The sequence below is a fragment of the Cajanus cajan genome, chromosome 7 (assembly GCF_000230855.2).
Source record: "Cajanus cajan strain Asha chromosome 7, NIPB_CcT2T_4, whole genome shotgun sequence".
In the NCBI taxonomy this organism is placed as follows: Eukaryota; Viridiplantae; Streptophyta; class Magnoliopsida; order Fabales; family Fabaceae; genus Cajanus; species Cajanus cajan.
The window spans coordinates 16,581,732-16,653,820 of NC_138523.1; the positions used below are offsets into that span (position 1 = coordinate 16,581,732).

Sequence of the window (72,089 nt, forward strand, 5' to 3'; positions counted from 1 at the left end):
TAAATGGCACTGCGTGGAGCTTAATCCTTAAACTAAAGCATCTATACAGCTAGATTTTGGTATGTCTGGTAAGACCAAAAGGGAAAATATAGAACATGTCCAAATCTATGAAGGTATAGCTACCTAAACGGCATCTCCATCGTTTACTATATATTAGGTTAAAGTTTGATTGCCTCCAATGTAGGACGGGTCCAACTTTATGGCTCCAACTAGGAAAATAGAACCGTTAATGGATGCTTTATTTGCGGGGTTTTCTAATAACCATTTAATTAAATTGATGAATTAGTCATTTGGATCAAACCTAGAGCACATTAAAAAATATACCTATGACCTTTTAACCGTAAAATGGAACGTTGTATATTTTATATGAAATTGTAAAAATTAAATACATTTAATTTATTTTTCTAATTCTTATAAAATTGGCCCTTTTTATTTACGTATAAGTTTAAAAAGAGTACCAATGATTATACATTTCGGTAATGAGTTGCAACATATATTATTATTAGAGGAAAAGATACCCTATACCTCTATTAATTAGAAAAAAAAATAATTTTGAATGTATGAACAGAAATTAGAAAAAAGTGAGAGTGATTAGAAGGCTTATAAAAATAAAAAATCTTAAAATTGTATATCAACTTTATATTATTATAGATTATATATATATTAACACTTCTTTTGATGTTACCGTGTCAATGAATTGTGTGGACTGTGGAGGGGGTGGTTGTGTACCGGCCACGAAGTGCAATAATTTTGTTTTGTTAAATGCTTTTGGAATCAATAAATTGCGAAATTGTGAAAAAGAGAGATGAAAAGTTATGTGAACTCCAATATTTGAATACGCTCTCAAATGAGGGAATCTAAAGAGAACTTTGTACTTAACAATTTATCCTCTTTTCTTTTATCAGTTGAATCAATATAAATCAATAAGAAAATAACTTTTCTTTTGAAACAATTTCAATTTATACTTATTCTTTTATATCCAATTTTCTGCTCAATTATTTCATCCACCTCCTTCGACTTCTATCTTCGATGGCAAAGGTAACCTTCTTCAATCCTACTACTACATGTGTGTTTTGATTGTTTTTCAAAGAAATATTTTCTCTCGAATCATTTGACAACAATCACATCAAACTAGTAGGATTTGATTTCTTGAATTTGACCTCCCAAACATATATGTAAGTGTAATAATGATGTCCGGCTGCAAGTGGTATATAAACAGACCAATTTAAACGCTATAAAGTTCGCAAGTAATTATAGAGATTGCTTTTTCTTGCTAGAATGAGAAAGAGTCATTATTAGGAATGATTATAAGTTTTGATACACTAGAGATTTATTCTACTTGAAACTTTCCCACGAGATTTCAGTAATTTAAAATTTCTTGAATGAATGAACAAATCTTGGTTTTCCCTAAAATTATAATATGTAATTCCAAACAATGAATTCAATATATAGTAGCAATGAGGCATAATAATTTGGCAACCTCATGGACCTGAGCTGGTTCAATTCTCTTAAACCCTATTAAACCCATAAAATTTAACACCTAAAGATCAGTTAATTAACTATAAAATTTAACACCTAAAGATTAGTTAATTAACTAATTCTTCTTCAGCTACTAGTGTGCCAATTTTTTTTTTCTTACACCTCATTTGAAATCACATCATATATTCGTCAAAGTTGTAGATTTTGATTTGCATGAGATATAGAATTATTATATTTACTAATACATATTGAGAAATAGATAGCTAGAAAAAGGGGAAGAGTGAGATAATGAGATGGGGAAAGTAAACATAGATCTAGAGAGGTGGACATAGTTTTAAATATATATCATTGTTCCATATAATATAAAACGCACATATTTATGCAACCATGGTGTACAGGCAATATTTAAGTGGCATTTAAATTGATAGATTATATATTTATTTACTGTAATTTGAATCATTTATAAAATTAATAAACCTCACAAGTAATCATAGAGCTGCTTTTTTTCTTTTTAATTATTTCAACGGGAAACAGTCAGTCGTAGGAAAGATTATTGCACATACTTCTACTCGAAACTTTCAACAAGAGTTAGTAAGTATCATTGTGAAGGAAATTTTCATTTTCTTTTAGAATTGGATGATATATATAATATATGCAATTCCACAAAATGATTCCACATAGCAGCATATATTATTATTAAAACTCAGATCACGCCACAGTCCACGTCTTAGAGCTACTCGAAACCCAGAATTCGAAAGCTACTCGAAAGCTATATCTATGAAACTACTCGAAAGGGAGATAAAGGTCGAACACTTACCAGGATCGTATCAGCAGCCCTATTTGTTCACGTGCGAGATGGGTCGAAAACTATTAGTCGAGTCGAACAGAGAGGTGCTCGAAAATAAATGAAGAAGGTTACTGGAGGTTTCTTAAAGTAGTTTGAGTAGTTATCTTAAAGCAGTTAATAAAACATGGATCAAGAGGCAAAAAATACGTGGGGCAGACAATTACGAGAGGTTTTATTTTAACCCACGTAATGGGCTTAGTGGACAACAGTTACGTGCCCACAATACGTGTACACAGAAATAACTGCTCTTGAGGATTTCTATAAGTATGAAAGGCACACTCTTTTACGAAGGTCGGAAAAACTCATACTTGAACTAAACTCTCAAGCACTCTGTGCCTACACACATGACTTCCGTGCGAGGAATTATCTTTGGGTATGATCACTTCTCGGCCACATTTCTTTTCTTGTTCTAGGAGTAGTTGTAGTATAGGTTTCTTCCTTTATTTCTCCTAATCACATAGTTGTAGTGCGTTAATTGTAACTCTTGGACAGTATGTAACTTGAACCATGATTTGTATTGCGAATATATCCATTGTTCATTCTGTTCATTTTAGCATTTACGTGCATGCAAATTATTATTTGTTAATTATCGAGGAACATCTAGAAACAAGTAATCACTAATCTTCTACTCCTCATTCTCTCTTCCTGTAATATTCAAATCATAATATACCTAAATTGAAATATTTGTCATGCTAGTCTGAATATAAAGAATCCTTAAACAAATTCCACCGTAAACAAATTGACACGCCCGGTGGGACTCATTGAAATAAAAAACATAATTGGACTAGTTTTAGGTATGCATGTTGCATGAGACTTAGGAGTGGAAGGACCATGTCTACATCTAATAATCAGAGAGAAACAAACTTAAACAATAATAATCACGTAGATGTAGAGCACCTCGGTAATGTGACTAATGTGACCAGGGGGGCAGCATCTTCCCCTGTGTTGCTCGAAAATACAGTTAGGCAAACAAATGTTACTCAGGAACTAGCAAATGTCACTAGGGAATACCCCTGGGGTATGCCACAGAATTGGCGAAATACCCAACCAGTGCATGCCGAAATGCCAGTGCCTTTCTTAGGACCAAATCTGCAAATGCACGTATCCCCACAGGGATATAATCCTGGACCAAATGGCATGGGTTTCGTTATGCAAGACCCATATCAATACGTAGGAACAAGTCAGGAAGGTTCTCTGATTCGACCGGGTAGTTATGTACCTACGGGTATTAGTAACCAAGCTATGATGGCTCTTCGACAACAGATGGACCATAGTAATCATGACATGGTCAACCTATTGTCAACCCAAATGCATAACATAATGACTCCTTTGTATGAGTTAATAAACAAAATAGGGGATAAATTGGGTGACGGGCCACCCTCGAGAGCTATGAGTGCAAATTTGAATGAGATGGAAAATCTTGGCGGGAATGGAAATTTTCATCAGAATGTAGTTCAACCTAATAGAAATCCCAATGATAACTTAGATCAAATGGTAGAAAGGATACTGAATAGACATGGATTCGATGTAGGTCGAAATGAACGTCCTTATTTCGTGTCAGCCTTCCCAGATTATGTGACCCAAGTCGAATTTCCTAGAGGGATGAAAGTCCCAAAGTTTTCGAAATTTGCAGGAGAATTAACTGAGTCTATAGTCGAACATATAGCTAGGTATGTAGTCGAATGCGGGGATTTAGCGAACAATGAATATTTAAAAATGAAATATTTTCCAAGTTCATTGACTAAGCATGCTTTTACATGGTTCACAACCTTACCCCCTAATTCGATACACACTTGGGTTCAATTGGAAGGTAGTTTTCATGAACATTTTTTCAGAGAAGAAACGAAAGTGAGTATAGTTGATCTAATGAACATTAAAAGACAAAGCCATGAAACTTTAGATGATTATTTAAATAGGTTCAGGCAGTTAAAATCTCGATGTTATACTAATATACCTGAACATGAATTAGTTAGGATTGCAGCAACAGGGTTAGATTTCTCGATACGTAAAAAGTTAGTAAATGAACAGTTAAGAGATATGGCCCAGTTAGCCGAAAAGGTAAGAAGAATCGAACAGATCAAGCTAGAAAAAGAAATATTAAGAAAATTTGATAAATTTGTTCGAAAGGAAAAAGTGGCTTATTGAGAAAATTCCGAGTTCAGTGATGATCCTAATTATGAGATTTCGACTGAAGATTTTGAGATCAACTTAGCGGAATTGCGTCCTGGTCCCACGTATCAGTGTCAAATGTTAAAACCAGGAGAAAGTGTAGAAGGAAATTCAATTAAGAAATATAGTTTTGACGTGAGTAAGGCAGAAAAAATATTTGATATTTTATTAAAGGATAAACAAATTGTACTCCCAGAAAACCATAAAATTCCACCATTCGAGTAGAGAAAAGGAAAGAAGTTTTGTAAGTATCATAATATGTATGGCCACTGGACTAATAATTGCGTGCGTTTCAGGAATTTGATCGAGAGGGCGATTACTGATGGTCGCCTAGCTTTCGAAGAGAAAGACATGAAGGTGGATGTTGATCCATTCGCTGCTCATACTGGTTATGTGGAACCAGTGTCAATGGCTATTAACATGGTCGAAGGCAATGTCGAGGATGATGAAAACATCGAGCCCATTTTGGATGAGAAGCTCGAAGAATTAATGGATGATTTTGCTAAGGAAGAGGAGCCTATCTATCCAAAAGAGGGAGATAGCTTAGTTGAGTTCTTATCGAAAAAGAAAGAAGCTGATAAGGAAGTTATGCTGTGTCCTCGGTGCAGTGCTATTTTCGATAGAGCTGCGACTAAGGCTTTCGAGGAATCATAAATGATGAAAAGCTATAAAGCTGAAAAGCTGCGTGAGAAGACTACAAGATTAAATATTTTTCGTAACGACATTTATTGTTGTAAAAAAATTATAGTCGTTGTAAAAAATACATTTCTCAACAAAAAAAATGTCGTTGCATGTTGTGACGATAAGCGTTGTTGCGAAAAGTTTTTCAACAACTTTAAATGCCGTTGCTAATGGTAATGTTTTGACAACAATAATTATTGTTGCTATTTTGTCATTTGTTTTGTTGTCAAAACTATTTTTTTTCAACAATTTTAGTTGTTACCATATATGATATATCCCAACGAAAAAAAAGTCTTTGCAATAAAATACTTTTTTGGCAACAATTTTTGTTGTGACCATTTCCCTTTTTCATAAGAAAAATAATAAATATAAATTTTTATTTTTTAATAATTATTAATATTATAAAGTATTTAATGTAAACTTTTTTGGTTAAAATTAAAATATTATATTATTTTTAATTTATTTTTTTCGTAGAAGCATAAATTTAATTATATAAGTTAATTTATAATACACAAAATTAAACCATAAATCAATTAATATAAAAAATAAATCAATACAATAACTATATTCTTAATGTTAAAAATTAAATCATAAATCAATTAATATAAAAAGAAATTTATAATATATTAATTATGTTCTTGATATGAAAATATTAACAAAACATAACTACCATTTCACTCCTTAAAAAAAAACTACCATTACACAATATTGTCTTGAATTCCTAACTAATTATTTACATAAAAAATGAAATTATAATAATAACTTCATTCTCTGATTAAATTGCCAATATCTTCCAAAAGCTCGATGAGTATAATATCATTCAACCTGCACAAATTAAACATATAAAAATGTCACATTATTGTATAAAAATATACATAAACAACAATAACATAAAATTAACAAAATTAAAAATATTAAAATTTATTGTGTATCATAGTACATTGGATTAGTCAATTATTGAACATTTATAAATGTTGAAAAATATAAAATTAATATGTATAAATTAATTAAAAAAAATATAATCCAAATCCCAACATAAAGTTATTATGTAATATAAACATAAACTAATTAAAATAAATGTAAAGTATTAAATCAATAAAGTTTTAGAATTTAAAATTGATAAATCAACATCAAAATTATAAATGAAAAAAGTTAAGATAAATATTGAAAATTAAAATTAAATATTAAACTTACTTTTGTCATTCGAAGATCCATCTCTATGATTATTCATACTCATGTCCATGGTGCTTTTCAGTCCACTCTGTATAAATGTCAACAATATTAATATAAAATTATAAATTAATTATTTCATATTATCAATCATTTTGGAGTATTATGCATAACACTAATAAATATGAGTAAAGATATTTAAATATATAAATTATAATAAACATGACTTGATTATTAAATAATAGATTCTTAATTTCATCATATATACACCCCCATTATCTTTATAAAGTGACACATTCTCCACTCTACTTTTTCCAAAATTAAATTCAATATTTACTCAAAATTATATTTAAATATGTAAAGGAGAGTGCTCCTATTAATTTAAGTGTTACTTCATAATTAAGAATGACCTTAGAATGAAGGTCTTGCCATCTCAACTCAATCCGGTGCCAGAAAAAAAAGAAACGAATATAAATAATTTAAATATATTGTCACAGTCGCCAAAATATTATCCTAGTAAGTTGCAATCACATCAATGTTTTATACAAGCTATCATATTATATTAAATGAATGGTGTAAAATAATAAAACAACACAAATCATTAATGTTTATGTCATTTAATTTTGAAAGCTAACTTTTCCATGCATTTTGTCCAATTTCAAGTGATGTGTAAATTCTTTTTCTTTCCTGTACCCTTTACATGGTTCCAAATCGTGGAAGCCAAATAAACTCCATCTAATAACTTGTAAAATTATTTTTTGAGCAATTATGCATTACATATACCTATTTATACTATTTCATTAAAAAAAAAAAGATAATAATCAATATAATATAATAAAAGTATCAACTATGATAACAAATAAGATAATAATCAAATATAATATGAGCAAAGATATTCAAATATATAAATTACATGACTTTTTTTATCAAATAATGAATTATTGGTTTCAACATAAATACACCCCATTATCTTTCTAATTAAAGTGACACATTCACCACCTTACTCTTTCTAAACTTAAATTTAACATTTATTCAAACTTATATTTAAATATGTACAATGAGAGTGTTTCAATTCACCAAATAAGCTTAATCTAATAACTTCACTATTCATTAAAATAAAGTTAATTATCAATATGACATAATAAAGTATCAACTGCCAAAAAAGATAAGATAATATAATGAGATTAATCTCTAACTTAATAAATTAAAATGCAATGCATATTATGGATGGAACTTTGAAGAATTCATAAGATCAAAGTGAAAATATTTTTATTTATTTATTTTGGTCTTGAAATATATAATTTGATGTTCCATTCCAAACTTTAAAAAAAAATTATCAACTTTTATTTAATTAAAGGTTCCCTCATTTTCGTGCCGATAATGTAATTTTTTTAATTGTTCTTATTTTCATATCCACTCACAAGTTTCATAATCAAATCAACAATATAAAAAAGAAACAATTAGAATAACGCAACACAACAAAAAGTAGCATGATGACAAGGAAGATCAATGATGCATGTGTATGTGCATGCTTTATTAACTTGTCCAATCACATAGTTTTTGAACATTTAAAAGTCAAAAGCATGTATAATTATTTTTATTTGTTTCTGCATTTTTTTTTTCTTAAATACATATCTCAAAAACATTTAACTTTGTGTATTCTTTTCTAATTAAAGTTCCATACATTATTCATCCAAGTGCATAAATCAACATTTTATTTTTCTTTAATTCTAATATTAATAGTCATAGTAATTACATAATTATATAATTGTAAGCATGCTTCATCCAAAGTTGAAAGTATTTAAATATTTTTTTCTGTATTTAACTACTTACCGAAAAAGTTTGTACTCGAAAAAACATAGCTGTCAATTTTTCTTCAACTTGCTTTTCTAGTTTTTCTTCAAATTGCTTTTCCATTTTGGCTTCAAGTTCCTTTTGACTTTCTTGAAAATGTCTAGCCATATCTTCCCTCATTTGACGTTCATCTTGAAGTTGAGACTCAACATCTTTCAATTTCATTTCCATGTCTTGTCTCTTTTCACGTTCTTTAACCAATTCTTGATGTAATCCATCAGTACTTTTTCCCTTTGTTGGTCTAATACCAGATCCAAGACCACGACAATATCCAGATCGCTCTCCAACAACTGATTGGAATGCTGTATTAACTATGAGATCTTTATCAGTCTCTTCATTTGTTTCTTGCAACATCTTCATGGACACTTCTTGAACTTTCATCTATTAAAAAAAGTGAAATAAGATAAAATTCATAATTAAAAATATCAAATGAAATATAATTATTATAAGATAAAATAATTTATTACATCAACTTCCCTGGAAGCCTCATTTATCCATTCTCCATTATTGCTCATATGAGTCATTCGCCACAACTCTAGAAAATTAGGCTCCTTTTTAGTTTCAGGATCTCTCTGAAAATAATTTTTCATAATCACAAATCAACATATACACAAATTAGTAACATATAAGTAATTCTTAATTATATATATATATATATATATATATATATATATATATATTATTTTACCGCATCATAACTAACAGCTTGAAATGACTTTCTTCCACTTCTATGATTCATGACTTGTTTTGCTTTATTTATTTTATTTCTTGCACTAATGTCCTGAAATGATACAAATAGAAATATAGTTGTAAATTTTAATATTTTGAACAAACTTATTGAGATTTTTATAAATTTAACTGAAACATACCTTAAAATTGGGGCTTGAAAAATAATTTACCAAGTATTCCCATTCTTCTTCACTTACTTCTTCGGGTTTATTCTCCAAAGCTTCCTCATTTGTTTCATATTTTAAAAACTGATCATGGAGTCTTTTTCTATGACTTCTGTATAATCGTTTTGCAGTACAAATAATAACTTCTCTATTATGTTCTGTGATTTCAACATCAAAACTATCCTGCAATTATCAAATTATAGTAAAAGTCATTAAATAGTTTATACAAATATTCTATGAGCATAAAAATTTAAACAATATGAGCCAAAAAAATTACCAAAACTTTTGATACTATTTTATCAATTGTTGAGTTTGGAATTTCCTTCCACTTAGTGACATTGAAAGGAGCATTCTTTTGTACAATAATAGAGATTTCAGTGACAAAATCTGCAGCTCCTGATCCAACAGCTACCATCTTATCTACTGGAATAACAACATGCAATTTACCGGTAGAGCTCTTCTTTTTCTTTTTTGCAACACTTAAACCCATGGTTCTTCCTCTTCCAGTTTTTTTTGTATTTATACATTCTATCAGATCTTATATTGAAAAAAAACCATGGTGAGTATAACATGAAATTTTAAAACAGAAATACATATTTTTATTTATAGATTTTTTAAAAAATAAATACTAACATAAAAAGAAAACTTAAAATAAAAAAAAGATATGAATTTACGAATACCTTCCTCTTGATTTGCATTTGAAGAATTTTGATCCCTTGAATTTAAATCATTATTTGACGGTGCCATACCTATAAATACAAGAAATATAAATTATACAATATTAAAGACACTTTATTGTGTAAGAGAAAAAGAAAGAACCATGAGTACTTACCGATTCTTTTCACTTTCTTGCTATTGCCTTATTAGAAGAAATTGTTCAGAATTTTCAGTTTAAACAATGAGGTACTTAGAAGAGGGTACTTTCCTCGGTGGACATATGAAGCAAATGGTTCACCCGTAGACTATGCAAAAATAATAATATTTTATTTTAATTAAAAAAATATATAAGTAGTCTTTTTATTTATAAATTATGAAATGACATATGAATCTTTCTGACATTTGGGTAAATGAGTGCACTGTTTGGCATGACCACAAACCTCGACCCTAGCTTCAACACCATAGCGACGTTGCCTCTGCCAAAAAAGCAAGTCCCAAAACCACAATCATCACGTTTTCAATGGAGATTAGGAGAAGGAAACAAAACAAGATTTCGGTATGACACATGGCTAGGTGATCAAAGGCTGCTTCGTGTGTATCCTCGCTTGTTCCAAATCTCCGTACAAAAACAGAAGTTCGTCAAAGAAGTTGGGTGGTGGGAAGACAACGAATGGAAATGGGGGTTGATATGGAGAAGGAGATTGTTTGAGTGGGAGAGAATACAATTGGAAGAATTACAACTACAATTGCAATAAAAAATCCAATCAAGGACACAACGGATACATGGTGGTGGGCCCATGATTCAAATGGGAAGTACTCAGTATCATCATCATATAATCTTATCCAAAATTTGCAAACTGATAGCCAAGAAATAGAATTTCTCAGAGATGTGTGGGGAATCAAATTACCTCCTAAAGTGGCGATATTCTGTTGGCACTTATATTACAATGGACTCCTTTCATGTGATAATTTGCTTAGAAGGAACATTCCCATATCTGAAGATAATATGAAGTGTCCTTTTTGTGATCAAGAAGGAACAAGTGCAGGTTTAGGGATCAACAATTTAATCTAGACAAGATCATAAACGAAATCATGTTGTAGGGGTTTTCTGTTGTAGTTATATTTAATCTAGACAAGATTTTTTTTTAAGAACTGTTTCAGATTAACACATTTTTTGGAAACAATTTACAAATATGAGATGTAGGGGTTTTCTGTTGTAGTTATATTTCCAAAAATTAAACTGGAACAAGACTTCCAATAATGATCACAACCACTGTAATAGCTAAAGCAACCCAAACTCACATGATGATACACCTCCACATGTATATAAAACCATGATTTTCAAAATAATGAAAGCTCAAAGGCACATTGAATCACTTAATATAATTAATAAAACGGGTTTGACACAATATTTCTAATTTAAGAGGGGAATGGTGCTTCGCTTCGACTTGCAGCTTTCATGTTTTAGGGAGAAAATAGAGACAAAAAATAATATAAAATTTCACTTTTACAACTAATATCAATATGCACCTTTCCATTTTTTTTATACGTATATCTGAAAGTGCAAATCTTTTCTCAATGTTTTAATGAGTGGTTCATTCATCAACCATTTACTTCATATGTCGATCGTAGAACGTACCTCAGAAAAGAAAAGAAGAAAGAAATGATACTTTACCGATTATATTCTTCAATGCACCCAAAGAAAGTAGTTAAGCAACTGCAACCCCGTACGTTGTGTCAAAGGAGGTCCAAATAATTTTTTACTGCAATTCCATTTACCTATTTTCAGCTTTTTCTAAGTTTGTTGTGTCAGAGGAGGTTTCAGAGTAATAGATAACTAGCATGAGTAATGGAGATTTTTAAGGAATGAGGCAACAGTTTCTTTATAAACAAATCAAATTTTACCGCTAAAATTTATTTAGCGCCAACATAAATTTTTTATAAATAAATTAATATTTAAAACAATTTTATCATAAATTAAATTAGAATTGAAACGGTTATTAATTTTCGAAGACGTTAGCCGCACGAAAACGTTAGCTGCACGAAAAACTTTCCGTGAATATAGCAATTGGATTAAACTGCTTCAAATATATTACGTTACGCATATTATTATAAACTAGTATATATGTTGAAAGAGAATAGAACTGGTATTGTGATAATTATTTATTATAATAACAGGGCCCGATTAAAGTGCCTACAGCAGAACAGTATTTTTTCTAACCTTTATTAAATATATTATAATAATCTAATGAAATATGAGATAAAAATATACTTATAATAAATAATAATAATTTATTTATAAATAAACATAAATTGTTTAAGTTAAAGTGCATTAATAATTATAATTTAATTAATAAAAATGTATAATTATTAGTTATTTTGGAATGAATATGTTAAATTATCGTTCAACATGAAAAATCATAAAATGATTTTTTTAACTTTAGCTATAAAAAGAATCAAACATTTTTTACTTGTTATAGATAAATTTTTTTAATTTTTTTTTATCTAATATATACTATGCATTTGGTATACAGGTTAAAGGACATTAAATATACACATTTTAAATATTTTAAAATACTAAAATATATTAAAATTTTAAATATAAGAAATATGTTATTTTTATAATCTAAATATATATTTTTTTTATTTACTTGATTTATATACGTGATATATATTAACAAAGTTAAATTATCTATTTTTTTATCTTTTTTTAATATCAAAATTATAATTTGTAATCTCTCAATTTTTAAATATATAATTTCAGTTCTATTTGATATTTTATTTTCAATGAAAATAAAAATTTATGATGAAAAGATATTTGATTTGCTTTTAGAAAATGCTTTCTCTGAAAATATTTTCAAAATAAAGCTTAAAACTAAAATGAAAAAACTATTATTTAAAAAAAATAAAAAATTATGATAAAAGCAACGTTTGAATATTATGAATAACGATGAAAATAAATTTTGATTTTTATTTAAAATTATTTTGAATTATCATTTTACATTAATTTTTTTAATTGATTTTCAGGATAATACAAATTTACAAAGCCATAAATTAATTATTTAAAGTAAACTAAATACTAGGAGTGCTAAGCATCATTATAAAACTAAGACATCTTAACAACATTACCAATCATTTGCAATATATCCAAAATAGAATTAAAAATAAGAAAAATTAATACAAAGAGAACATGAGGAGACTAGACCAAAACCTATGCAACATTAACATAAATGAAACAAAGGCAATCAACAACGATTGTGGAAAAAAAAAACAGTCGTAACAAAAGGGAAGAATATCCACCATACAAAAGACAACCTATGCATTAACCCATAATGTACCATCTTGTCAGCATAAGATTAATCATCCTCCCTAAAAATATGAGATGAATTGAAAGTCATCGTCCGACATAGTTTCAAACAATTCCTCCATTTGTTACAGAAGACTGAAGGGACCATGTTATCATCCTCTAGTGTAGCTAGAACTAGTGTTGAATTACATTCAAGCCAAATGTTATGCCAACCTATATCATAAGCATGTTGGATTGGACAAATAAAAAATAAAAAAAATTGTCTAAAATATATTTAAAAAAAATATCAAAACATACCTTTTATTCGGAGTCAGAATCCACATTTTCTGAATGCTCATCTTCACCTAAAGAATTTTCATCTTCATAATCATCACTATCAAAATCACTTGCTTCATCTGAATGTTCAGAATTTTCTTCTTGGTTAGTAATATACTCATCTAAGCATATTCCACTCACATCATCTCTATTTAAAATCTCTCTTTGGTTTGTTAATGGTATTTCCAATTCTACATGTGTATCGCTAAATTCATTGAGTTGGTATGGCTCTAAGTCATCTTCATCAAGTGGCAAATCAAAAGTATTTCTTGGTTTGACTTTTACTACTGTATACCAATTTTCCTTGTCACTATGTTGTATATAATAAACTAACCCAGCTTGAGTACCCAAGATAAATGGGTCATTTGTGAAATATAGCTTTGTAATATCGACACTAATAAATCCATACTCATCTTTTTTATATCCTTTGCCTTGATTTCTTCCTTGAGAAGGAGCCTCAAACCAATCACATTTAAATAAGATAACGTAATTATTATCCAAATACTTTATTTCAATGATTTTTTGAATAACCCCATAATAATCAATATGTCCAGTCAACTCATCTCCTTTCACTATCACACCGCTATTTTGAGTTTTTAAGTGTTTCTCAGCACTCTTTGTACGAAATTTGAAACCATTGAGAATATATCCAGTGTGAATGAGTACTCGAGAATCTGGCCCTCTTGATAATGCTACTAGTTGATCATTGATCCTTTCATCACGTAATTGTTTTAATCGAATAACCTACATATTGATGTTGATGAAATAATTAAAATACATAGAAATATGTTACAAGGTAAAACTTTTTAAACTCTTCCAACAAACTTTAGTTTTGAATAAATCTCATTACCTCATTTTCAAACCATTTTTGAAACTGAGCCTTGTGTTTCTTTTCCACATTTTTATTATCTTCATTTCTTATCTTAGTCACATGTTCCCTATAAAATAAAAAAGATATAAATATTAAAATAACATAACAAATATAATTTTTATTTAATAAAAAAATAGATTGATCATACTTACTCAATCCAAGGTTGGACTTCATCACAATTTTGTAATATGTAAAAGTGAGCTTGTTGAATTTCAGATAAATTCATATTTTCCCAAGAACCTCCTCCAACAGGTCGACCATTGATTTTAAACACTGACAAAGTATTGCGATCAACACTTTCGCAATCTATATATCTATCTGGTCTGTTTAATCTAGAATCCATATCAACCAAATATCTAGCACAAAATGTCATACATTCTTCAACTACATATCCTTCTGCAATAGAACCTTCTGGACGTGCTTTGTTACGCACATAACTTTTAAGTGTGCGCAAAAATCTAACAATAAAAAATGTAGTCTAAATGGTGAATAAGAATTAAAATATTTAGATTTCAGATATAAAAATTTTAAGCTAACCTTTCAACAGGATACATCCATCGATATTGGACTGGACCTCCAAGTCTTGCTTCGTTTGCCAAATGAATTGGTAGATGAACCATAACATCAAAAAAGGATGGTAGAAATATACGCTCTAACTTACAGAGAGTCATTGCAATTGACTTTTCTAAACGATTTAAATCATCCATTTTTAACTCTTTAGAACATAAATCACCAAAAAATAAAGATAATTCAATTAATGGATCACAAGCATCTTTTGGAAGTAATCCTTTTATGGCAAGGGGAATGATCCTTTCGAATAGAACATGATAATCATGACTTTTAAGCCCAGAAATCTTGATTTCCTTTACATTTACACAACGGGCTATATTTGAAGCATAAGCATCAGGAAACCTTACATCCTTCAACACTTGACAAAATGTAGTCTTTTCTACTCTTGACATTGTGTAGCGTGCAGGAGGAATTATATACTTATCCCCATTCTTAATAGGATGAAGTTGTTTTTTAAGTCCTAAAAGTTGCAAATCTAATCGAGATTTTAAGGTATCTTTTGTTTTGTGTTCTATATTCAATAATGTCCCAACAATACTTTCACAAATATTTTTTTCTATGTGCATCACATCTAAATTATGTCTTAATAATATTTTCCTCCAATAAGGTAATTCAAAAAATATACTCTTTTTCTTCCAGTTATGATTTACCTCTTCTCTTTGTTTTCTTTTCTTTTTCTGTTTCTCTTTTGTAGATTTTCCAAAAATCACTTGTTGTAGACTTTCAAGTTGTGCTAACACATCATCTCCAGTCAATGGTTGTGGTGCATGCCTTACCTCTATTGTATTATCAAATGAGCTCTTGTTTTTACGCCAATGGTGATCAATAGGTAAAAATCTACGGTGGCCCATAAAGCATGGTTTGTGACAATTTTTCAAGTAGCAAGAGTGAGTTTCTATATTGCAACAAGGACAAGCTAATAATCCTTTAGTACTCCAGCCAGATAGCATTCCATAAGCTGGAAAATCATTGATGGTCCATAACAGGGCTGCATGTAGTTGAAAATTTTGTCCTAATGAAGCATCATAAGTTTCAATACCCACATCCCATAACTCTTTTAAGTCATCAATTAGTGGTTGAAGATAAACGTCAATATCATTCCCAGGACTCTTTGGACCAGAAATAAGAAGTGATAACATGAAATTAGATTGTTTCATACATAACCAAGGGGGTAAATTGTAAGGAATTAAAATCACAGGCCACATACTATATTCATTGCCCATCATACCAAAAGGGGTGAAACCATCTGAAGCTAGACCAAGTCTCACATTACGTGGATCTGAAGAGAAAGATCTATATTGATCATCAAATGTTTTCCAAGTCAAAGAGTCAGCTGGGTGCCTTAAAACTCCATCATCAACTCTTTTGTTCTTATGCCACTTCATGTCTTCGGCAGTTTGTTTTGACATGAATAATCTTTGTAATCTTTGTTTTATAGGAAAGTAACGAACAATCTTATTTGAGACTTTTTTGTTCCTATTTGGTTGCCATCTTCTTTTCTTACAAATAGGACATTCATCAAGTTTTTCATACTTTCCTCTATACAAAATACAATCATCCACACAAGCATCTATCTTGACATAATCAAGTCCAAGATCTTTAATTATCTTTCGAGCCTCATACATTGAATCAGGAAGCACATTACCTTCAGGTAAAGCCTCAATCAATAGTTTTAACAATGAATCAACTGAAGTATTGCTCCACCCATAAAGACATTTTATTTGGAAGAGACGCACAACAAAGGATAATTTTGAGAATTTTCGACAACCAGGATATAATTCTTGTTCAGCATCTTTCAACAAACCATAAAACCTTTTAGCTTCTTTATTGGGCTCTTCATTGATATCACTAGACATAGGATGATCAAACACATTATCTGTATTTGCATTTAATGCTTGATGCATGTCGTAAAGCATGGAGTAGGTTTGGACATCGTCACTCCTTTCAAGATTAACATCAAAGTCATTATCATTATCTATGGAGTTATTATCAGTATCAGATGATGAATCACCAGAGGTTTCTCCATGATACTCCCAATGCCTATAACTTGAATCAAATCCCCACCTTAATAAATCATTCATCACATTATCTCTTGTCTTAAAACTAACATTATTGCATTTGTAACAAGGACACCTAATTGTATTTTTAGGCTTCGGTCCAGAGAAAGCAAATTCTAAAAAATCTTCGAGTCCTTTTATATATTCTGGTAAAGTTCTATCCTTAAGTTTCATCCATTTCTTTTTTTGCTTAGTCATTATCACAATTCCTGAAAATTTCAAATTAAAATATTTAAATATTACACCATGCTACTTTCTTATAAAAGCTTCCCTAACTTAAAAAATTTCAACATTTCACATTTTTATAGAAATCTCTTAATTTACATATTTAATTATTATTTTAAAATTACTATAATTTTTAAATTTAAATATATGTTATCATATTGAATATAATGTAATGCTAAAATATATATATATTAGATATATAATTTTTAAATAAATATATTTATATTGAAAATATATTACTAATAAAATATGACTATTATAAAATTTCACACACACATATACATACACATATATATATATATATATATATATAAATTTATATTATATATATTGGCGTATTTATATATAAAAGTATAAAATATAATTTATTTTTTACTTTCTATTTTATTTAATTGTTTTAAAAAATAAATTTAAATTAATTAAATATCATAACATAGAGAAAAAATTATATAAATTTTATATCAGACATAAAATTTATAGTGAAAGAAGAATAAAACTAATTTCTCCTACAAAATAATTTAAGCATATGTAAATTAAATTTTGTATGTACCTGATATAAGGCAAAAAAGAATTATACCATCTACACCCAAATCTGAAATAAACAAAAAAAGTAATCAAATAAGAAATTATTTAATGAATTTAGTAGTCCATAAAAAGTGTGTTTAATAAAATTAATACTAAATTTATTATCGATAATAAATAATCTTCACATATTCATTTAATTTCACATAAGTACTTTCTCATCAAATTCTAGAATGTTATATTGATTTCGTCTCTCTCACACACATTTTATGATGATTTTTTTTCTTTTTATTGTTTTTGTTAAATTTAATGGATTCCTTCCCAACTTAAATAAAATAAAATATTTTAAATCACATGAACATAGCAAGTGAATATTTAAAATAAAAATAATCTTACCTTGAATGTTGTTTTCAATTATTCTCTAATTGAAACAATTGTAATCAAGATTTTAAGATACTAAATTACTTCTTCTCTAAAACTTTTCACATATCAATCTATTCGCAATTACTTTTTCTACTCTCTTAATCCTTTTATATATTTTTTATTAACCTACTTTTTTTTTATTTTATCTCTATTTGTTTTCTTAATAACTAACCTCAATAATTCTAAATATATTTTTTTTATCTTTTTTCTATTAACTTTCATTTTTTTTTCTTCTTTATCAGTTGATTATAAATGAAACAGCTCATTTATAAAAATATCTTTTATTTAAAATTGGTCATGTTATTATAAAATTATCTATTATCAAATTCAATCTAATCTAAACTAATATATTTTCAACCATTTAAAATTCAAATTTTCTAAACAAATATAATTTAGATTCAAAATTTGAATTTTAAAAAGTATAATCTCTTTTAATATTTTAAAATTTAAAACAATATTGTCTAATATAAACTAACTGCACCCGCAAAATTTATTTTATAAAAATTATATTATCAAAACTAACGTCATAGATAAAACATGTTTTAAAATAATTAAAAAAATCAATTAATTTTTTTTAATTAAACAATCCTTTCCCTTTAATTTCAGCGAACAAATTTTTTAATTTCTTTTAAAACATGGTTGTGTTGGTACTACATTTTCTAATCTATAGTATCTAATATATTAAAATTACAAACTATTAAAATTTAATTGTTCTAAGAAAGTTATAATCTTGGATAAAAAAAATTGAAAATGGAAAAATATAATCTTTATATTTTATAGTAATAAATATATGTTAAATTATGATTCGTATTTAAAGTATATATATATATATATATATTATATTTATAGATATGTTAAGGAAATTTGATGACTTAGTGGTTTAGTATTGTAGTTAGAGTGAAGTGTTATGAATTTCTTATTTTTTATATTTTCTTATATTCTTTCAAATGTTTTATATGTGTACTTTGTCCCACAATATAAAATATGTTAATTTAAATTATTTTGTTAGCAATTGGTATATCGTTAGTATAAAAAAAATATATTTCTACCGACAATAATATATAATTTTTAAATAAATATATTTATATTAAAAATATATTACTAATAAAATATGACTATTATAAAATCTCATATATATATATATATATATATATATATTAATTCACATTATATATATTGGCGTATTTATATTAAAAGTATATAATATAATTTATTTTTTACTTTCTATTTTATTTATTATTTTAAAAAATAAATTTAAATTAATTATATATTATGACATAGAGAAAAAACTATACAAACTTTATAACAGGCATAAAATTTATAGTGAAAGAAGAATAAAATTAATTTCTCCTACAAAATAATTTAAGCATATGTAAATTAAATTTTGCATGTACCTGATATAAGCCAAAAAGGAATTATACCATCTACACTCGAATCTGAAATAAACAAAAAAGTAATCAAACAAGAAATAAGTTAATGAATTCAGTAGTCCATAAAAAGTGTGTTTAATAAAATTAATATTAGATTTAATTATCATTGATAATGAATAATCTTCACATATTCATTTAATTTCACCTAAGTACTTCTTCATCAAATTCCAGAAAGTCACATTGATTCCATCTCTCTCATACACATTTTATGGTAATTTTTTTTTCTCTTTTTATTGTTTTTGTTAAATTTAATGGATTCCTTCACAAGTTAAATAAAATAAAATATTTCAAATCACATGAAAATAACAAGTGAATATTTAAAATAAAAATAATCTTACCTTGAATGTGGTTTTCAATTATTCTCCAATTCAAACAACTGTAATCAAGATGGTACTCAATTACTTCTTCTCTAAAACTCTTCACGCATCAACTTATTCTCAATTACTTTTTCTACTCTCTTAATCCCTTTATATATGTTTTATCAACCTATTTTTTAAATTTTATCTCTATATTTTGTTTTCTGATAACTAACCTCAATAACACTAAATATATATCTTTTTTTATTATCTTTTTTCTTTTTACTTTCATTTTTTTATCTCCTTTATCTGTTGATTATAACTGAAATAGACTCAATTAAAATAAAATATCTTTTATTTAAAATTGGTCTTGTTGTTATAAAATTATCTATTATCAAATTCAATCTAATCTAAACTAATATATTTTTATCCATTTAAAATTCAAGTTTTCTAAAAAAAATTAATTTTGATTCAAAATTTGAATTTTTTAAAATATAATCTCTTTTAATATTTTAAAATTAAAAACAATATTGTCTAATCTAAACTAATTGCATCCACCAAATTTATTTTTAAAAAATTATATAATCAAAACTAACCTCATAGATAAAAGATATTTAAAAAATAAAAAAAATAGTTCAATTAAGTTTTTTTCTAATTGAATAGTGCTTTCCCTTTAATTTCATCGAACACATTTTTTAATTTCTTTTAAAGTATGGTTGTGTTGGTATTGAATTCTCTAATCTATAATATCTAATACATTAAAATTACAAACTATTAAAATTCATTTGTTCTAAGAAAGTTATAGTCTTGGCGAAAAAAAATTGAAAATGAAAAATACATGCTTTATATTTTATAGTAATAAATATATGTTAATTTATGATTCGTATTTAAAGTATATATATATATATATATATATATATATATATTATTTTCAAAAATATGCTAAGAAAATTTGATGACTTAGTGGTTTAGTATTGTAGTTAGAGTGAAGGGTTATGAATTTCTTATTTTTGACATTTTTTTTATGTTTGTACTTTGTCCAACGACGTAAAATATGTTAACTTAAATTTCTTTGTTAACAGTTGTTATATCGTTGATATAAAAAGAATGTATATCTATCGATAATAAATACATTAAAATATGAAAATATCTTTTCTCAACGACTGTCAATATTGTTAGTATAAAACACTACTTTTGCTAACAACATATAATTTTCACTCATCTAGTTGATAAAAGAATTCATATTGTAACAAAATTAAAATGTCAACAACTAAAACATATTTTAAAAATAAAAAAACTTCAAAGAAATAATTTAAACCAAAACTTAAAATTAATTTTGTAATTTGTACCGCTATTTATATTTATATATAATTTGGAATTTGTTGACACCATAATATAAAAATATGATCTACTTCTAATTATTCTACCATTAACAATTTGTATGAACACCCTTAAAAAAATAATAATTTGTATGAGCAAGTTTGTAGCATATAGATAAATCTATAATTATAACAAAAGACATAAGTTTTTCCTATATATAGGCTTGTATCCAATTTTAATCATGCAAAAAATTCACTGTAAATAACTATTTTATTATTATTTTCTTTATGTAAATTTTATTTTATAAAAAAACATGAAGTGACTATTTTTTCCTAATTAGAATATCTATCTTGAAAATGAGTGATTTTAGGAAGTTATTTTTTAACAAAATTATTTTTAACTAATTTTCTTTAGTTGTAGAATTTTTGGAGATTTACTTAATATCTCATCTCTTTCGATTTTACTTTAAATTTTAATTTAGATTTTAGATTTCAATGCTTTATAGAAAATTATTAGTTGTTAAGAAAATTATTAGTTGTAAATATTAAATTTGTGTTATAATATAAATTAGTTATTATAAAATTAAAAATATTTATTTATTATGAATTTTAATTGTAATATAATTTATAAGTAAATTAATTACTTATTAAAGTTATAATTAAATAAAATAAACATATATTTTATAAAATTAATTTAATAGTAACAAATATGAGTTTTAATTATAATATAATTTATAAATTATTATTTTTGAAAATTATAATTAAATCAAATAAACATGTATTTTTATAAGTTTATTTAATAATAGTAAACAAGTGTAAAATTTTAGTCCATGTTAAAGATATATATTATTACTTTCATATAATATCAATGAACTTTAATAGTTTAGTGCTATAATATTATTATTGGAGTTAAGAGATTAAGGATTCAAGTCTCATTTTTTACATTTTGACGACTTTTTTATCTTATTTAAAATATTTTATCTTTATATTTTTCTCAAAAGTGTCATTCCTAACAACTTTAAACATTTAGATAAATTTTCATCTTGTTTTAAATATTTTATGTTATCTTTTTTCCCAACAACTTTAAACATGTTGACATAACATTACACCTTTTCTTAGCGACTACTGATATTGTTGACATAAAGTAGTACATTTCCCAACAACACATAGTTTTCGCAACAATATTAATTTTGTTAACAAAAATAAAATCCTATTGTAACAAAATTTTTATGTCGTTGCCAAATGATTGTTTTTACCAACAACTTATTTTTTGTTGTAAAAAAGTTGTTGCGAATAACCTATTTTCTTGTAGGCTAGACTCAATGCTGGGTCGAATGCTGGGTTGACTATGAGGCAGGTTCACATGCCTCAATATAATGCTCCAGTAGAGAAGATGGAGATGTATAACTCGTCAAGATTTGGCAATACTTTTGTGCCGAACGCGAATGTGCCTGTAGGAAAATGGAATGCACCACCAAGGCCTGCGATTGGTGGAATGGGTCGTGGGAAGCAAGTGATGACTTATGCCGGGAATCCAGTACATGGAAATCCTGGAAAATTCTCGAATTTGGCTACAAGGCCTGGTAGAGTTTTGACTGGAGGATATGGACGTGGCTTTCGACAACCGTTCAATAATTTAACCAAAACACAGTGGAGAAGACAGCAAAGGATGCGGAAGGCTACCTTTGATGGTCTTGGAGGAAACCGTTTCTCGATTCCGGTACCTCAGAAAGGGGAATCATCTCGGAAGTTCATCGAAGATGATGAAGATATGATAACAGATTGTTTCGAGAGTGGTTTTGAGGACTCCCTAGAAGATATTTGTGGGGTAGTCTCCATTCTACCATTCGAGTACGCTGGGGCTATGGAGTCCGTGAATGAAAAAGAGGATATCCATAGGGAAGACTTCTTCGATGATCCCAACTATCACTACTAGAAAAATTAATATTTGTGACGAATTTTGTGACGGAAAAAATAGCATCGCTAATAGTGACGGATTTTGTGAGGGAATTTTAGGTTTTGTGACGGACTAGAATTTATTGAATTTTGTGACGGATTTTGTGACGGAATATATTCTGTCTCTAAAAATCCGTCACAAATTTCGTCACTAAATCAAAAAAATAAAATTTGTGACGGATTTTGTGACGGAAAAGTTTTCGTCTCTAAAAATCCGTCACAAATTTCATCGCTAAATAAAAAAAATGTTTGTGACGGATTTTGTGACGGAATGGACTTCGTCTCTAAAAAATCCGTCACAAATTTCGTCACTAAAATGAAAAAATTTAGTGACGGATTGTTCCCTCTCAAAAATTCCGTCAGAAATAGGTTATTTAAGTTAACATATACTATAATTTTTATTAATGTAACAAATGATATATATTTATTATTACTAAATAAATAAAATTTATATATTATTAATAATTTAATATTGCTAATAAATTAATATCAATAATATTTTTAGTATATTTATAGATAAATTGATAATTTGATAAATATAACTTAGTATATATTAATATACTTTTACAAAAATATAAATATAGTAGATATATAAGATATGTATATTTATATTTTTGTAAAAGTATATTAATATATAATAAGTTATATTTATCAAATTATTAGTTTATGTATAAATATACTAATAATATTATTGATATTAATTTATGAATAATACTATAAAAATATAATATATATATATATATATATATATATTTTTAATGTATTTATTAATAATAAATATATATCATTTGTGTGACACCCTCTACCCCACATACCATAACACAAATAAAAAAAATTGAATAACATAATCTTTTTCATAATTGAAATACCAAACATGTTTAATTCAAATCAAAACTCATGTATTTGTGGAATTAAATAGATATTCATACATCTCACGCAACTAGGAATACAACAGAACAATCAAAAAGCAAAATATAAACTTACATAGTTTATTTGTTTCTCTCAGGTTCTCTTAAGAACCCACAGAGTATTATAATCCATACAATAAACATCTTACTCATATAATTGTCTCTTACAATTGCATTCCCTTATGGTGTGTTTGGATGAGTAATTTTACAAATTCAAGGAATTTGAAATTCTTGATATTTGAATTATTTTGATTTCAATTTCTATCATTGTTAAAATATTTTGTTTGGATAAGTCAATTCAATTTTTTTAAATTTTAAATTGTTAATTTGGATATGATAATATGATTCTATCATGATAAAATTGCTTTTAAAAAGATATTTATATGTTCAGATTTTTAAATAAAATTTTATAAAAAAATGTTAACCAATTTTTAAATATTTAATAATTTTAAAAATTAATTTAGATAATATTTAATAATTTTTAAAGTATTCTTTAGATAATTTGCAAATGATTTTTGGCCAAGTGATTGTAAAGATAGTTTTTCACAATTGAGTTCGTAACCTTTGTCTGAAAAATTATTAGTATTTATAGATGATTGTTTCATAGGTCATAACTTTTCATGAAGAGTTGTGACTTTCTAAAATTTTCCAGAAAATAGGCTCTGGTAATCGATTACAACACTTGGTAATCGATTACAACGGTTTAGTTTCAAAATGATTGGAACGTTGTAAAGTTTAAATTCAAAATTTGAAATTTTCATCTTCTGGTAATCAATTACATGGAACGGGGTAATCGATTACCAGAACACGTTTAAAGAGTGACTTTGAACATATGAAATTCATCCTTTGGTAATCGATTACATGTAATGGTAATCGATTACCAGTCTCTTAAAAAGAATAATTGCCTTATTAAAACTTAAAATATTGAAAACCTTTATTTTCAAAACCTTATTAATATAAATCATATTTGGGTTTTCTTTGAAATTCTTTATTTTAAATGGCCAAGAACTTTATGCAATATTTCCAAAGATTTCTTTTTTACATATTAAGCTAGGTTGACAAGACTTATCTAAAATATTTTGAGATTTTTGTTTCTTGGTCACCTTGCTTTAACTTGACCTCTTGTTTTCTTTAACTTCTTTGGCATCATCAAAATCCTTTATATACGTTCTTCCACATTCTCCCCCTTTTTGATGATGACAACATACTGTAGATGGAAAGAAACATAAAACAATGTATATCGATCACTCCCCCTTAGTCTCCCCCTTAATAAATCATTGTTTGATGTTAATTTTTATATTGTAAAAATTTGACTTTAAATAAACAGTTGTAATGATCAGATTAAATTGTTCAATTCAAAATATCTAATATTTGATCAGGACCCTTTTTTCCTTTTCTCTCCCACTTTGGCAACATCAAAAGGAATGAGACAATATATAAAAAAAATTGAATAAGATAAACAAACACCATTCAGAAACAAAAGTAAAATATGTCCTATGAGCAAAATAGTCAGAGTCAAGCGAGCAGAATTAATCTAAAACATACTAATCAAAGATCCAGAAATTGACTAAAAAATAGTCCAAAACATAAGATAAACTAAAATAGCAAATAACATAATCAGAGTCAAGTAGCTACTCGGAAGGGGGTCTAAGAGATTTTACTTCCTCCTCAAGACGAGTCATGCGAGTGTCAAGAGAATCAAAACGTTCACCAACATAGAACCGGAGATCTCTAATTTCATTGAGAACATCCGAGAGAAGTGCTTATGAAGGATCTTGAGGAGGTGGTGACGGAGTTCGATCGTCAGTGTCTATTGCTTGAAAATCCCGCTTCCTGACCCAGGTGTTATCCAGTGTTTTCTTGTACCCAAAGGAAGCAATTGCATTTGCTCCAATCTCAAAGACCCTCTTAACTGGAACCTAGGTTTCATCTTCCAAAGGAACTTTAAAATGTTCCAAAATAGTAGTTACAAAATGTGGGTATGGAAGAGAAGCATTAACCCGCAAGGCCTTCTTCATTTGACTCCTAATCAGATGAGCCCAGCTAAATTCTCGGCCAGTGATTAGAGCCCATATCAAAATTAATTCCTCTTCTGAAGCCTGTGCAAGGTTAGTCGTGCGTGGAAGCAGTACCCGAACAATTATGTAATGCATGATTCTATAATCAAATTTCATTGAGCCAGCCAATAATCTTCCAGTCATGTCAACATTATCCACACAAATCATACTTCGGGCATTGGGATGGGAATATTCTGGTTTCCATGTATCCGGTATCGTTCCCTCAAACAGAGTACCTTGATCTTTTAATTTTGATAAATCCCGGAACAGAGACTGATTTATCACTATTGGAATCTTTTTAACCTCACTGTACAGAACTCCATTCCTAATTTCCAAATTGCTGTAAAAGACCCTAACTAATTCCGGATAAACAAGGTTTTTCATAGCCATAAAATCCACTAACCTAGAATTCTTAAAAATCGTATAACACTCAAAAGATTCATCCTCAAAAAAATCAATACTGATATATTTGGGATCAACAATATTTCTCTGAGAAAATAACTGGTAGTACTTATCTCGTTGTTCGTCTGTGTAGAACAGAGTGAGAGCACGTCCAGTGTAGGGAATGTGATTCGTAGGAGTATGGGCGTCGTCGGAGGGAGGTTGTTGGCGGCGCGTGGCGGTGCTTGAACGTGACGAAGAACCCTTATGACGTTTGGATGATTCCGCCATTTGAGTGATTGTTTTGTAAAATCGAATCGGTAGAATTGAAGAGAATAGAAAATGATGAAGAATGGAACAAACGGGACTTAATTTCGTTGAGATTTGAGGAAGATATGGTAATTTGTAGAGGTTAGGGCGCGGAGGCTATGGAGGTTATTTCGTGAGGAAGAAGACGAACTGCACTTTTTTAAGTGCAGAGGAGTCGTGTAATCGATTACATGACTATGGTAATTGATTACACCTTTTGAGATTCTGTGCATTTTTGGCACTGGTAATCGATTACATTCCATGGTAACCGATTACACTTTACCCAGATAAGTGAAGTTCGCACTGGTAATCGATTACAGTACTATGTAATCGATTACATATACCTGAACAAGCATAGAGCTATCAAAACGGGCCAGCCCGGCCCGTTTGGCCCGGCCCACCTCAACCCCCTTTTTAAGTGGGCCAACCCGGCCCGGCCCCACCAAGTTTATTATGCAAAATTTTCTAGCCCGGCCCGGCCCACCACGGGTTGGTGGGCTAAACGGGCCGCCCACCAACCCACCTTATTTAAAAAAAAATTATAATTTAAAATAAATTTCAATATAAAATAATATTTAATCTAAAGTAAAAATTATTAAACTAAGTATCATGGGTACAACATTAAAATTAAATTAATAAGTGTGCAACTTTAAAAAATTAAAACAAAAAAAAGAAAAAATCTTTCATGAGAGTGATTATTCATCAATATTAAATTTTATTAGAGGTTTGGATAGATAAATTTATAGTAATTTCATATTATTCAACATTAATTTTATCTTTATCTATAAAAAAAAAGATATCTTATTAAAATAATGCATATATAATAATAAATAGTTAAGTGAGTTGTTAGTGGGTTTAGGGGATGGGTTGGTAAGTGGGTCAGGTGGGCCGCCCGGCCCACCACGGGTTCAACCCGGGTGGGCCGGGTCGAAAGTGGGCCGGGTCACATTTTTTGACCTATCATAAATTATTTCATTTTTTTGGCCCGGCCCGGCCCGTTTTCAAGGTGGGCCGGGTTGACCCACGGGCTGGAGCCCACTTTGACAGCTCTAAACAAGCAGACACACACTGGTAATCGATTACATGACCATGGTAGGCCACTAGGCCAAAAATAGTATTATCTTATATAAGTAGTAATTGTATGTGCCACTATTAAATAAATAAATAGTATTATCTTATATAAGTAGTAATTGTATGTGCCACTATTAAATAAATAAATAAGAAAATTAATTCTTTCTTACAAATTTGAGAATATATATATACAACATCATTTAGAAAAACTTCAAGTAGGGGTCAATGTAACTTTTCCTAGCTAGATTAAATGTTCTTTATTTAAAAATTAAAACATTATATTTAAAATAATTACACTAAATAATTATGTTTGTTCTTAATCTTGATTAATTGATTTAAAAAATATCTCTCCAAGTTGTAGTAATTTATTAAATTTTCATTTTATTAATTGATTTATGAATTTTATATTTAAGTAGTAAATCAGTAAAATATAGGTAATGAGAAAATGAATGGAAGAAAAATAGTTAAATATATAGTTGTTTGATTATCTATATAGTAATATAGATAAAGGGAAAATATATTACGTCATCTTGTAACTGATTTTTGTCTCCAAAATAATGGATAATATTATAACCCTCAATTCTTAAGAAATAAATAAATAAATTTTAATTATTAATTTTAATTTTTATTAAAACATTTAAAGACATGAAGTGTATATAATGGTATGTGATAACCTAATTTAATATATGAATAGGGATCCTTTTACTCCAACAGTAAGTTTACATAGACTTACTTCATTCAATAACTCATGTTCAACATTAAATTTTAACGATCAAACTGTTCAATTTAAAATTGTTAATGCATAGATCAAATTTGAAAATTTTTAGAAAATTTGAAAATCATTTGATACTTCATTTCATTAATTCAAATTGATGGATAATCATAAAATTATTTTATACATTGATTAAAATTAATGAAACGAAGTACCAAACGATTTTTAAATTTTCTAACAATTTACATATTGGATCTATGCATTAAGAATTTTAAATTGAACGGTTAGATCATTGAAATTTGATAGAGAAAATGAGATATTGAATGGAGTAAGTCTATGTAACTCTTAGAATAAAAAGATCCATCCTCTTATATATATATATATATATATATATAATTTGCTTTCCTTTTGTGTTTCATTTTCTCTTTATGCTTTTTTAGTTTATCAGTTGTCGTCCTACATGTATAACAATTAAATTTCATTTAGGTATTCTTCCCTCCGAAATTTAGCAGCTCTTGCCCTAGCTTTTTCCTTCCATTCGAGACTCCCTCCATTCGATACTCCCTCCGAAATTTAGCTCTTGCCTAGGTTTTTCCTTCCATTCCAGGCTCCCTCCATTCGAGAATCCCTCCGAAATTTAGCTCTTGCCCTAGCACACATTGGAGACTCCCTCGCCGGCCACGACACTTACTTCCCTGTTCTCTTGGAGACCCATCTTTGAGAAACCAATTCTCCCCATAATCATCTAATCACACAAAGATCTCACCTTTTTCCTTTCCAATTTCTCCTTTTCTATTCAACTTCTTCAATTTCTCCTTCCCTGTTTTCTTTGAATTTCTGCGGTGACCCCTATGTTCTAGGTAGTGTATGCTTTTCAAAATTTTGGCTGTGCTCAGGAAAATGACAAGGGTGATACATTCAAGGGTGTGCATTCGGTGTCATTTTCCGCATATGGGTTAGTCAGATGCTGTTTTTGTTTTTGTTCACGGAAATTAGTCCAATGTTGATTTTTGTTCCTTGGCTTGGATCTGTCGGTTCCTTGGCTGAGCTTTTGTGCTTTACTTGTGTGTGTGCATTTGTTTTTGTTTTTTTTTGGGTTTCAAAATCTTTTCTTGTCATTTGTGCTGCAGAGTCCCTCTTATAGAAGATTATGGGGTCCTGTGAAGCCCCTTGAATCACTGTATCCGGATTCGAATCCGCGGGGATATTATGCTGGTATGTTTAACATTTTTTTTTAATTTTTTATCTTAGTGCTGAACATTCTACTGCTTCAACTTAAGATGATTTTGTGTTGGTCTGATTGACACTGACTTTTCTGTTGATCAAACTTGTGATTTTACTTTTGAATTGTCTATTTGCTAAAGTGAGTTGATTTAGTTTATTATGAACTGTATAAGAAAAGGCTATCTGGAGAAAATTTTAGAAGAGTTAGTTCTTCTGTTGTAGCTTTTTTTATACTACTGTGAGAAATGAACTTGGGATTACTGGGTTATGTAAGCATATGCAATGCTCGTATGATAGTGTGATTGAGACAAAAATTCCCGTTTTAGTGTTTGTTCTTGAGATAAAAAAAATGGTTTGAATCTTCATTTTCATTTGTGTCATTTCATAGCAATTGGCTAATGCTGGGACGAGCCTCATGGCTTTAGTAAGTTTGAAACTGCTGCGTGGATACCATGTGCCCAGGACCACGTGAAGTTGTGAAATTAAATCAAATTGCAGAATTCTGTAGGTGTGTCATTAAGAAGAATATATCATATGCTAGATGTGGAACGAAACACTTTGGTGTGTATGTCATATATGGATGTTCTAATATATGTGCCATAGATTTTTACTCCTGTTAAAGAAAGATGTATAAAGAACTTGTGGACCATACTTATTTCTCCTCTCTAAAGGTTATTGTATGTTCAAAACTTTAAACTCTTTCAAAGCATTTTATACCTTATGAATCATTAAGTTAATTTCAGCTGCATGAATTTTTCATAGTTGCTTGTACTTTATTCATGTTATTACATGTCTCCTTCTAGTTTGTTCAACTATAAATAATCCTAAATGTCATTTTCCTTCAATTATAAGCTGAGGCATTTTCTAAAGTTGAGAGAGGACCCTTATACCTCTGCTTCACTAGTTTGCTTTATTACATTTTTACTCTATCATACATATATATGTTGTATTAGCATATTAAGTTTGTAGTAGCCACAACAACAACAGTAGTCTTAATAGAGTGTTAAAATCTGATTTGATCCAATAGCATTGCAGCAACTGATCCTAATAACCACAAATTGAGAAAACCAATAACCACAAAATATGACTGCATGTGAAAACTGAATTGCACCAATATATGCTATATGTGACACTGGTGCTAACTGATTAATTTGTCAATTCTTTTATTGCTTGTCTAGTGTTGCTTACTACTAGTAGTAGTGCTTAAGATTGTCTTGACATAATTTTTACTTTGGAATTTGGACTATTTAGATGTCACATATTGTTCCATTAACATACTATAAACGCATTTTTCAATGATTGTTTGCAGCTGATAGGATTATATAGCACACTTAGTTACTTGTTATTAAAATTTCAGAAGACAAATGTTATTGTTTAGTCCAGAATAATAGGCTCTGGTAATCGATTACAATACTTGGTAATCGATTACCAGAGAACCTTTTAATAAGTAAATTTAGAACATATGATTTTCATTTGTCCGGTAATCGATTATATGTATACGTAATCGATTACCAGACTCTTAAAACAATAGTTTCCTCATTAAAACTTAAGATACACAAAACTTATATTTTCAAAACCTTATATATATATATATATATATATATGAGTTAGGATTTATTGATAATAGTCCACATTATGTATACTTTCTAATTAATTAACTTATTTTGGATACTCTCCCACTAATATATTATGTTTTTCTGAATTCAAGCTCCCAACAGAAGATCAACTAAAAACCGTTCTTGATAAAGTGAAAGACTTTTTCGGAGACGCAAAGGAATCTTTTGGGAAGATAACATTACTGGCACTACTGCAACAGAGGATTCAGACGAAGATACAAAAGAAAAAACCAAGTGAGTTTATTATTTTAATTTTAATTTATTTTAAAAATAGACAAACACTCAAACACATAGTGTCTCTTCTTTCCTGGCATAATTGAATTTAATTGCTACAATAAATTTTACAATATTTTTAATCTTTTTAATAATTAATTTAGATGTAACATCTTGCTAACTTACACTTATGCTTGAGTTGTACTAATTTGATGATCTTAAATTTTATAAAGTTTTACTTAGATACAAAGATGAATTTAAATTTTAAACTCGATGGCTTGTTAATTTTAAACTCGATTACCAGAGAACCTTTTAATAAGTAAATTTCGAACATATAATTTTCATTGTCTGGTAATCGATTACGAGAAATGGGTAATCGATTACTAGAGAACCTTTTAATAAGTAATTCATTGTCTGGTAATCGATTACAAGAAATGGGTAATTGATTACCAGAAAACCTTTTAATAAGTAATTCATCAAAGACGCCCAGTTTGTGAGGGATTCAACCCAGTCAGTGACGGGTTTTATCCGTCGCAAATTGTGACGGAATTATGGCGTCGCAAATTGTGACGGATTCTAGTCAATAATAGGCATCACAGTTTGTGACGGATTTTCTTCGTCGCAAACAATCCCTCTCAAATAGCGAGGGATATAATCCCTCTCAAATAGCGAGGGATTCTTTCATCACAATTTGTGACGGACTCACATACCTCTCAATCCCTCTCAAATAGCGAGGGATTTAATCCCTCTCAAATAGTGAAGGATTCTTTCATCACAATTTGTGACGGACTCACATATCTCTCAATCCCTCTCAAATAGCGAGAGATTTAATCCCTCTCAAATAGCGAGGGATCTAATCCCTCACAAATTGCGAGGGATTTAATCCCTCACAAATTGCGACGGATTTTTATTTATTTCTAAACATTTATTGTTACAAATTAGTGACGGAAATTATATTGTTTGTGATGCTTGAATTCCGTCACTAATTGTGACGGAGAAAATAATTCGTCAGTAAATATTTTGTGACGCCAAATTTTGTGACGGAATCATTTTCGTCACAAATTCCGTCACTAACTTATTTGTGATGGATTTTTTGAAGATTAGTGACAGATTTTTTCCCTCTCTAATTTTAATTTTTCTAGTAGTGTATGAGTCGAAGATCATATGGGTCAATCAAATCTCGAGGGTTATCCCCAAATTCAACTTTGTCGTGTTTGACTCTCCTACAGAAGAAATGAAAGGACACCTTAAGCCTCTATTGCTAACATTGATGATCAAGGGGCAAAAGGTGAATAAGGTTTTGGTCGACGGAGGCGCAGTTGTGAATATCTTGCCCAAAATAATGCTGAAGAGGTTTGGGAAATCCTTGGCTGATTTGAAGCCTCACAATATAATGATCTCAAACTACGCAGGAAAATCTTCACACCTTGAAGGCATGATTTTACTTGATGTGCAAATTGGGAGTGTAAAGAGGACCACCATGTTTATAGTGACGCCATCCAAGGCGAATTTTAATGTCCTGCTAGGTCGAGAGTGGATCCATGGGGTAGGAGCCGTCCCTTCCATGGTGCATCAAAAGATCTTCTTCTGGAACGATGATGAAGGGTTGGAAGTTCTCGAGGCTGACCAAAAAACGTATGAGGTCGGTATGTATTTTTCTAATCAACAATTGACAGAATTTGCAAAGACCAAACCTTTCGACGCATATAATTCTAGAGTGATGGATGAGGAAGAAGGAATTAAGAAAACTTTCTGCTGGGACGTGAAGAAAGGTTTTGTGATTCAAGCCGAAAAGGATTCGGCTCCACTGGAGGAATGAAGGATGAAGATCCTTACTCGAGCTTCTTAGCTCGAATATCGGCCTATGTGGCCGATCGAACGACCAATATGGCCGAAGAAGATGAAGGTAAAGAGGCATGTTCAAATGAGGTTGATAAAAATAGCACGGCCACTTTGGCCGAAGAAAAACAAAAAAAAGAAAGAGGGGATGGATTTCGAGGTGAAAAAGGAAAAAGAAAAACAAAAAAGAAAGAAAAGGAATGTAGACTGCGAAGTCGAAGAAAATGAAAGAGAAAAAACAGAGAAAAACCAAGAGGACCAGGTTGGCTCGAGAAAAACAAAAAAAGAAAAAATAGAAAGAGACTAGGAGGTCGAACAATCGAAAGAAGGCAAAGAGCAAGAACTGGAATCCAAGCTAGATTGTATTTTCGATGATTCACCGTTGGGATTCGAAAGAGCAACCAAGGGAGAACATAAGTTAGAATCTCAAGATCCACTTGAGGAAATCAACTTGGGAACTGTCGAAAATAAAAGGGTAACTTATATTAGTAAGTTCTTGCAAGGGGAATTGAAGGACGAAATAATTCGAGTTTTGCATGAATACAAAGATTGCTTTGCATGAGATTATGATGAAATGCCAGGATTAGATCGAGAATTGGTAGAGCATAAGCTACCCATGATCCCAGGAAAGAGACTTGTGAAGCAAAGTCCTCGAAGATTCGCTCCTAAAGTAATCAAAAAAATCAAGGAAGAAATTGAGAGATTACTGAAAGCGAAGTTCATCAGAACTTCAAGGTATGCTGAGTGGATATCGAATGTCGTGCCTGTTATAAAAAAGAATGGAAAACTCAGAGTATGCATCGACTTTCGAGATATTAATGCAACAACTCTCAAAGATGAATATCCTATGCCCATTGCTGAAACTATGATAGACGCTGCTGCAGGTAATGAAATTATGAGTTTACTTGATGGTTATTCTGGATATAACCAAATTTATATTGCAGCTAATGACGTGTCGAAAACTGCTTTTCGATGTCCAGGTGCTTTAGGCGTCTATGAATGAGTAATGATGCCATTTGGATTAAAGAACGCAGGTGCTACTTATCAGAGGGCAATGAATTTAATATTCCATGATTTAATTGGTAAGTTTGTACAAGTATATGTTGATGATATAATTGTTGGGTCAAAGCAAAAAGAGGATCACCTAAGCCATTTAAAATTATCTTTTGAGAGAATGAGAAAACATGGTTTGAAAATGAATCCTCTAAAATGTGCTTTTGGTGTTACAGCAGGAGAATTTCTGGGGTTTGTCATACACCAGAAAGGAATTGAAGTTAATCGAAATAAGACGAAAGCTATCATGGAGACTAAACCTCCATCGAACAAGAAAGAACTTCAATCTCTCCTAGGTAAAGTAAACTTTCTGAGAAGATTCATATCGAACTTGTCTGGTAAAACTAAAATATTTTCTCCTCTTCTACGTTTAAAAAAGGAGCAGGAATTTCGATGGAATGAGGAGCACCAGAAAGCGTTCAATGAAATCAAAGTTTACTTGGCTCATCCTCCAGTGCTTGCACCACTCTCTAAAGGGAAGCAACTAAAGTTGTACATTTCAGCTAGCGATTCGACTATTGCGGGCATGCTGGCGCAAGATGATGATAATGGCATCGAGAGAGTCATTTATTATTTAAGTCGAATGTTAGTAGGAGCAGAAACTAGATATACCCCTTTAGAGAAATTATGTTTAAGTCTTTATGTTGCTTGTACTAAGTTGAAGTACTATATTAGGACTCGTGATGTTGTAATATTTTGTCGAAGTAATGTGATTAAATATATGTTGTGTAAACCTGTGTTACATTCTCGAGTCGGCAAATGGGCACTCGCGTTAACTGAATACTCATTAACTTCCGAGCCGCTAAAAGCAATTAAGGGATAAATAATTGCATATTTTATCGCAGATCATTCGAATGAAACTGAAGAAATTATTTACCTAACCACCAAGCCTTGGCGATTATATTTCGATGGCTCGAAACACGAATTAGGATCTGGGATAGGTCTTTTAATCATCTCTCCCCAAGGGTTCCCGACTAAGTTATCATTTAAAACATATAAGGGATACTCGAACAATGAAACCGAGTATCAGGCACTAATAACGGGACTCGAAATCCTCAAAGATTTAGGTGCTAGAAACGTATCAGTTCGAGGTGACTCACAATTAGTCATCAAACAATTAATGCAAGAGTATAAGTGTTTAAACGAAAAGTTAATTGAATTCAAAACTCGAGTTGTGCAGCTACTTAATGCTTTTGATGAAGCTGAGCTACAACATATTCCTCGAAACTCGAATACCATTGCAAATGAGTTGGCTCAAATAGCCTCAGGGTATAAAGTAGGTAAAGAGTGTCTCGAGTATCTAATTCATACAGAAAATGAATTGATGGAGCATCGAGAGATTATGAGTATTGGTTCCTCGAGTCAACCAGATTGGAGGAGCAAATTGATCGAATATTTACAAAATCCTAATATCAAGGTCGAAAGAAAGATTAAGCTAAAAGCTCTCAATTATGTCTTGTTGAACAATGAATTATATAAAAAGGGTTTCGATGGAATTTTGTTTAAATGCCTTGGAACTCATGAAGGTTATATAGCTATGGCAGAAATACATGAAGGCATTTGTGGAGCGCATCAAGCAGGTGAAAAAATGAAATGGGTTTTGTCGAGAAAAGGTTTGTATTGGCCAACTATGTTTAAGGATCGCATCGAGTTCGCACGAAGCTGTGAAGAGTGTCAAAAACATGGACCAATACAAAAGGTACCTGCAAGTGAGTTACATTCGATCATTAAGCCTTGGCCATTTCGAGGGTGGGCAATTGACATTATAGGGCAAATACATCCACCATCCTCGAAAAACCACAAGTATATATTAGTTGCCATAGATTATTTTACAAAATGGGTTGAAGCTATTCCCTTAAAAGAAGTCGAGCAAAAAGACATAATTGATTTTGTCGAGGATCATATTATTACAAGGTTTGGCATTCCTCAAACAATTACTACTGATCAGGGCACAGTGTTTACAGGTCGAAAAGTTGCTCAATATGCCGAATCTAGAGAAATTAAGCTAGTAACTTCAACCCCATATTACGCACAAGCAAATGGTCAAGTCGAGGCTACTAATAAAGTAGTGATTGGATTAATCAAAAAACATATATCGAACAGGCCTCGAAGTTGGCACGAGACTCTAGTTCAAATTCTATGGGCTTATAGGAATTCGCCTAGAGATGCCACGAAAACTACTCCTTATAAATTGGTATATGGGCATGATGTTATTCTTCCTTTAGATATTAATTTACAATCAATTCACGTGCAAAACAGAATGATTTGCCTACTGAAGACTATTGGAATTTAATGTATGATGAATTAATATCTTTAGACGAATAAATATTAATCGCAGTACAAAACCTTGTTCAACAAAAGGAGAAAGTCGAAAGAGCATACAATAAGAGAGTCAAAATACAACGCTTTCGAGTTGGGGACCTGGTATTAAAAGTTATCCTTCCCGTAGACCAGAAATCTCGATACTTAGGGAAGTGGTCATATAATTGGGATGGTCCCTTTATAGTCGAGCAAGTATATTCCAGCAATGCGTATGTTATTAGAGAATTAAATTCGAATGCAAGAAAAGTAATAAATGGGAAATATTTAAAGTGCTTTCATAAAAGGGTAGAGTGCTAATTGTTCAAGGATAAATAAAAAAGCAAAGATAAAAAAGGGAAATCTAATTATTACAAAATTTTGGTTTAAAATCCTTGAAAGCCTTATAAGCCTCATCCAGGCTTTGCCTTCGAGAAGTGCATTGAGCCTCCAAGTGCTTCTTCTGTTCCAAGGTCTTCGCAAGTCGAGAAGATATGGCCTTGCCTTCATCTTTGAGACCTGTTTGACGCTGCTTGATTTCTTGGCTTTGGACCTTGATGCCATCTTTCTTCGAGCGGGTTTTGTCCAATTCATGTTGAAGAGCCTTGATAGTTGTTTCTATATCTTCCTCCTCTTTTTGTAATTTTTGCAAGGAAGAAATCATTTCTGCCGTTGAGCTCTTGATGGAAATCAACTCCTCACGAAGGCTCTCGAGCTTAACACGATCGTCCTCGCTTTCGATCTCAATCTGAGACACTTCCTGGAAGGCAGTGGATCATTGAGCTCGAAGATCCCATGCGAGGTTGAAAGGCTTAATAAATTCCTGCAACTCTGAATGAACCTCGGGAGGAAGATCCGAATAAGACAACAGATCTTCGACCATCTGCTCAACCTCTGTCTTAAATCCAGGAAGGAGAAAGGCTTGATCAAGGTCTTCTACATATGCTTTCGATCGAAAAGATTCGAGCAAAGGTTGATAAGATGGTGTCTCAGACACTTGCTCGACAATTTTTTCTTTTTCCTGCTCTGACCCGGATGGACCACTTGTCCAGTTGTCCAACACCTCGAAGATACTGTTAATATCCTCATCCTCATCGTTAAAGAAGCTCATGAAGTCCAAGTCTGGGGAAGGAATTGATGAAAGGCCTTGAATGGAAGAGGTAGCACCTCCTTGAGTCGAGGGGGAAGTAGTGAAGGGCCTAGGAGACTCAGTTGAATCTGCACAAAAAGAGAAAATAGCTATATGAGAATTCCGTTAAGAGTCCCGATAAAGGTGTAGAGGTAAAAGAAATATACCCTTGTTTGGATTCAAGGGGGGTTGGAGCGTAAAAGAATCTTCACCTTGGGCAGACTCTCGCAAAGTCTCCACATTCACCAAAGATTCCGACAGGGGAACCTTATCCTCTTCGACCTGAGGAGGAATCTTTATCGAGGCCATAATCGAAGTTATTTCAGTAACATTCAACTGAGACGTGGCTAACTACAAATCAATGATGAGATCATAAGCAAATTGTTGTTAGTTGTTGGTAAACATTTCACGGACGAAATGATAGAAAATTAGGAAAGAGCAAGAATAAACCTGTTGAGATGCCCCAGTGACAGGAGGAATATCTCTCGACATTTCTCGAGAAGAATCGATATTGATGATTTCGGTGCCCTATGACGAATAAGCATTTTAGAAATATCCAAGTTGAATGAGAAAATCCAGTCGAAATCAAAAAATAAAAATACCTTAGGCATTGATTTCATGGCATCTTTAAGAAGCTTCTCAGTGGGAGGCTTCTGAGCTTTTTTGGAAAGGGGAGCCACCAACTTTCCCTTCCCTTTATTAGGTTTTTTCGTGGTCAAGACCTAAAAGTGAAAGAACAATTGTGATAACTAGAAAACTCTAAAAGTAAGGTAGCACCTGTATTGTTGAGCAAGTTAGTTTACTTACAGTTTTAGTACTGTCAGAGCCCACTCTTTGTTTTTTCGAGGTTTCAGTACTCTGCAATGTAAGAACCAGAAGAGGCACAGTGAAATAAATTCTAAAAGTTTTAGTAAAGGGCAAAAAATCGAAAAAAATTGTACCTTAGAACGTAACGAAACCTTGTCAGCAGCGGTTTTTATCTTTCGACTTTGTAATGATGATCCCTTTGCATCATCATTATCATCACTTTCCCAATCGGGATTTTGCTCATCGTGTTGAGGAACACGTTGGAAAACAGCAGCTGTGTAAGAACATAATGAGTGAAGGAGGTTATGACAGTCAAGAAATCAAAAATTTTCTTGGGTTTAGTCATTTACGAGGGGGAGGATTAGTGTTATCGACCCAACATAGAGGCCACCATCTTCTTCGAGGAAAATCGTACAAGGAACATCTCGCGTAAGTAACTCGATCTTTTACAGGGATTGCTTTATGTTCAAGGTAAAATGGGTCGAGCGTTTTTACCCAAGGAGGGTGAGATAAATACTTAGCCAAACCAAAAAGAGCATTTGGAAGAGGAGGTATCCTTTTAGGACAAAATTTTTCGAAATTAGTTTTTCCTTTAGGGTTAATTACCTTTTTCGAGCGAATGTTCCTCTGTACCATTTTCGATAGAGAGACGGACGCTTCGAAGATGGTTCGACCAACGTTGTCAGGTCGATAACACATTTTAAAAAATTGCTCAAACTGATAAATAATAATTCAGTTCTTGAAAGTACCTGATTGTTTGGGACCATGTGAAGAAAGAGGAGAGTTAATCAGCTTCTTTAAAAATGCATCAAAATCGAGAAGTTTATCCATATGATATGTACACCACCATCGAAGATAACACTTTGACACTAAGAAAGAGAGAGAGAAACGACATGAGGTGAATCTAAGTTCTTTTTCAGGTCGAAGAATAAACTCTAAAACTTCCTCATAGTTTCCCGTATCGACACAGATGTCAGAGTCAATACTTTCTTTTCTCCGAAGGGGAAGAGGCTTCATCTGACACAGACCAAATTGGCGAGCAAACATTTGAGGCTTGTAGGGATAGATCCTAACTTCTTTTTGTCTCATGCCAGACATGATTACGTCCCAAGATAAAAATCTAGCCCACATCTCGACAGAAGCTGGTGTGATATTCCAAACCTGGTTATTTTGTCGAAGCCAAGATGGACCTGTCAAGGTGGGTCGAATGAAAGGAGCTAAATCCTCACTAAATTCAGTGAAGCTTAGAATGGCGTCAATATATGTTGCAAAATTGTCAACTAAACGTTTTCGAGGGGTCAAAGTGGTTAAACGTGCACCCTCAAGTTCATAGGTGGGAGTGAAGGTTGAAGTGAGGGATAGTTTCTTCTCGAAAATGGCATTGAGCCATAATTGAAGTAGCCATAATGGTCCAGAAAGATTTCGAGGTCCAGTCTCTCGGAAAAGACTTTCAGAAGCTTCATCGAGACAGGTATACAAGGAGGCCAATAAAAGTTTACTTAAACAAACTTTCTTTTTCAAATGTAAGGCTTGGGCAAGAGTAAATTAGTATTTTGGAACCTGAAGCGAAGGAGTACAAAAAACGCAAGCAGATAACCAGTACATTAAGAAGGCAATATGTTCAGAAGGCGAAACAGGGGTCTCGGGTTGTCCTACATGGGCATTGATGAAAGCTAGATACGTCTTCTTATCCCATGTGATGGAAAGTTCTTTGATCGAAATTTCGTCCTCGAAAACATCAGGGTGGAATCTATCTCCTAAAGGGGTTAAACCAGTTATTGCAGCAATATCCAATAAGGTAGGGCAAACGAACCCACAGGGAAATTCGAAGGCTCGCGTCTCCCTATTCCAGAAGAAAATCGCAGACAAGAGCATTTGTGGGTTGAACAGATGTAAGTCAGATTTTGCAAGCTGAATGAACTCAAATATACCAGTTTCGACCCATGAAGAACTCATTTCATTTTCTACACGAAATAACTATTCCAAATGCCTATTTTTGACGGGGGAAGGCCCTAAAAATCTTGGTAGTGTCTCTAAGCAAAGAAAGATCTATCTCTGGCGAATGAATAAAGGGTAGAGTGGACGAATCCTCAGGTAACAAAGTATTGCCAAATTTCTTCTTATTTTGACCAATAAACGGTCCTAGAAAAGCATGCAAGTTACCATTCTCAAGGGAGAAGGGAAAAAGTACCTGAGAATTATAAATCTTGAGGCTAGCCTCCTCCATGCCAGGAATGGGTACGAAGGTCTCATTGCTCTCTGGGACAGTGCAAACTTGCGCATTACTCATCAACAAAGGAATGGACTGACTGGAGGTTGCAGTCGCCATTGTAGCTTGGGATGTTGCAATGGCCAACGTAGGAGATGATGTAGAAACCACAGTAGGAGACGAAGCAGAAGCCATAGTTGGAGATGAGGCAGAAGCGGCAGTAGGAGACAATGTAGAAGCTATGGCAGCAGAGGTAGACACAGCAGAGGAGGCCATGACGATGGAAATATTGATGAAGGCAAAGAGCTTAGAATGAAGGAATGAAGGTTGCCGGAGAAGGAAGAAGCCAACAAACGCAGTAGCAGAAAGCAAGAAGACTTGAGCGCCAAGAAGAAAAGTAGTGAATGTGGTTTTACCCTAGGGTAAAAAAAGAGTTTTAATGGGCTTAAGATGAAACGGGCCTGTAACTCAAGTTAAAATTCAAATCAAATAATAAAAATAGCCACCAGAATATTTTGATAACAGTGAAACAACGGAAACACGCGTCGTTGTTGCCATCAAGGTCGCATCAAATGGTCATGTGCATTAAATGCAAATCAGGGTACAGGTCAGAATAGGTTTTCATCGAAAGGTTATCAATTGACATCAAGTAGTTGGAAGAGCATTGAAGAGATCCCTTCATAGGAATTCAGTTCTTCTCTCACCCAGCATGTTCATCGAAACTGAATTCCTAGGGGGGCATTTGTTAGAGCTACTCGAAACCCCGAATTCGAAAGCTACTCGAAAGCTATATCTATGAAACTACTCGAAAGGGAGATAAAGGTCGAACACATACCAGGATCGTATCAGCAGCCCTATTTGTTCACGTGCGTAATGGGTCGAAAACTATTAGTCGAGTCGAATAGAGAGGTGCTCGAAAATAAATGAAGAAGGTTACTGGAGGTTTCTTAAAGTAGTTTGAGTAGTTATCTTAAAGCAGTTAATAAAACATGGATCGAAGAGGCAAAAAACACGTGGGGCAGACGGTTACGAGAGGTTTTATTTTAACCCACGTAATGGGCTTAGTGGACAACAGTTACGTGCCCATAATACGTGTACACAGAAATAACTGCTCTTGAGGATTTCTATAAGTATGAAAGGCACACTCTTTTACGAAGGTCGGAAAAACTCATACTTGAACTAAACTCTCAAGCACTCTCTGCTTGCACACATGGCTTCCGTGCGAGGAATTATCTTTGGGTATGATCAATTCTCGGCCACATTTCTTTTCTTGTTCTAGGAGTAGTTGTAGTATAGGTTTCTTCCTTTATTTCTCCTAATCACATAGTTGTAGTGCGTTAATTGTAACTCTTGGACAGTATGTAACTTGAACCATGATTTGTATTGCGAATATATCCATTGTTCATTCTGTTCATTTTAGCATTTACGTGCATGCAAATTATTATTTGTTAATTATCGAGGAACATCTAGAAACAAGTAATCACTAATCTTCTACTCCTCCTTCTCTCTTCCTGTAATATTCAAATCATAATATACCTAAATTGAAATATTTGTCATGCTAGTCCGAATATAAAGAATCCTTAAACAAATTCCACCGTAAACACCGTGTCAATTTTTTAACACCGTATAAATCAATTTAGTGCTGATTCACAATTTTTCAGCATTATATTTATGTATGCAGGCATGTGGTTCGTGATATGAATACTAGATAATTTTTTCCTTTTAAGAATATGGTTAGAACTTCAATCTTCGAGTTTTGGAGAGATATTTGTTAAGAGAAATTAATCTTTTAAATAATTCTTAATATTTTTGAGGAGTTTGCACTAGTACAAAATAAGCATTTTACGTCGGTTATTTAGGGGTTTTTACGTCAGAGAAACATCCGACGTAGAAGCGGGAGACATAAATTTTACGTTATGGCGCGAAAACCGACGTGAATTTACGTCGGACATGCCAAGGTCCGACGTAAAAAGTCATACAAAATTTTAAAAAAAAAGAAGAAAATAAGTGCAGCAGAACGGCCTGTTCTGCTTGGAGAACGGCCCGTTCTTCTTGGAGAACGGCCCATTCTGCTTGGAGCACGACCGTGCTACTTGGAGAACGGCCCGTTCTGCTTGGAGAACGGCCCGTTCTGCTTGGAGAACGGCCCGTTCTGCTTGGAGAACGGCCGTTCTGCTTGGAGAATGGATCGTTCTGCTTGGAGAACGGCCCGTTCTGCTTGATAAACCCAGGACTGCGTCTCCAAACCCAGAAGGCCTTGTACAAATTTCTACTCCTGTCTGCAGCCAGATAAACATTACGATACGTTCGAACGGAATAAAGAAAGGAGGGAAGAAGATAAGAAAGGAACCTTCGAACGTAGGAAATGAGCGAAGAACGGGAACGAAATCTGAATGCTCCCAAACAATGGCGTTACGTGTTGGCTGCGAAATCTGAACAAAATCTGAACGAAATCTGGTGAAGAATGGAGAGGCGTTACGTGTTGGCTGCGAAGCAGGGAGAGCAGGAAGGAAATCTGGTGAAGAAGGAGAGGCGCTACGCAACTTAAATTCAAAAATTCAACTTCATTTACGTCGGACAACAAAGGGACCGACGTAAATTCAACAATCTACGTCGGTTATAGCTGGGGTCCGACGTAGATTGTTTAATTTACGTCGGTCCCTTTGTTGTCCGACGTAAAAAAATTTGCGTTATTTTCAAAAATGCCACCGCGTCATTTTTACGTCAGATATGTTGTAGTCTGACGTAAAAATACAGACGTAAAAAGCCTCTTTTGCACTAGTGTTGTGGTTAAAATATGACATAATATATAATTATCTTATTTCTTTTTTGTTATACTAACAAGATACAATTGTCTTATGATTTCAACTTCATATATATATATATATATATATATATTATGTCATATTTTAACTACAAACTCTTCAAAATATTAAGAATTATTTAAGAAATTAATTTCTCTTAACAAATATTTCTCCAAAACTTGAAGATTGAAGTTCTAACCATATTCTTAATATATAGATCAAATCTGTAAATTTTTAAAAAATTTGAAATCATTGAATACTTAATTTCATTAATTCAAATTAATGTATAAAATGATTTTATAATTATCTGTCAATTTGATTTAATGAAATGATGTATCAAATGATTTTCAAATTATTTTAAAATTTACAGATTTGATCTATGCATTAAGAACTTTAAATTCAACAATTGGATCGTTGAAATTTGATGTAGAATATGAATTATTGAATGGAACAAGTATAAGTAAACTTACTCTTAGAATAAACAGATCCCTCCTCATATATATATATATATATATATATATATATATATATATATATATATATATATATATATATATCATGCTGATCTAATACATTTTTGGCTAAATTGTACTTTTGATTTCTCTATTTTATTCAATTTATAATTTTAGTCCCTCTATTTTAAAATAGAGACATTTAATCCATCTAATTTTAAAAATAAAATTTTGATTCTTTTGTCAAATTGATATCTATTAATAATTAAGGTGTAACGTCTACTTATACATAAATGATGTGACATTTAGTAACATGACATTTAGAGATAAAAATAACTAAAAAAATAACATGTAAGATTTATTAATAAAATAAATATCAATTAAACGTTATAATTGATGCAATTATGCAAACGAATATTTTTTGCATGTTATTTATTTTTATTTTTTTATCTTTATATGTCATGTCACTGAATATCACATCAATAAATGTTAAGTTGATAATAGTACTAAAATTTCATATTTTTAAAAAAAGAAGGACTAGATGTCTATATTTTAAAATAGGGAGACCAAAATTGTGAATTGACAAAAATAGAGAGACTAAAAATACAATTTAGCCTATATTTTTTATGTTGAAGAGGAAATTGATTTCAGAAATAATGGGATGCTCCATTGTCACCTTTTAATAGGTTAGACAAGCTAGCTTATCTTTATGTTAGACCACCATAATACTTTCTTCAAGTTTAGGTACATTTTAGTCATGCTAGTGTGCAAACTGAGCTTACTCTTATGACCTTTATCTAAAACTTTCTTAGGGTCTCAAGGAATTCAATTTCTTCCTTTGAATATCTTAAGATGTCATTAATAACTACATTAAAGTCAATTATTTTATAGTACCCAACAATTCTCTTATTCACAAGTTAGGATCTTACAACTATTTTTCTTTCACCATCCTAAGGAACTCATAATTACAATAGTCATACTACAACTAATGTGATATGAGGCGATCTTTGAAAAATCATATCTCTAAAATTCTTTATCAGTTTAAACTCTTTCACCATCAAAGTCGCCATATGCACTGACTTTCTACTTAGGGCATCGACCACATTTTCCTATTTTGCATTAGCACCCACCCTAACCCTTTGTGAGATTTACCACACTACAAGAAAAAGTTAAATTTTCCACGGATAATTTCTCACGGACAAATATCCGTCGGATTTTTAAATGATGGAATTTCTGACGGAATTTCCGACGGATTTAAATTCGTCTAAAATTTCTGACAAAATTTCTCATGGATTTAAATCCGTCTTAAATTTCTGAGAGAATTTCCCACGGATTTAAATCCGTCTGAAATTTCTGAACAGAATTTCCCACGGATTTAAATTCGTCTGAAATTCCTGAACAGAATTTCCCACGGTTTTAAATCCGTCTGAAATTTCTGAACAGAGTTTCCCACGGATTTAAATCCGTCTGAAATTTTTGAATAGAATTTCTCACGGATTTAAATCCGTCTGAAATTTCTGAACAGAGTTTCCCACGGATTTAAATCTGTCTGAAATTTCTGAACAGAATTTCCCGCGGATTTAAATCCGTCTGAAATTATTAAATAAAATTTAAGCCAATTATTTTTCAAATGCAACCAATCCTAATCGCATCGATACACACAACAATGCACTATATAATATTTTCATTATTATATGGGTGTTTTCAAAATATAAATAAGATAAATATAAATCAAAGTGTGTGAGCTATGACTTATATTATATTACCTATTGTACCTGTAAATAGGATACACCAGTAGTCTTCTCGTATTCTGAAAGGCCGAACGAGTGCTCCGAACTAGTGCTCCGATCCAATGTGAGTAAAAGGTTTTGTACCTGCAAAAGGCACTCCGACGCTCAAGTCAGCACAAGCACGGAAATCTAGGGTAATTAATGAACAGTGACGTTACCTTTTTGACCTGAGCTATTTATACTGACAATCGTGGGCCCTGGACCTTATGGGCCCTGTAACATACTTACCGTATTAGGTAATACTTCTTAATCAGCTAATTAACCCTTAATCATTTATTAAAGATAATTAATAAAGATAAGCCGATCCAGGTGACCGATTGGCAATCGGCCACCTGGTTCGGCCATTCGGCGGCCGATAAGAGGGTGGCTAAACGCCCCTACCCGTACACTGCCCCCCAGCCTTGAAGAAAGGCGAAACTTTCTTTAAGGGTAAATTGGAGATGGCGATTAGGGTAAGATGGAGAGGCGCGCGTTTATAACCGTTGGATCTCAGAAATCCAACGGTTACAATTTTTCAACACTTTAAATTTTCCCGCTTCTCTTCGATTCTATAAATAGGTTAGATGGTAGGGCCATTCGCATGTATTATTCTAATCCGACTTGTGCTATTCCGAGCGCTTAGAGGCTGATCCGATTATCCATTGTGCTTTTGTGAAGAAATTGGTAAGTTTCTATTACCATGGTTGATACTTCTTCAAGTTCTTCGGCTGACAGCTCTCGGTCATCGTCCTCCGAGGGGTCCTCGTCCAATACATCAAGTCACTCCAAATTGTCTCAGTCCCCTATTGATGCCGAAAGGCCAGATGAAGGTGACGATTTTTCAGAAGAAACCTCTACTAGTGGAAGTGAAGAAGTCGAAGAAAAAACAAAACGGGTAGCAACTCGTCAACGATACGGTCCCTCTGATGTGCTTGGATACGAGTGGGTGAACGGGGAAGTCACTTCCTATTATTCTCGGTATCAGGATACACAAATGATCACTAATCTTCTGGACTACACCAACTGTCTGAACTTTGACACCCACGAAAATCCCTACCCGATTGGGATTCGGTCATGCCGAAATAATTCCTTTCCAAATCCTGACATGGTTTGCCTTGATCAAAGTGGTGGGAAGATGGAATCATTTTACATGTATGACTGTCTTCTTCGGGATCTCAAAGTCAAATTGCCATTTGATGAGTTTACTGTAGGAGTGCTGAGAGTGTTGAACGTGGCCCCTACTCAATTGCATCCTAACAGCTGGGCGCAATTACAGAGCTTCAAACACTTGTGTAAATGTCTTCATATTAAGCCTTCTCCACTTCTCTTTCTATACTTCTATTCATCCCGGTCGACTATTTTGGAAAAATGGCACTCCCTAAGCCGAGTAAGTGATCGGCTATTGTTGGATAGTTTTACTTCATCATACAAAAACTTCAAGGCCGGATTCTTCCGAGTGACCATACGGCCGAACGGGCGACGCTTCTTCTTTGATAAGGATGGGAAGAGTCTATTCCCTTTATACTGGACCCATACCCCTCGGCCCTACGACGTAGTACCGAAAAAGATGCTGACAGCCGAAGAACGAACAGGTTTAAAATTATTAATGCGCCTTCCTCGGCGTTTGCCAACTAGATCTCTTATCAATTTGATAGTGTCTCCTCGTTGGTGGGCCGACCTGATAGGTATGCTGTCTATCCATTCTCCTTTACCATCTTAATTCTTATTGATGTTTACTTAATCTTTTTTTGCAGGAATCATGGTTAAGAGTGGTGCTGATGACTTGAATATTTGCCACCTTCTTGCTGCAAGAGTGAAGGAGGCTCGGCAATCGGGGGAAATGGCCACTTCGGCTGTTGCATCCTCCCCTCGTCCCAACACTGATAGCCGTCTACCCCCTCCTCCAGAACGCAAAAAGAAGAAAGGCAAAAAAGGGAAAGAAACCAACCGAGAGCACACCAAACGGAAGAGCTCTGATGATCAACCAGAGCAATCAAAGAAAGCCAAGTCAATGCTTGAGTCATCCCCCAATCGTACCATTATTGTGGTGCCTCCTCAACTGATGTCTCGGGCCTTTCTCAGTGAAGATGCTCCGGCAGAGTCGGTGATTCGGCCTGATATTGTTTCTCCATTCGGGCAAGAATTTTTGGCCAGCTTAGATGTGAGAGCCAAATGGAGGTTATTCTACGAGGTGCAAACTCGCTCATTGGCTTTAGCTCATCACCTTGCCATGGAGCCTCTCGGCGAGGTCATGAATTTGAAGCAAAGTCTCGAGGAAGCCGAGAAGACTGCAGCCGAAGCAATTTCGGTCAATGAAGAGGTGACTGCTAAAAATAAGGATCTAGCTGCCGAGTTAGATGCCGTTCGACGAGACAATGATACTCTGAGCTTGGATCTTCAAAAAATGACTAATGAAGGACGTCGCCGAGTGGAAGAAGCTGAGGCTGCGTATAATGCCCTCAAAGAGCAAGCTAAAGAGAAGATCATTTCTCAGCATGAAGCGGGGTTCAAACAGGCCGTTCGGCAGGCTAAGAACTTCGGCCAATTTGAAGAAGGTTTTGAGTTTGACATGACTCAAGATTTCTATCAAGGGTCTCTTATGTCTTTTGCTGATATGCCTGAGGAAGGTGAGCCTGACGATGCCGACCCAGGTGTTGCCCCCCGAGCAGAGGATGATGTTGAAACCTCCGAAGAGAATACGATGGACGAAGGGAACCCTGGGCCCGAAAATGAGACCGAGGGAAATCCCGAAACCGTGATCCGGGCTGACTCAATCCACACTCCTGAAGAGTAGCGTTTAGGTTTTTCTTTAATGCAATTGTTGAACTTCTGTAATTTGGAGGCCAATAGAGCCTCCTTCTTTTGAATGAAATGATATTACTCTTCAAAAATTTTCCTTACTTGATTAATTTTCAAGTATTTGTCTATAATTAACAATAAACCATTCGTACTTCAAATTTTTATCTCAAAGTTACTTCTTAAACAAAGCCGAACGACTTTGCCTCGAACGTACTCCTTTTTAAGCAAAACCGAACGACTTTGCCTCAAATTTATATTTTATTGGTAAAACCGAAGAGAGGTGTATCGGATTTGTGCTCTTCTTTGACAAATCCGAACAGGTTTGCTTCGGATTTGTACTCTTTTATGACAAAACCGAACAGACTTGTTTCGGATTTGTATTCTGGTTTGACAAAACCAAAGAGACTTGTTTCAGATTTGTATTCTGGTTTAACAAAACCGAAGAGAGGTGTATCGGATTTGTGCTCTTCTTTGACAAATCCGAACAGGTTTGCTTCGGATTTTTACTCTTTTATGAGAAAACCGAACAGACTTGTTTCGGATTTGTATTCTAGTTTGACAAAACCGAAGAGACTTGTTTCGGATTTGTATTCTGGTTTGACAAAACCAAAGAGAGGTGTATCGGATTTGTGCTTTTCTTTGACAAATCCGAACAGTTTTGCTTCAGATTTGTACTCTGGTTTGACAAAACCGAAGAGAGGTGTATCGGATTTGTGCTCTTCTTTGACAAATCCGAACAGGTTTGCTTCGGATTTGTACTCTGGTTTGACAAAACCGAAGAGAGGTGTATCGGATTTGTGCTTTTCTTTGACAAATCCGAACAGGTTTGCTTCGGATTTGTACTCTTTTATGACAAAACCAAACCGACTTGTTTCGGATTTGTACTTTTTTGTAAGATTTTTTTAAGGCACGTCCTTAGCCAAGTTGAACAACTCGGGAGGGAAGCCGGTTGCGAGATTTTTAAGGCACATCCTTAGCCGAGTTGATCAACTCGGGAGGGAAGCCTGTTGCGCGATTTTTAAGGCACATCCTTAGCCGAGTTGATCAACTCGAGAGGGAAGCCTGTTGCGAGATTTTTAAGGCACATCCTTAGCCGAGTTGATCAACTCGGGAGGGAAGCCTGTTGCGAGATTTTTAAGGCACGTCCTTAGCCGAGTTGAACAACTCGGGAGGGAAGCCTGTTGTGAGATTTTTAAGGCACATCCTTAGCCGAGTTGATCAACTCGGGAGGGAAGCCTGTTACGAGATTTTTAAGGCACGTCCTTAGCCGAGTTGATCAACTGAAGAAGGAAGCCTGTTGCGAGATTTGAGCAGCTGTTAAAAATTGATAAACTAACACAATAGAATAGAAGAACTGAAGTAATTTCATTATTGGGTGCCTCGTTAAAAACCTTGTCGGCCAAAACCCCTTTTCACTTTTTTACAAGGGGAGAAAAGACCGATCAAGGAAAAAAGTACACCCTCTGTTTATACAAGGTCTTTTTACAATGTATACTAGATATAATATGTCTTCAAATGAGAAGCGTTCCATGTTCTGGGAATGACCTTGCTTGAGAGTTCTTCCAATTTGTATGCACCGTTTTCCAAACTATGTCGGACCTGAAATGGGCCATCCCAATTAGCAGCCAACTTGCCTTCTTTCGAATTACGCCTTGCTGATCCTTGCACTCTCCACACTAAGTCGCCCTCCTTGAAACTTCTTTTAATAAGGTTGGAATTAAACCTACGAGCCATCCTCTGTTTGCAAGCTTCAGCTATAATCTCTGTTCTGACACGTACTTCATCAACCATGTCAACCTCAACTCGGAGAGATATATCATTGGTGTTTTCGTCAAAATATTGTCGCCGAAAAGATGGTTCTCCTACCTCAATAGGTATCATGGCATCAGTGCCATATGTTATCCGAAAAGGTGTTTCTTTAGTCGTGGACTGAGGCGTGCACCGATAAGCCCATAAAACCTATAATAACTCTTCCCCCCAAGCTCCCTTAGCGTCTCCCAATCTCTTCTTCAATTCACCAAGTATTACTTTGTTTGCTGCTTCGGCCTGCCCATTAGCTTGCCGGTGTTCTACCGATGTAAACCTGTGCTTGATGCCGAGATCCTGAATGAACCGATTAAGTTTTTGATCGGTGAATTGCAAACCATTATCAGTTACAAGTGCATATGGAATGCCGAAGCGAGTAATGATGTTTTTCCATAAAAACTTTTGAACATTGGCAGCTGTGATATTGGCAAGTGGCTCGGCCTCGACCCATTTCGTGAAATAATCTACAGCAACTAGCAAAAATTTGCACTGACCCTTGGCAATCGGGAAGGGTCCAAGAATATCCATGCCCCACATTGTGAACGGCCAAGGTGAACTTATACCATGAAGTTCTTCAGCTGAAGCATGAATAAGGTTACCATGCCGTTGACAAGATATACAATGCTTAACAAACTTTAAACAATCATCCTGAAGAGTAGGCCAATAATATCCCGCGCGAAGCACCTTGGCAGCCAAGGTTCGTCCACCCGAATGGAAACCGCATATGCCTTCATGCATTTCTCTTAAAATATAATCAGCTTGTTCTGTATCAACACATTTCAACAATGGGACCGAAAATCCTCTTCTATATAGCTCTCCACCCACTATGGTATACCTAGCAGCTTGTGTCCGGAGCTTTCTAGCAGCCAATGGGTCAGTTGGCACTTTACCATATTCAAGATGATCTACCATATCAGTAATCCATGTCCGACTTAACTCCTCGACTGCCAAACATTCGGTAGTGACCACACTCGGAGCTTCAAGGTCCAAGTGAAGCGTGGTTCTCAGCTGACCAGGTTTTCGCGTGCTGCTTGCCAACCGAGCCAACTGATCCACCCTTTCATTATGCTCTCTGGGTGTATGTTTTACTTGAACTTCTTCAAACGTATCACGCATTCTCTGAAACAAGTGATAATATTTCAATAAGTTTGCATCTTTTACTTGAAAATTATTATTCACCTGCTCAGCTACAACTTTTGAATCGGTCCAGCATTCCAATCGGCCAACCCCGATTTCCTGCGCAAGCCTTAACCCTGCCAGTAGCGCTTCATATTCGGCTTGATTATTTGAAGCTTTAAACGCAAACCGTAACGATTGCTCAAGAATCAATCCTGTTGGTCCCTCTAAAATTATACCAGCACCACTGCCCTGGTTGTTCGAGGAGCCATCCACATGCATCGTCCATAAATCATTCTCGAAACAACCCCTTAGCTGTAACTCATTGACAAACTCTGCCAAATACTGGGACTTTCTCGGCCCTCATGGCTCAAATCCAATGTCAAACTCCGATAACTCGATCGACCAAGCCATCATCCTTCCTGCCAATTCTGGTTTACGTAATACTTTAGCTATTGGGCAATTAGTTCGAACGACGACATGGTGACTCTGAAAATACTGCCGGAGGCGCCGAGCGGTGTGTACAAGTCCCAGTGCCACCTTTTCCAAAACCTGGTACCTTGTTTCAGCCTCTTGTAGCATGCGACTGATGAAGTAAATGGGTTGTTGTCCTCCCTTTTCTTGAACTAGCACTGTACTTATTGCATCGTTTGATACACACAAATAGACTACAATCAGTAACTTCAGGTCGGGTTTGGAGAGTTTAGGTGGTGAACCAAGACGCTCCTTTAAAGTTCGAAAAGCCTCTTCATAGTCAACAGACCATTCAAATTTTCGCGCTTTTCTTAGCAATCCCACAATAGGTTTCGTAATTTCGGCCAAGCAAGGAAGGAATCGTGACAACGCTGTAAGCCGACCTATTAACTGTTGAACTTGTTTAAGGTTTTGAGGGCTTACCATGTTGATGATTGCCGTACACTTGTTAGGATTAGCTTCAATACCCCTTGCCGACAGCATAAAGCCGAGGAATTTTCCCCCAGACACTCTGAACACGCATTTCTCCGGGTTGAGTCTCATGTCATATTTGCGCAACTGCTGGAATGCCTCTGATAGGTCTACTATGTGCCGATCAATGCTTATGGATTTAACGACCATATCGTCCACGTATACCTCCATGTTCCTGCCTATTTGGTGTTGAAAAATTTTGTTCATCAATCTTTGATACGTTGCCCCTGCATTTTTCAACCCAAAAGGCATTACCTGATAGCAGTAATTGGTCGAATCAGTTATAAAAGCTGTTTTCTCCTCATCTCGGGGATGCATGGGGATTTGGTTATATCCCGAGTAAGCATCAAGAAAGGTCAAAATTCCATGACCCGAGGCTCCATCAACTAATCGATCTATGTTTGGAAGTGGATAAGCATCCTTAGGACATGCGTTGTTGAGACTTGTGTAATCAGTGCACATTCTCCACTTCCCATTCGACTTTTTCACCATCACAACATTTGCCAACCAAGTGGTGTAATGGACCTCCCGAATGAATCCGGCATCAAGCAACTTGGCAACCTCCGTTTCAACCGCAAGCTTTCTTTCGGTCCCCATTTTTCTTTTACGCTGCGCGATTGGTCTCGCTTCGGCACAAATTGATAACTTATGACACATAACCTTCGGGTCCACACCCGGCATGTCAGAAGGTGTCCATGCAAAAAGATCTTTATTCTCCACTATAACCTTACATAGGGCCGAACGGTCATCTTCGGACATATCGACACCGACGTATGTAACCTGCTCAGGACGTAAACCTATCTGAAAATGTACTTTGGACTCGATCGGCTCCACACACTCTTCATTATTCATTCTTGGATCAAGATCCCACACAGCTTCCTCTACAAGTGCCGAAGCGTTCATAGCATGAATTCTGTTTGACTTCGATTTTCTCTCTTCCAATGGTAAAACTCGCAAACTAGCATAATAACATTCTCTAGCAGCCTTCTGATCGGCATGAATTGTGATTATTTTCCCTTTGTCAGATGGAAACTTCATCGCCAAATGTGGTGTTGAGACGATAGCCCCCAATGCATTCAAAGACGGCTTGCCAAGGAGGATATTATATGAAGTGCTAGCATCAACCACAATATACTTTACTTGAACTTCTCTGCTTTCCTGTTCGTCAAAACAAAAACGTGTGAAGAGTTTGATATACCCTCGAGTACTGACTCTCTCTCCTGCAAAACCAACCAACGGGTCGTCATAAGGGAGCAATTCCTTTTCAGAAATACCCAACTGTTTGAAAGTATTCCAATATAATATGTCTGTCGAACTGCCCTGATCGACCAATGTTTTCTTAACAATGCAATTGTGGATCTCCACGCTGATAACCATCGGATCGTCTTGCTCCAGATCAATACCCTCGAAATCGACATCAGTAAAAGTTATTAATGGTAATCTCCGCGAAGGCTGTCTGTGTACAACATTAACCGATCGAATTGCTCTAAGATGCCTCTTTTGAGCCGAGGACGTTGAGCCTCCACCAGCAAATCCTCCTGCTATAGTATTAATCACCCTCCTATGCGATGGTGCCGAGGTATCTTTTCTTTCCCGTGATCTACTTCTTTCTCGTGACCTACTTCTTTCACGAGGAACTCTATCGGAACAGTCCTGCCTGCGCTGATCTTGATACCGAGGTTGATATGAGCGAGTTTGGGATGATCCAGTCCGGTCCACAAAATTTTGCAATTTGCCTTGCTTAATCAAATCTTCAATTCTGTCTCTAAGGGCTGCGCACTCATCGGTAGAATGTCCACGATTGCGATGATACCGACAAGACTTACTAGTGTCTGCATGTGGTGGTGTAGCTGCCCTTTTTGGGATTGTCAGTACTTCTGAAGCTAGGGCTTGCTCAAGTACTGTCGTACGATTGGTGTTGAGTGGAGTATATTGAGTATACTTTGGACCTCGAGTAGACCGATCCTGAAGGGATATCTCCTTGCCTCGCCCCCTGTACGGCTGTTCTGTCTGCTTTTCTATCTTGCTTGAAGATTCAACTCGGGCCTGGTTACAAAATTCTGCCAATTCCTCCATCTGCATGTACTTATCAGCCCTTCTTCTTATATCATTCATGTCCAACGGAGGTTTTTTACAAATAATATTAACAAACGGCCCAGGTTTTAAAGTTGTTGTGAGATGATGCAATGCAACAGCAGGATTAAGATCTCGAATCTCCAATGCAGCCTTATTAAACCAATCCATAAACGTCCGAAGAGACTCCTTTTTGTCCTGCCTAATACCAACTAGAGACAAAGATGTTAGACTATGAGGACGACTTGTTGCAAATTGAATAGCAAATTGCGAAGACAATGTGTTGAATGAGTCAATGGAATTGGGTGGAAGACGAGTGAACCAACTGAGAGCTCTGCCTTTGAGAGACGTGGGAAAAATCCTACACAACGCAGCATCATCTGTCGTACTGAAAGTCACCTGTGTCAGAAAAACATCCAAATGTTCATCAGGATCAGTGGTACCATCATATTTATCAATAGGTAGAGCCTTCCATTTATCCATTAAGGGGAGTTGCATAATGGAGGAAGTGAAAGGATGTCGGTGCGATCCAACAGTGGTTGCATCTGCAGGACGACTCACAGTAGGTAAAGCCGAAGGAAACTTCTCAGGGGCCGCTGCCGAAGCATGAGGAGCCGAGGTATGCATCGTATAGGACCGATACGATCCCTGAGTTTGTGTGTTGGTGACATGAGTAGGTTTCCATGAAGTATCCTGACTTTTCAACGCCTCATTTTCAGCCTTCAAGGCCGAAAGCTCCTTTGCATCCTTCTCTCTTTGTTGTTTCATTAACTCCATCTCTTGTTTCAACAGTCGCACCGTTTCAGAGAGATCAGTTTCATCCACCACTTCAACATGCTCTTCATTAGGACGATCTTGCGTGTTTGTTCTCCTAGTTATCGGCATTGTTCCAACCACTAATTTCCAACCAACTTCGCTCTTCTCAGCTAAAACTTCTAACCAACTTCGTTCGGCCCCACGGTGGGCGCCAAATGTACCTGTAAATAGGATACACCAGTAGTCTTCTCGTATTCTGAAAGGCTGAACGAGTGCTCCGAACTAGTGCTCCGATCCAATGTGAGTAAAAGGTTTTGTACCTGCAAAAGGCACTCCGACGCTCAAGTCAGCACAAGCACAGAAATCTAGGGTAATTAATGAACAGTGACGTTACCTTTTGACCTGAGCTATTTATACTGACAATCGTGGGCCCTGGACCTTATGGGCCCTATAACATACTTACCGTATTAGGTAATACTTCTTAATCAGCTAATTAACCCTTAATCATTTATTAAAGATAATTAATAAAGATAAGCTGATCCAGGTGACCAATTGGCAATCGGCCACCTGGTTCGGCCATTCGGCGGCCGATAAGAGGGTGGCTAAACGCCCCTACCCGTACACCTATATATAATTATATGTTTAGGTTATTATAAATTATAAACTAATTAGCATAAATGTGTTTTTTTACTTAAAATACCAACACATGTCGTCCAAATTTAAGAATACCATATCTTTTCTTTAATTATTAAAAATCACTCATCTCTTTGAAAATAACGTTATTAATTAAATAAGGGGAAAAAAGTTAAATTATGTTATGCAAATATCATATATATGTATCTATCATTTATTTCTAAATTACATCCAATACTATGCATGTCATTTTCATGAAAACTTTCATTGATCTTCAATTTTGAAAATAAGATTTTTTTCGATTCATTTTCAAAATTATTACTTAAATTTAATATATTTTTTAAATTACAGTGTGCATGATATTTAAAATAAATTTCAAAAAAGTTGAAATGATGAAATAAGAGATCAAATCTCATTTAATTAATGATATTTGTATTAATAAATTATTTTCTCTTATTAGTATATAAATAGTATTATCTTTATGTGCCACTTAAATAAATAAATAAGAAAATTAATACTCACTTAAAAATTTGAGAAGAGATATACGTATGACGTTATTGAGAAAAACTTCAAGTAGGGGTTAATGGAATTTTTTCTAGATTAAATCTTCTTTATTTAAAACTTAAAACATTAAAGTTAAAATAATTACACTAAATAATTATTTTTGTTCCTAATAACTGATTAGTTTAAAAATCTCTCTTTAAGTTGTAGTAATTTCTTAAATTTACATTTTATTGATTTCTGAATTTTATATTTAAGTAAATCAGTAAAATACAAAGTAACGAGTATAAATATGAGTATTTAAAACTTCAATGAATCTATATATAAAAAGTAGAGATAAAAACAGAGAAAATGAATGGAAGAAAAATAGTTAAATATATAGTTGTTTGATTATCTATAGTAATAGATAAAGGAAAATATACATCATCTTGTAACTGATTTTGTCTAAAAAATAACAGATAATCATACCCTTAACTGATTTTTATTTTATATATTCTAATTTTATTTGTAATAATATAATTATATATTTAAATAGTTTAATTTTAATAATTTTTTAAGTATATTTTTGTCTTTTTGTCTTAAATTTTTGAATTTCTATATTTTAATTTTAATAATTTTTTATTTCTACTATTTATTAATTCTTTTCTTTTTTAATGTTTTATAACATTATTAAAATTTTATAATTTTATTTATAATTTTATCTTACTTTTTATTTTATAAATATAATTTGGATTATTCATTTTATAATTAAATTAATTTTTTTTTAATTTTTTATGAGTTTACATTCTAAGAATGTATTAAAACCCCTCAATCTTTAATTATTAGATAGCAACAACATGGATATTCTGATTATTAGACATTATGTTATAATTCTACTGATTGTACTATATGTTATTTTTCAATTTGAACTCCTAAACTTTATTTGTTATGTATGACATTTTATTTTGTATGAATGAACGTGTTTTGATTTACATAATTATAATTGATTTAATATCTTTAAATAGGATAATTATTTAATACAATTTTGAATTAAAAAAAAATTCATAGAATTTCCCACGGATTTATCCGTGGGAAATTACCCACGGACAAATCCGTGGGAAATTACCCACGGACTATTTCGTGGGAAATTACCCACGGACTGTTCCGTGGGAAATTACCCACGGATTAGTCCGTGGGAAATTACCCACGGATAAATTCGTGGGAAATTCTATGAATTTTTTTAATTTAAAATTGTATTAAATAATTATCCTATTTAAAGATATTAAATCAATTATAATTATGTAAATCAAAACAAGTTCATTCATAAAGATTGAGGGGTTTCAATACATTTTTATAATGTAAACTCATAACAAATTTAAAAAAATTAATTTAATTATAAAATGAATAATCCAAATTATATTTATAAAATAAAAAGTAAGATAAAATTAGAGAGATTAAAATTATAAAATTTTAATAATGTTATAAAACATTAAAAAAGAAAAGAATTAATAAATAATAGAAATAAAAATTTATTAAAATTACAATATAGAAATTCAAAAATTTAAGACAGAAAGACAAAAATATACTTAAAAAATAATTTAAATTAAAATATAGAAATTCAAATATTTTAAGTGAAAAGACAAAATATACTTAAAAAATTATTAAAATTAAACTATTTAAATATATAACCATATTATTACAAATAAAATTAGAATATATAAAAGAAAAATCAGTTAAGGGTATGATTATCTATTATTTTTGAGACAAAATCACTTACAAGATGACGTATAACTTTATATTAAATGTGAATTTTATAAATTCAACCGTTAAATTAAAAATCTTTTACTCTTAAATCATATATACAAAATGTTATATTAATCGAAGATGATTTCTTATAAACCAAAATTAAATCTGTTGGAAAATTTATATTTTCGATGAGAAAATTTTTGTAGGAAAAGCTATATTATTGATGAAATATTTCAGACAAATTTATATTTGTCGAAAAATGTAAGAATTGGTTTTAAATATGATATGAAAATATTATGATATTATTAGAAAGATTTTAAGTTAGTATTTTATTAATGGTTGATAATTAAAAAATAAAACAAGGATAAATACATTTTTTGAATTTTATATGTTTGATTTAAGATAACTTACAAAATAACTCTTGGTAAAGTTATTCCGCTCAATAACTCATAGTGTGTGTTGAATTTTATCGATCCAATTAATTGTTAAATTAAAAGTTATTAAATTTTACTAATAATTAATATAAAAAATTAATTAGTTTTGAAATAAATTATTTGCTAATTAAAAATATAATTGAAACATTAATTATTTTAAATTATTTAACTAGAATCTTATTGACAATTTACTATATGATCTTAATATTTTTGTATAACTAATATCTGGTTTTAAATTTGATATGAGAATATTATATATAATTAGATAAGATTTTAAGTTAGTATTTTATTAATAGTTGATAATTAGAAGAAAAAAAACAAGGATAAATACATTTTTTGAATTTTATATGTTTGATTTAAGGTAAATAAATATATTAAATTAATTAATAATTTATTTAAAATATTAAAATTTAATTTATAAGTATGTAATAAATAAATCTTTATAATTTTATAAATTATATTATCATTATAAATTATAAAATTAAATAATTTAAATTATAATTTTAAATAAAAATAAGTAGATATTACTTATAAAAGTAAGTAGATATAAATAAATAATAATTAAATATATCATTATTATTATTATTAATTATTATTATTTGTAATATAAAATTATTATATATTATTATTATAGTACAAATATGAGATTGTATATTTGAGGATGACTTAAATGAATTAATTTGTACAAGTTATACTGACAACATACATATACATTTCGGTAGCTTAATCATCAGAACTTCACAGTTAAGCGTGCTTGAGCTGGAGTAGTACTGGGATGAGTGACCTTCTGGGAAGTTTCCCAGAAATTGCACAAGTAAGGATAAAACACGCTAAACAATGAAATATCGTGAAATATAACCCTTGAGAGGCCAAATATGAGAGTTGTTACATTAATAAATTTATTAAAATGAAAAAAAAATTATAATTTTCGACGAAAAATTCCTTCAGGGTAATTTCCCACAGATAAATCCGTGGGAAATTTCCCACGGATATATCCGTGAGTAATTACCCACGGATAAATCCGTGGGAAAATCCGTCGGAAAGTTACCCACGGATAAAAATCCATCGGTAAATATTTCAGACGAGCAATTTACCGACAAATTAGTGTCCATCGGTAATCCGTCGAAAATGCACTATTACCCACGAATTTTTGGCATTTTCCACGGATTTTGGCCGTCTGTAATAGTGAATTTTCTTTTAGTGCCATAATAAAGCTAAAAAGGTTCGTTAGGATTAGACAATAACAACACAAGAGAGGTACTTAATCTCCGCTTCAACTCTAGAAAGCTCATCTCATAAGCTTTTTTCCAATTAAAAGATCGATATATTCTAATAAGTTGAGTCAATGACATCACTATTTTTTAGAAACCTTCAATTAACTTTCGATAATAACCAGTTAACTTAATAAAACTTCATATTTAATTATGTGGTTGTCTTAAGTCATTTCCACTGTACAAAAATCTCCATGTTGGTTGAATCCACTACAACTCCATTGGTTGAATTCACATTAACCTAACACTTCACCTTTTCAAACCAAAACTCATACTTAGAAATTAAGTTTGGCTTATAATCATTTCTACCTCAAGATTTCCAAAACAACTTTTAGGTGTTCCTCATGTTCCTCCAAAAAATGAGTTGACTAGTCTGTCATCAATTCTGTCATCAATGAATCGATAACAAACTTGTCTAAAATTCCATAAATATTGTTGAAGCATTTGTTACACCAAATTAAAAAACGTTATCACATACTCATAGTGCCCATACTAAGTGTAAAACACCTTCTTTGACATATCTTCCTCTTTCACTTTTATCTAATGATACCCAAATCTCATGTCCATCTTAGAAAAAATAGTCACCCCACGTAGTTGATCCATCGAGTCATTTAAGGGTACTTGTTCTTGATAGTTAGATTGTTTAGTTAGTGGGAATCCACACACAACATTTAATTATTGTCTTTTTTCACCAACGCAATTAGTGCTCCGCATGGGAAAACTTTGGATCTGATCATTTATTTGTTAAGTCAGACAAAGAAATTCCCAGCAAGGTTTTGAATGTGACAAATATAATACATATTGTTATTACTAATCTGTGTAGTAATGTTTCAGATATGTATAGGAACAGGCAAAACTAAAACATGAAGTAGGGTCGAGCAAAACAAAGATTAGACAAATCAAGCTAAATGAAAAAAATATCATAACTTGCATACCAGACGACAACAAATACCAAACGAAGATATGCCAAGAACAATCCAGAAGTGCAATATAAGAAATCAGAAACAAGAGCAAAATAAGACCAAGACAAAGTTGGCTCAGCACCAAACAAATATCAGATGAAGCTTAATGGTCAACCACATAAAAGTCAACAAAACAATCATTAGTCGTTGGACAATGCAAGACAAAGAAACATTCCAAACGGAATAAAAGTCGTTCACCCTCAAGACTGGTCAGACGAGATGAAAAAGACAAAGTCTAACCCTTAGACGAAGACTCAAACTTTTAGACGCAAACGAAGCATGATGAAAAGCCTCTAGAGTTCACTAGTCACAACGAAGAAGGTCATATATCATCTCCACTCACAAGAAAAGCACATAGATTTATTAAAGGAATGAAAAGAAAGAAAAAAATTGAAAAGCACGAATTCACAAGTCAAAGCTACATATGTCAGGGAAAGTACACCTACTTTTCAGAGAAAGGCAACGCCTCCGCAACTACAATGATGGAAAAAGGACAAACATACCTAGGTCATGATTGAAGTCAGAAATAAAAGGGAACAAATTATACAAAAAACTTCACATAACACAGATTTAGCAAGCAAAGCATTTAATGCAAAATCAAACGCATTAAATGAGAAAGATCTGTGTAGCCATGAACGAATGTTTATCTGCACCAACGTAAAGCTCTGCCTCAACGGACACATTCAAATTTAAACAACGGACAGATTTATCACAAGGCTATAAATATCAAGATCTGAGAAGAAAAGAGAGAGAGAAGAGAAACAACAAGCAATAAGAAAAAACAAGTGTCAAAACAATCTCACCTTTCTTCTTGTGCATGGTTGAATATCCGTGTAAAACTAAGATATTTTATCTTAGTGAGTGTAGAAACCATTATATCCTCTATATGAGAGTTACATACACACTCTAAACATATTCTTGTAAAACTAAGGTTAAAAACCTTAGTGAGTGTAGAAACTATTCTATCCTCTCTACGACAGTCACAAACACACTCAAAACATCTATCGTCTGTAAAGCCTGAAGAGGCTAGCAAAAGAATACTTGTAGAACTAGAAATGGTTTATGAATACTAACTTCAGCAAGTGAAGTTGACGAACCAGAAGTGGTTGAGAATACTTGGGCAACCAGAAGTGGTTTAAGAATACTAGCGTCAGCGAGTGAAGTTGATGAAGCAAAATTGGTTAAGAATACTTGTAATCCATTGTGATTAGTGGAACCCTTCAGTTGAAGGAAACTAGACATAGCTCAAGACGAGTGAACCAGTATAAAAACTTTGTGCATTTTTATTTGATTTAGAGATGCAGTTTTACTCATATTGACTTATCACTCTGAAAAATTTCGTCTACTACTACCTATTTTCTAAAACAAATATTTAGACGAACTTATATTTGTTTGACTGAGGAAAGCACTTTCGAAAAAACGATAGATCTTCGGACGCAAAGTTCCTTTTAATCAATCTTGCACTTTCCTTACACAGTTGAAATATTATTTTCTGACAGAAAGTAGCACCGAAAACGTTTTTAGAAACCTTTGTACACACACGTTCAACTCCCCTTCTGTGTGTTTTTTACTAAACTTCATTATTCTCAAGCAACTTTTCCACATGCTTCTTAAAGTCTCCTAACCCAATTGGTGTCAACTAATAAGGAGTTGTGATTTTGGCCTTACACTTGAAATCAAGTCAATAAAAAACACCACATCTCTTTGACGAGGTAATCCTGGCACTTCATCAAGAAAAATTTCAAGAAAGTCCTTGACCACATCATCAATAACATTTGATTTAGTTCGTAGCTCGATTTGAGTTCGCCATGAACCTTTTTTCCATCTTGAACTTGACTTGGTTAAGTTCACCAGCAGTTCAATTCAGCTTATTAGCTCGAATTACATGAACCAAAACTCAATTTTTTTTAATCTTATATATTTTAAAATTTCAATTCCATAATATATATTAGACAAAATAATTGTTCATATTTTTAAAAAGGCAAAACATAACTTATTCTATTAGCTTTGCAAGATTACAAAATATGAGTCTAAAGAAACATGATTACAACTAATAAATTCTGTATAAATTAAAATTACTTCACCTTGCATAAAATAGTAGAAAACTCAATCATAACTTTGAAATTCTAAAGTGTTCACTTCTTTTATTATTATTAACTTATAACTAAGTTTTGAAAGTTCTTTTAACTTTAATAAGTAGAAATTAAATAGGAAATTATTCATATAAATTATATATTTATATATTGAGCTAATTCATGAAGTAAATGAGTTGAATTATACACAACTCATGTTCAACTCATTTATTTATCGAATCATCTTTAACTCAAGTTTAATCCATTTGGTTCATGGCAACTTCAACGAGTTAATTATTGAATTGGATTTTAAACTATTTTTGAGTTAACTCGGTTCATTATCACTCCCTCTAAATTTGAACAATTATTTGAAAATGATATAATTATGAAATTTGATTTAAAAAATCAAGACTAAATCCTTGTCACTAATTAAGTGTTGATCTAAATTGAGGTTTTAATTTAATTTATATGCATCTTCAAGTTGAAAGTAAAACACTGTTATTGTTTGAATTGATATATAAAAATAAAAAAAATCACTTATTCAACCAAAAGAACTCAAATTGAAATACACAGACTCGAAATAAATTTCCACCCTCTACACTTGTGTGTACAGAAAGCAACAGCTTGCACACGGTACTGCCACCCCTTCGACACGACCATTTTACGGCATGAAGAAATGAACACTCATGGGAAAATGAATTGATATAATTTAAGAAGGTATACATTAACATATAAATTAATATTATTGTCCATATGGTCCTCCTAAGAAGAGATTTTATCGATCATGTAATAATTAAACTATACATTATTTTCATATACTCGAAGCCGGACGTGGGGGCCACTTTATTGGATCATGGGCTTTTCTGGGATCATGTGTTGCACACAATTTGAGGTCGGTGAACGCTCGCTTTTCAAGTTTGTAGTTTCAAGTCCTTCTGAACATTCAAACTTTTGAATATTTCTTCCCTAACAAAAAATAAAAGACAAAATAATAGTGGTTGCCCTAGGGCCTACTCCCTACAAACTACAAAGTGTGCGATTCATGAGTTTCGCTATGTTATGTCACCATCAATATATGTTTAGTTGGATGTTTATACGTTCATTTAATGCGGAAGGTCAAATTAAATACACACACATGAACATGAAAGAAATTTTGTATGGACATAAGTTTCTGACCGAATTAAGGAGAATTGGAGAAAGAGTGACCCTTCTTCAACTTGGTTATGCCCAATAAGTTATTTTCATATATACAATTAGTTGATCTGGAATTCAGAGGGTAATTGAGAGTCACCGGTTAATGTAAACTGCATTAATTAATACCCTAATGCTGACTCTTATACTTGTCAAAGGCTTCTGGTAATTCAACACAAATATTTTACCCTAAATATTTTCAAGTAAAACCATGTAACGTTCGTTGACAACCAAGTAGGAAGCCCACGATTTATACTTCAAAAAAGTAGGTCATGTTTAATGTTTTTAAGGTTCAATTGAATGGCCTAATTGGAGATAGTTCTAGCTAATGCAATTCATTCGATCTGTTCATAAAATATAATTGGGAATTTGGGATATGTGTAAATTAAGGGGAGGACTCAATAAAAATAAATAAAAAATAAAAACAAGAAGAATCGGTGGGATGAATACGTGCAGTTTACAGGAATCACAATGAAATGCGCGTTGAATTATGAATTTTAAGAATCTTAAACTTCCATATAAAAGTTTTGTAGTAATTTATTTACCACAAATGATGTGGCGGTCATTGTTTCCTTATTTAACAAAGTAGGAAAATCTTTTGAAAAGAAGAACAAAGTAAGTGGTATGGTAATTAAAATATCACCAATGATGTAAAATAACAAGTTGCATTGCTATATATATATATAATATATATATATATATATATATATATATATATATATATATATATATTTATTTATACCTAGTTTCATTGCATTTAACTAGTAATTTTTGTTGATTTGAATAATCAAATGGAAAATTCCCACATTATCTAGGTGGTGAGAGTTGAGGATACTCTTGTGACTTCTAACAAAGAACTATATATACCACAAAAATAATCGTTGCAGGCTCTTATCTTATGTTAATAATGAAAAAAAGAAAAACAAAAAACCATCAACAATCTATTATTGCATAAACTTCTTTAAACCATTTATAGAAAATAAAATAAATTGACTTTTTCTTGGAAGTTAAAATTAACTATTTTATAGAAACTATACCGTTTAATGTCTTAAAAAAGCTGATATATATATATATATATATATATATATATATATATATATATATATATATATATATATATATATATGAGTAATGAGTTGATTTTAACTCATTCATTTTATCTTTTCCTTTTGTTTTTTATAATAAAAAGTCATAGATAGTATCACTGCTGCCACTGGAGCAACAATTGATTGAATTAAGCCAAGAAATTGTTTCTGATCATAAGACAAACTAACTTCTCATGATGAAGAATTCCCTTTTCTGACAACCAAAATTGAAAACCAGGGAACTGTGCTAAAACCAGACTGACGTATAACATTAAATGCGATCATCAATAGTAAAGAGAGTTTATCAGTGTATAGTACTAGTATGTATAGTGTTGTTATAGGCCAAGACCCTATTAATTTGTTTACACTTGTAAACTTGTAACAATGCATTCTATACATAACTACATATATATAACATGCAAGCAATGCAACAATGAAGAGAATCATTTTCTTTTATCAAGGCCTGGAAAAAGAAGCATCTCTTGGCAAATCAAAGGGGCTCCAATTACCTATTAACAAGTCTGCATCATGAACTTCAGGTCCAAGTAGTGGCAATTGTGTGACTTGATGAAATGCATGATTCATCATCATCTCAGAGTTTGACCACATCATATGATCATGTGAGGCTTCCTCTTCACCCGGCAATGGTGGCAGCTCAAAATTCATAGCACCACCATGACTACTACATTGTTCAATTCCATCCTTTTGAAGAATCGGCATAGAGTTGAACTCGTTAGGGCACATTTGGATGTCATTGTTATTACCCTCAATAATGGATGGTTGTTCAGGAAGCGTCAAACACGCAGTAAGACCAAGTTCTTCAGGCAAAGTACTTGGACCAACTTCTAGAGAAGGATCAAAAACTGTTTGAACTTGATCTGGATTACCCTCAAGCTCATCAGCTTCAGATTTGGGCTTTTGGTTGAGGAAATTTGCATACACTAGGGCAAGATCAATATTAGGTCCGTCACTCATCACTGAGGAGGAGCTAGAAGCTGAAGAATTCCTTATTCTAGGATCATAAGAATGCCCAACAGGGTTATTATTATGATCTGTGGCACGGTTACTAGGTGAATTTTTGAAAGTGAAACCATCAATGGATTGTCTCAACAAGGTCTTGTTACCTCTTCTGTTTTTTCTGCAACCACCACCCACAGGCACATTGCGGAGAGACCCTCCTTTGGTCCAGTACCTTCTGCATCCCTTGCAAAAGTACCTTGGTTGAGTTAAGCTGTAGTTGTTATAGTAGCAGAACTTGGTGTTGGAAGAACCACACCTAGGACAATTTGGTGATATCTCAACCTCAGGTTTCCACCCACTCTCCATCACCACAAAGCTGCATTCAAGGTTTTAAATTGCAATCGCAGTTGCGAGTTTTGTCGCATTCCTTGATATTGTAGACAGATGTTGCTGATGTAATCACAATTGCAATATATGTTGTTGTATCAGACACACCAAAAATCTTGACGTTGCGAATAAAATTGTATTTTAAAACCTTGATTGCATTTGTTTCATAAAAAATGCACACCCTCTTTGTGTGAGATCTAGAGAGGGAAATTTCAAGAGAAGGTGGTAATGCTAATTTGCTAAAGAGTGGGGTTATATGTGGTACGGTGAAGCTTTGAGGTCCCAAAGCACATTTGAGTGTTGGGGTTAGGTTTGTTTTGATGCACATGAGATGATGGATATGATGGTCTTGGGAATGTGTATGCACCCCATGCACATGAGGATGCATGGGGGTAGGTAAGGCTGAGAGTGTGTCACACCCCCGAAGGCTAATACAGGGTGTCGGTGCTGAGGACACGTGGCATGACGGAATTGGTGGTGATGAGGGTAAGTGGGGAAGCAAAGCCATCGATAGCACCATTTCAAGTTTCTTTCAACAGCAGACAACATAGATATGAGAAGCACATTCCCACGAAAGGGTAGCATCGATCCTAACCCTACTCTTCCCTCACCACTCAATGCTGATTCAAAGTAGTTAGTGGAAAGTCACATGTTTTCACAGCCATTCCATTTTTGTGAAAGAAAATTTTACAGCAGAGATCGATGGCTGATATACTATGTTACACATGATGTACTTGATACGGAAGGCATTCTTTAAAGGAAAAACTATATCTCTACTATCACGTGGATCCTCTCATGGTGAACGATTGTTCCAGCTTAATTAATCAACGATTTCGGGTTTTAGTTCTGCAACTGTATTAAATGCTCGAAAAGAGAATTTTCATAATAGTGATTTAAACAAGATGGTTTCCGATAAAAGATACGTGTGTTCTTAAAAGAATGTATATTATCACTGTTTGAGGGGGGAAGTTCTAGCTTGCTACATAAGGCAAACCTGGCTATATCTCAAACTACAACTATAATTGGAGTTTTTACATACCAACTTTTTTATGGGAAAAAAAAAAAAAATAGTGTCCAGGCATAACTCATAACATTTACCTGTACCTGATACATACCAACTAGTTGAAATCATCGTAATTTTACTTTTCTAAAATGCAAAATTTATAACAGTTGGATTCAATCATCCCTATCAGTCAATTCATTTTCAGGGAACCTTTGTGGAGTGTAATTAATACTATATAATTCATTTATTTTTTTTTGGTGATTCCGGTATTTTAAGTTATTTTTAATTATATTGTCGGTATAAAATATTTATCAATTTTATGATAATTAATTTTTATCGAAAGAATTTAGCTATTCATCTAAGTCTGTCTTCACAACTATATGATTGTTTAAGGTAAGCTATATATATATACTAAAACTAAGCTGATGTATAACACAAGTTTTGCTTCGGAAGGGTTGTTTGTAATTAAATTGATAATTGTTATTTGTACCTGTCTGAAGGGTACACTGGCAATTTTCTCGTACTCTGAGAGTCGAACGAGAGCTTCAATCGAATATTCCGGTGAGGGGGATGTACCTGCAAAAGGCACTTCGACGCTCAAGTCAGGACAAGCACAGATATCGATAGTAATTAATGAACAGTGACGTTACCTCGTGACATGAGCTATTTATACTGACACTGATGGGCCCTGCCACAGGGTTACCATATTAGGTAATACGCCTCTAATCGGCTTATTGGTGTGATTAACTCTTAACTCCTGGTTAGGGATAATCTTTAACCCTTGATTAATGATCTGAGTTGTCTTCGGTGGCCGATCAACCGTCGGCTACCTGGTCTGGCCATTCAGGTGCTGATTGGGCATCGACCACCTGGTTTGGCTGTTCGGATGCCGATTGGGTATCGACCACTTAGTGGTCGAATGGCCTTACTAGTACATTATTGTTTTGGGAATTTTATTACAAAATATAGGTATAAAAAAGCAACTGAAACAGATATTTTTCCTAGTCCTAGCTACTTTCTTTCATCTGCGTGTTTAGAATTGAATTTCAACTTATTTTCATCTGTATTGGCTAATAATGTTTTAATTCAATGATGCAAGGTAAACTTTCTTTTTTATTTTTTCATAATCCTAAAGCTGAGATGCTACTTATATTTCTCTCTATTCAAGTTCTTTGGTCTGCAATTTGGAGGTCTGGCTGTCACTTGTGCAAGAAAGAGGCACATGGGAGCTAAGTATATTAGCATTTGCTAAAGAAAGAATGTCTCTTTCAAGATGGTGATGAATTTTTCGTTGACTCTTATTTCTTGGATCATGGGCTTCTCGGATCATGCAAATCTAAGATTTTCATCAATATTCCCAAAATACTAATTTTCTAAATGAATATAATTTAATTTACTTGTTTTGAATATTCCTAAAAGGTCTCCCACGTTATAGGCTTATGACGCGAAATACATAATGAGCTAGAGGAACAAGAGCTGCCTCGAAGCGTTCGCCATGTAAGAATATGAAATTCTGAAATATATATGTTCAAAATATTGAAAACGATATCTCAGCAATTTTTATTATTAGTAATAGTAATAATTTTTTAAAAAATTCATATGAGCTTTACATTAAAGTATCTATAAAAGAGAAATCAAATAAAGTATTCTTGAAATATCAATATTAGTTGTTGTAAATTAGTTTTACACAAACGCCTTTTCTCAATTTTCTATATATCATATTCAATAGGTAAACATTGGTAGTTAGTTTAACAAGGAAATGAAAAAGTTTTTTTTTTAATCTAGCAAAGGAAAAATATATTCAAAAAGGGGTAAAAGGAGCCATATACAAACATACAATATGTTTGTACTCACTGCAAAACTTTCAAGCAATGCATAAAGAATCATAGACCAATTAGAAAAAATCTTGGCCGTTAATTACCGCAACCAAGATCTAAATTTAACGAGTTTCACTTTGACATTTGCAAACTCTCTTTAGAAGAGAATATTGTTTCCCTTTGTTAGACCATACCAAAAACAAATCTAGCTTACTTTTGTGTAGGGATGTAAACGGGTTGTAGTCAACCCATGAAATTGACTAATTCAACTCAAACTTAATCACATTTTGATAGGTTTGATTGAGTTGGATTGAACATTTTATTACTTAACCCAATTACAATTGAGTTGGATAACTGGTTAAAGGATTTGAAATCCGATCAATCTAACCTAACCTAAAATAATTAAAAAAAATGTTAGTTATTTAATATACATGAGATCTCATGTGGAATTAGAGACATACATTATATATTAGTTAAGACTTAAGTTAGTAGTTTAATATATATTTAATTCTATTACATTGAACTATAGATATATGATAAATCAATGGGTTAACTTGCCTATCTCACTTAAGGTAGATTAGGGCAAGTTGACTCATTTTTCCATCCTTAAAAGATAGTGAGATTGTGAAGTGTTCATGAATCTCAAATATGGATTTTGCATGAGTCTACACTAAGTGTGGGTGTTTCTATCCTAAGTGCTAGACTAGAACTGTCAAAACGGGTCACCCGGCCCACCACGGGTTGACCATTTGGTGGGTCAACTCAACCTGACTCATTTATCAGTAAGCTCAAAAAAATCAACTCGGCCCGACCCACCACAGGTTGGTGGGTTAAACGGGTTGGCTCACCTTAAAAAATATAATGTTTTTTTCATCTTTTTTTCCTTAATATACAACTAAAGCCCAAAAAATTCAAACCTATTTTAAAAATCTGAGATTCTTAATTAAGATATCCATAAATGAATCATTCATCCCAAACATTAAATGATAATTTTAAATACAATCAAATCAAATCTAAATAATCTCAAATAGATAAATATAATCCAAAATCATCTTAAACTTCAAATATAATCCAAAATCATAAAAATTACAAATCACAATCCAACATCAAATCATTATTGTCTCATGTTAGGTTGCACCATGGCCCAATAATTATTATTTTTTTTTAATTTTTTTTAATCACGGGTTGGTGGGTCAGCCCAGCTCACCACGGGTTCAACCCGGGTGAGCCGGGTTGTTAGTGAGCCGGGTTCAAAATTGACCCACATTGAAATTTTCAATTTTTTTTTCAGCCCAACCCGGCTTGAACCCGTGGTGGACCGAGTTGGCTCACCGGGCCAAACCCATTTTGACAGCTCTACGCTGGACTCCCAAAGGAATAGGATGTCTCTATTCTTCTTGTGCAATGTTCAGCAACAGTATCACTAAGTGCAAAAGTCACATAGAGTATTTCCCTTTTGGATGCTAAGCACATTAGGATGTATTTGTTGGAGTTTCATGAGGTAAATTTTCAAAAAAAATTATTAAAAAATCTTATAAGCGGAATAACCTATTTTTCACACACTACCAATAACCACACTAAAGGTTTAAGATTTTACCTTTTGGAGCATTTTTTAATAATTTCCATTGAAAACTCTTTGATTAAGGAACAACAAGCCTTTTGATGATCAAGCACCAAAAGTATGGTGCCTCTACTCAATCCACACGAGTAACACTCACTACAAAAAATATGCAATTTAGCGACCACCAAAATCGGTCGCTAAATTGCAAAAATCGGTCGCTATTTACCTTAACGACCGAATTTAATCAGTCGCTAAGCTATTTAGCGACCGAAATTTTTGGTCGCTAATTCGGTCGCTAAATAGCGACTGAAAATTTCAGTCGCTAAATGGTTGAGATGATTTTGGTCGCTGAAGTATATGGGACCAAATTAGTGACCGAATAAATCGGTCGCTAAATCGGTCACTAAATATTTATTTTTTATTTTATTAAATTTTATAGACGTCGCAAATTTGGTCTCTATGAACCACTCATATTTGGCTTCTTAAGGATTTTATTTCACAATAGTTAAGTTTGTAGCATGTTATGTCCTTAATTACATAATTTTTGGAAACTTCCCAGAAGGTCACCCATCCCTACATTACTCCAAGTCAAGCACGCTTAACTGTGAAGTTCTTATGAGATAAGCTACCAAAAAGCTAATGCATGTTGTTAGTATAAGTAGTACAAATTAATTCATTTAAGTCATCTTCAACTATCCAATCTCATACTTATATTATTTTTGGATCCTTATCATTTTGGTATATCTGGACCGTTATAAATATATAATAATATATATAATAATTATATTACTACTAATAATAATTATATTATATTTAATTAATCTTTATTTATATATATACTTACTTTTATAATTAACAATCTACTTATTTCTATTTAAAATTAATTTTATGATATAATTTAAATTATTTATTATAAATTTAAAAGTTTAAGTAATAATTTATATATTTTAAAATGAGAAGGGTTATAATAACATTGGTATAACTTTTATACTAAGTATTACACCGTTTAATAAATTTATATTAAATGTGAATTTTGTAAATCCAACTGATAGATTGAAAGTTCATATCACTTTATATGTTTATATCAATTTTTGTTAAAA

General features: G+C 32.5%; 5 protein-coding genes across 7 annotated transcripts; 1 reads left to right on the forward strand and 4 right to left on the reverse strand.

Annotated features, from left to right (window-relative positions):
* Nucleotides 1–5,761: 5,761 nt before the first annotated feature.
* On the reverse strand, nucleotides 5,762–9,171 carry LOC145950178 (uncharacterized). Of its 2 annotated transcripts, none has more exons than XM_083061230.1 (5): nucleotides 9,070–9,171; nucleotides 8,889–8,981; nucleotides 8,668–8,772; nucleotides 8,180–8,581; nucleotides 5,762–6,437 (listed from the first exon to the last, which is right to left on the reverse strand). In XM_083061230.1, the coding sequence occupies exons 2-5, from the start codon at nucleotides 8,937–8,939 to the stop codon at nucleotides 6,354–6,356; spliced, it is 642 nt and encodes a 213-aa protein (XP_082917356.1). In that variant the 5' UTR covers nucleotides 8,940–8,981; nucleotides 9,070–9,171; the 3' UTR covers nucleotides 5,762–6,353. The 2 variants fall into 2 exon arrangements, with proteins under 2 accessions (XP_082917356.1, XP_082917357.1); XM_083061231.1 differs by lacking the exon at nucleotides 9,070–9,171 and having other exon boundaries at nucleotides 5,762–6,001; nucleotides 6,371–6,437.
* A 3,986-nt stretch (nucleotides 9,172–13,157) lies between these two features.
* Nucleotides 13,158–17,382, reverse strand: LOC145950177 (uncharacterized). The gene is made up of 5 exons (XM_083061229.1): nucleotides 14,781–17,382; nucleotides 14,396–14,701; nucleotides 14,223–14,310; nucleotides 13,355–14,116; nucleotides 13,158–13,270 (listed from the first exon to the last, which is right to left on the reverse strand). Exons 1-4 carry the CDS (start codon nucleotides 17,066–17,068, stop codon nucleotides 13,358–13,360), a joined length of 3,441 nt encoding a protein of 1,146 aa, XP_082917355.1. The 5' UTR covers nucleotides 17,069–17,382; the 3' UTR covers nucleotides 13,158–13,270; nucleotides 13,355–13,357.
* An 11,324-nt stretch (nucleotides 17,383–28,706) lies between these two features.
* Nucleotides 28,707–48,879, forward strand: LOC145950179 (uncharacterized). Of its 2 annotated transcripts, none has more exons than XM_083061233.1 (4): nucleotides 28,707–29,339; nucleotides 29,610–29,694; nucleotides 31,412–31,553; nucleotides 47,647–48,879. In XM_083061233.1, exons 2-4 carry the CDS (start codon nucleotides 29,689–29,691, stop codon nucleotides 48,684–48,686), a joined length of 1,188 nt encoding a protein of 395 aa, XP_082917359.1. In that variant the 5' UTR covers nucleotides 28,707–29,339; nucleotides 29,610–29,688; the 3' UTR covers nucleotides 48,687–48,879. The 2 variants fall into 2 exon arrangements, with proteins under 2 accessions (XP_082917359.1, XP_082917358.1); XM_083061232.1 differs by having other exon boundaries at nucleotides 28,715–29,434.
* A 3,097-nt stretch (nucleotides 48,880–51,976) lies between these two features.
* Nucleotides 51,977–55,516, reverse strand: LOC145949863 (uncharacterized). Its single transcript, XM_083060765.1, has one exon. It carries the CDS (start codon nucleotides 55,514–55,516, stop codon nucleotides 51,977–51,979), a length of 3,540 nt encoding a protein of 1,179 aa, XP_082916891.1.
* Nucleotides 55,517–65,561: 10,045 nt separating this feature from the next.
* On the reverse strand, nucleotides 65,562–68,317 carry LOC109800072 (dof zinc finger protein DOF3.5). Its single transcript, XM_020360755.2, has 3 exons — nucleotides 68,285–68,317; nucleotides 68,102–68,187; nucleotides 65,562–66,597 (listed from the first exon to the last, which is right to left on the reverse strand). The coding sequence occupies exons 1-3, from the start codon at nucleotides 68,315–68,317 to the stop codon at nucleotides 65,718–65,720; spliced, it is 999 nt and encodes a 332-aa protein (XP_020216344.2). The 3' UTR covers nucleotides 65,562–65,717.
* Between the last annotated feature and the right edge of the window lie 3,772 nt (nucleotides 68,318–72,089).

Bases quoted from the DNA above. Each gene is read 5' to 3' on its own strand.
- LOC145950178 (XM_083061230.1), bottom strand. From the start codon at position 8,939: ATGAATCATAGAAGTGGAAGAAAGTCATTTCAAGCTGTTAGTTATGAT. The intron at 8,773-8,888 runs GTAAAATAATAT...AATTATTTTCAG, and splicing joins AAGCTGTTAGTTATGATGCG to AGAGATCCTGAAACTAAAAA. The intron at 8,582-8,667 runs GTAATAAATTAT...TTTTTTTAATAG, and splicing joins AGGCTTCCAGGGAAGTTGAT to ATGAAAGTTCAAGAAGTGTC.
- LOC145950177 (XM_083061229.1), bottom strand. From the start codon at position 17,068: ATGACTAAGCAAAAAAAGAAATGGATGAAACTTAAGGATAGAACTTTA. The intron at 14,702-14,780 runs GTTAGCTTAAAA...TTTTATTGTTAG, and splicing joins TGGATGTATCCTGTTGAAAG to ATTTTTGCGCACACTTAAAA. The intron at 14,311-14,395 runs GTAAGTATGATC...TTTATTTTATAG, and splicing joins GAAGTCCAACCTTGGATTGA to GGAACATGTGACTAAGATAA.
- LOC145950179 (XM_083061233.1), top strand. The intron at 31,554-47,646 runs GTGAGTTTATTA...CTTTTTTTGCAG, and splicing joins GATACAAAAGAAAAAACCAA to GAATCATGGTTAAGAGTGGT.
- LOC145949863 (XM_083060765.1), bottom strand. From the start codon at position 55,516: ATGCCGATAACTAGGAGAACAAACACGCAAGATCGTCCTAATGAAGAG.
- LOC109800072 (XM_020360755.2), bottom strand. From the start codon at position 68,317: ATGGTAACCCTGTGGCAGGGCCCATCAGTGTCA. The intron at 68,188-68,284 runs GTATAAATAGCT...TGCCTTTTGCAG, and splicing joins GGCAGGGCCCATCAGTGTCA to GTACATCCCCCTCACCGGAA. The intron at 66,598-68,101 runs GTACAAATAACA...CCTTGAATGCAG, and splicing joins CCAGTGTACCCTTCAGACAG to CTTTGTGGTGATGGAGAGTG.